General features: G+C 34.4%; 1 protein-coding gene across 1 annotated transcript; it reads left to right on the top strand.

Annotated features, from left to right (window-relative positions):
* The first annotated feature begins 26,033 nt into the window (after positions 1 to 26,033).
* LOC123530902 (matrilin-2-like) lies at positions 26,034 to 54,730 on the top strand. The gene is made up of 12 exons (XM_053535951.1): positions 26,034 to 26,038; positions 26,340 to 26,428; positions 28,126 to 28,221; positions 30,032 to 30,107; positions 30,482 to 30,516; positions 31,452 to 31,715; positions 33,809 to 33,927; positions 34,486 to 34,681; positions 35,317 to 35,487; positions 35,862 to 35,996; positions 39,638 to 39,694; positions 49,358 to 54,730. The coding sequence occupies exons 1-12, from the start codon at positions 26,034 to 26,036 to the stop codon at positions 49,534 to 49,536; spliced, it is 1,422 nt and encodes a 473-aa protein (XP_053391926.1). The 3' UTR covers positions 49,537 to 54,730.
* The last annotated feature ends 17 nt before the right edge of the window (positions 54,731 to 54,747 follow it).

Here is a 54,747-nt window from a genome sequence, read left to right as displayed (position 1 = left end):
TCAACCAATTTATTATTCATTTGATGCAGATATTATTCTTTATTATGCACTAAAAGAATTCCTATCTCGACTATCTACATATTGTTAAGTTTAATCAGGATCTAATTCATTTAAATATAACTGAAATCTGCCTTTCTTCCAAGACAGAAACTTGACGAATGATTTCAACTAACATGACAAGTAGTTAAATAAATGTAGGACGTACTGATGTCTTTTGTTAATCCGTTATAGGAATTTAATTTATACTGTCGTTTATTGTTGCAAAAGGCATATATCTTTAAGACATTTCATTTGGTAAAGTCTACAGAGGTTTTTCTTATTTTTGAATTGTTTAGTTACACAAACTTTTTAGTAAGGGAAATGTCTTCTAATTGATAAATATATCTCTGAACAGATAACACGAAACTGATAACATGCGTTATGTGACTGTACGAATTTAAGAGAATGATCATTATCAATTTTAACCCTAGACCTATATCTTAAAGTTTTATTGGCTGTATTTTATGCACATTTCCCTGTACCAAAGAAATTTCATATCTAATTTCGAAATGGAAAATGTATGTCCCATGTGCTGTGAAAGCCGAACATACCCCCAACCTAACAAACAAGCTCAAATAAAATGAAACAAATCATTCTTCAAATACCTGTGACACTGTTTGAACAAGGAATAGTATAATATATAGATGCAGTAATGCTTTGATTTTATTTGTTTGACAATTTAAAAGGTATGTGTTGATGTACTTTCCGAATACGATAAGAACATATATATCTTTGACAGTTTTAGCTAATACATAAATCTTTACACATCTATCTGTAATTATATATTCATTCCCTCTTATCCGAGTTATTATTTGTAACGCATTACCAAGATAATTTTACAACGCATGAAAGGGTGCTATATTAAGCTCTCTGGGGGCTCATACATTAAAAATGGCTGATTCTATTAATCATTGTCAAATGCGAAGGAAACGTTCAGAAGCGTAATATCGGTTTCATCTGATCACGAAACCGTCACATATCTGTCACAAAGAAACAAACATAACTTTGAACTTTTAAAACTCACTTAGTGGTAATGTTATGTGCATTATCGATAAACGTTTTTCAGATCTGGGTAAGGTTAACATTGAGAGATTTCCACTCAGAAATTAATCAATGTATTTGACCGAAATTTCTACTGCTTGACAGTTTAATCACAGGTTAAGTGTTTAAAAGGCCAGGAGGGAATTTTTTTTTTGTAATTAATGTCTTTATATATAAATTTATATTTATTCTCCATTTGAATTTAAGACCATCGGCACAAATTCTCAAGATATTAAGAAGACACATTCTTATTTTTTAACCAAACACGTGCCCATGTTACAGAAAATGTTTTGTTAAGGGATAAACCTCAATGCAAATGATGTACAAATATTATGTTTTTTTCAGAATCCATATTTCGCTCTTCAACTGTTTTAATTCATGTATTCAGAATGTCAACAGGTTTTGGAATTATTGCAATGAAGCTAAACAAATCAGTTATTTTGAATTATATATTTCTCTAAATGTGTTACTTAAGATATTTCTAATTGAACAAATAGCACACAAACAACAGCACAAATAACAATACAGACTGATAAAGATTAAAAATAATGTTCAGATGTAGCTTTAATACAATCATAGCTACAAACAAACAAACATAGTTCATGTTTAGAAGTTTAATATTCAGAACATCAAACTCTTGAACGTTATTATAACTGAGCCGCACCATCAGAAAACATCTCATCCGCGCAGTCTTGTCAGGATCCAATTTGATCGCTAACGGTTTCTCTAACTGCAATAGGCTTTGATAGCGAACAGTGTGCATCCTGACCACACTGCACGGATGTGTCATGCTGTTCGAAAATGCATTATTTTGTTTTTCTCATAGTGCGGTTTATTATAATACCGATCGGGTGTTTGATATCCTGAATATTAAACTTCTAAACATTAACTATGTTTGTTTGTTTTTAGCTATGATGGTATTAAAGTCATATCAGAACATTATTTACGGCGTAAAGTTAGCTTTTTATGTTTTTTAAACCTACAAAACATTCAACAGAAATTTGACTTGTAAAACAATTTTCTAGCGATATATCTATCTTATGATCAGTTATTTCGAAACCGTATATACCAAATACTCCCAAAACGTTCAAAACTTCCTGGTTGATAATGATATGTGTATATATGCGTACGTTACGTTTTGCTTGTATTGCTGGTCTGGGTTTATCATTGACAGCTCACTTATAAAATATTTACTTGTGCATTTTTATACTTGGATATTTTCCTTAACAACAAACAAATGCATCATATAATCGCTGAGGCATTTAATCGAATCTTTGTTTCTTGGTTAACATATAACCACCTTTGGCGAAAATTGCTAAATATATTAAATAATATTTTTAACATGGAATGATATCTTAGACTGTCCAACAAGACCTTATTCAATGCGGTTATATGTAAAGTTATTCTTAGTGCTCTTGCCTTATTATTCCCTTTTATACCTAATTAAAGAATTGTACAGCCAATATTGTTCTTTTCGCCAATTCGCCATTAGAACACGCCAAACTTCAGAGCGTCAGTACCTCAGTTATACTAACATTATCTAAATTCATTTCGCTTCTAATTATATAGTCACAGAGCAGTAGAAAATGCTGTGATTTAGTCTCTGTGAAATTGCCCAAAGAAAGAAGAGCTACACAATATCTTACGAATGTGATATTGTCCATTGCACTATAACGCCTTTTTGTTGTGATAACTTTCTTTAGTCACTGTCTTGAAAGCGTGCTCAAAAACATCTGACGTGACAAACGTTTGCCTAATATTAAAAAAAAATTGGTAATATATTTTTAGTGTGTCCATATAAAGCATGGCGAAGTATGAGTTTATGTCGATTGTCAACATTACGGCTTCTAGGTCCATCAGTGTCATGTGTTTAATGCACTTTAAATTCAAGCATGTTCTGAATTTGAATACAAAATTTAAATGACTTCAATGTCATATCCACCAACGCGTACAATATCTAACATAGGATAAACACATAAATTATTTTAACGAGTACCACCTGCCTGACGGTGAATAATAAATAACATTTCAGAAAATTCACAGTCAGTTTAATAGTAACCAGTATGAAGAACATTTTAAAATCAATATAAAAGGGCAAATTTTATGAAACTGCCTGAGGTGTAAGTTTCAGAAAAAGTCAAAACCTACATGCATAAGTTGGTGGGTAAGGTATGGAACTGTTATCAGGTGACTTTCTGTTCTGTCTTACCATCCTTTAAAATTTCTAAATTTTCAAACTGCTACTTTTGCTAGGATCCTATGTATTGGTATTGGGATTTGATATTCTATTGAAAAGTGGCATCAAAATTCTAGATGATATGAGAGCCCTATATATAATATTTAGCCAATGAGCACTGGATACCAAAATCTAAACGATTGCCTTTTGAAGGTTCATTTTTCTCTGATAAAATAAAACGGTACATTAAAAAACCGTTTCAGTTTAGTGTGGCCTAACAATCGATATCACATAATGTCAACATGGAAGCCTTTTTGCGTGTTTTCTTATCTTACTGCGTAATATTATAAACGAATAAATTACCGAATTTGTCCAGGTGACATACTTTACAAAAGCAAATATTTACTGTTTTAGATAATAGAATCAGGAAGACCAGGTTTTTGAATTTAGAATTAAATTTTATAAAGGACATAAAGAACTTTTTTTCTCAAAAAAGGGCAACTTCCTTTATTTTGTTGTATGTAGGTATGGCCCATGTAATAGTGTACCTCATTTTGAAGAGTATTGAATTCCTACAATAAACCTACTTTGACTTAATTTGTTCAAGCCCCAATTTCCGTTATATTTCTTTTTTTTAGTAAGTTTTTACTTTTTCAAGACATATAATTGATTTATTGCACAAGAGTGAAAATGTTTCATTTGATAAGTGATTTCTTGCTGTTCAAAGTGAAGTTACCTCTGAAAAAGAAGGGGGCAGAGTTAGACATCTTTAAAAATACTGTGTTAAATGCGGTAAAAGTTCTCTATTTAGATTACATATTGTTAAAAAATGTAGGTAAGTTATACTTCTGCCCCAAGGTAATTTTGGAATGAAAAAAAAAACAGTTTAATTAGTTAATTTTTAAATGTTGAAATTAGAAATCTGTCTCATTTAATCCTTTCACTTCAGGCACTCTAGAAAAAATATGATATTCATAGTTTTATTTTGTGTTTTATAATTGTTTACCAATAGTTCGACGTTTCTTTCATCAAAAGAATGGTATAATGAATTCTCTGCAAATGTTTTGGACACTGGCCATCACTTTGAAATTTGTCGCTACTTTAGCTTGAGGAAATATCATGAATTCTACAAAATTTATAAAAAAGAAACGGTAAATGTTGTTTAAATTTTGCATTCAAGTCTCTCACTGGATAAAGTATATTGCTGTAACATTGTTTTGAACATTTGAAATATTCACCATTAGGTGGGTCATATCTTAAGATCCTCTACCAGTGTAGCTGAGATTAAGATCAGATAACTTAAGTGTGACACATCAATGCATATCGCCTGTCGCAGACTCCATAGAAAACTGAACGGATGTGTCAGCTTTAAAGTATTTATGGATTTTTATCCCTTCTGTTTGTATACCTAATCATTTTTTGTCGAGCCCGCTTGCGGTGAGCTCGATATAGTCGCCACTTTTGGCGGTTCGGTGTATGTGCGTGCGTGCGTGCGTCCGTGCGTGCGCCCGTCCGATTTTGTCCGGACATGCGTAGACCAATCTTGTTTATATTTAACCTCAACGAGAAGGCGTGTCATGCGCAAACCCCATGTTCCTATCTCAAAGGTCAAGGTCACAGTTGGAGGTCAAGGGTCAAATTGAAGTTTTGTCGGGAGCATTTCTTCTTCATGCATGGTGGGATTTTGATGTAACTTGGCATGAATGTTTACCATTATGAGACGGAGTGTCCTGCGCAAGAACCAGGTCCTTAGGTCTAAGGTCAAGGTCACACTTGACAGCTGGCGGGCTCGACATTCTGTCCGTGGACATACTTGTCTATTTTTAAACCCTCCTAAATTTTATAAGCTTGTTTTCGAAATTTAAAAAAGGTCGCTTTTACGTTTGAAAACAGTATAGAAAGGATATCTACCGCGTACGTAACGTAGTGCAATTATGGTATAAAAAAGAAAGGAATTCAGTTGTAGAATTGTAATTATGCTCATAAAAATCAATTCAAATAGGACTATTTTATAAGTAATAATTGCTATTTTAGTTACATATATATCACGAAAATACATGCGTAAAACACATTATCTGCATGTATCCAAAAAATAACAATGTAAGCGTCTTTGATATGATTAAAACAACTACATTTTAAATAAATTGGTTTAATTTTCTTATGTTACAAATGGTACTCAAAAGTACTCAAAAGTACTCTAGTCACAGCATCATTACAATAAATCAATATAAGCCACGGCCTCTCGCGATTTTACGGTTCAGAAGGACCGAAAAATATATCAACACTGGGTGAGTCAGAATACAGGGAGACTTTACAGTGATTAAAACTGCTGATGCGATATTGGTAGATCTAGTGGAGGCATAAAAGATACCCCAGTTAACAACAGCGCAGTCTGCTCGTAAGAGCTAATGCAATACGCAAACCTCTCAAACTGCCTACCACCTATAAGATATTAGTACTTTTTCTTGAAGCTCTTGCACACTTTTACATTGCTACATCAATTAAAACATATTAAGTAATAGATAAAAATGAAAGTAACAAAAATCCAAGCTAATTACGGAATTCTCTTCAAAAACAGGGGAATAATTTTTGGATAGTCTGTCCTAGACAAGCAGTATAGAAATAGCAACTTAGAGATTGCGCAGAATTTTTGTTTGATGTCGATACACAATGAACGAAAATGGTTCTTTTTTATATTATTTTTTTTCTTTAAAAAAAATCTAAAATTTACACATAAGAGCAAAGCAACTTGCATAAATATATTACTTATAGTATTGTTTGCTTTCTCCCTAAATTCAAATATTCATTACTGAACTATTCAAATTGATGTATACAATTTATCGTACTTTTAATCAGATTTTATAACAGATGAGAGAATAGAAAAGAAAATTGTTCTCTATCTAATGTTATAATGTTAACGTAAGTTTAAAGGTGGCTAATCAAACTTTGGTAAAGTAATGGATTTGTTAGAAACGTATACATCTGACCATTTACACATATCTGTGTTTAAATAGCACTTAGTACAAGTTCAATTTTCACATGTAGTAACCCCAAACTTTGATTTTCTTACACTGCTTGCCCAACAAGTGTTATTTTTGCATCAGTATCAATTTGATAAACATAATACTTTGCATTAGTAATGATAAAGATGTCCGACCTGTTGTATTATATTTGTTAAAGATTTCCATTACCAGTTTTATATTTAGTTGAAATTCATTAGAAATATAAGTTTGACTCATTGTTATTACATCCTATTGTGTATCTAGGCAGCCAAGAAAGACATCAATGAATTCAGAAGTTAGACACAATCTTGAAATTTGCCTTAAATCGATATCAATAATTTAGATGTAAAGGTTGAAAATATAGTGAAATAATGAATACTTAATTTTTTAATAATTTCATTTGAAAAGAGGTTATAATTACAAAAATCTATCCAAATCAATAAAACGCATTTGTAATAGGGTTATAACAGGATGTAATAAGTATTTCTTTCCTTAAATAAATTTCTAACAAAATATACGAACATGTCATGAAATCTTGTTTAAATGTGATGACCACAATTCAAGGTATCTGTACAGTCTTGTGAAATCTTACTGTTGAAATTTTAGGTTTTTCTAGTTTTGACAACTATGACTCACCGCAAGTCCACTATTCATTTTGTATACAGCTATATTTCTGTGACAAAAAAGGCCGTACCGGCGACAGTAACCATCAGAACAAATCAACACCCTTTACAATATTTACAAATTTATTTACAAAAGATGATTATTAACAATGAATAGATATGAAAAGAAAAAAAAAACTGATTATAAGAAAGAAGAAAAAAGAAAGTTCAGTATCTCTAGATACAAAAGTTCTTATAGTCCATTCTAATCTGACGTGACACAGGTCTTTAATGTAATTGTGAACTTTAAGTAGCACAAACAAAACATAGCTTCTAAATTCAGTCCCTTTAAACCGTGAATACGTTGATTCCGTGTTGGCTCCCTATGGTGGTAGGTGATTGCATCCCTGAGCTGACTTCAGAGGATAACAAAAATCACGTCTTTGCGGTTTACGGCACAACCATGGGACGAAAGCTCTGCGCTGGGAATATCACATCCAGGCGAGTGAAGACAAGTGAACCTCGGGCTTGTACTTCCGGGTTATGACATCACCAGGAAAAATCGTCTGGCGGAAGAAGCTCGATCGAGCATAAATTTCTAGCAAGAAAATAATTCAGACATAGATTCGTCTATAAAGTCGTAAGGTGGTGTGCGCAAGGCATAACTAGTCCAGTCTATTTAAAGGGTAATGTCCCGCCAAATACTAAATTTCATGGGATTCACGGCTAAGCCGTGGACTCCGACTATTTGTGTTTCCACGGGATTCACGATATAGCCGGGGAATCTAACTACTTTGGCGCGGATTTAAATTGACAATTTGAGGCCCATTATAGTGGTTTTGGGGATAAAAACATAAATTACTGAAGTTTATAAAATATCAACTTTCTTATTACTGAACAGAATTTAATGAAATTTACATGGAAATTTAAGTTATGAAATACAGAAAAATATGAGAGGTATTTTATGCGTGAAATCTGACATTTACCTCAATAACTCAAAAATTTACAAAAAGATGATGCAATACCTGCATTTACACTACAGATAAAATAAGGCCCGTATGTCAATTTGTGACACACGTCCCCCCTTAAAAAGAAAATTTATAATTTTCTTAAATGAAAACAAAATGACATACTGAAAATAACAAACAAACACACAAAAAAGACACTGTCACTATCTGTACACCATATAATATAGCCACTTGTCTACACTCTACTCAAATAATCTGCGCCTACATTTTCACTACCAGGAATTGCTCTAATACTGATCCTATATGGCTGTAATGCTAATGCCCATCTCATCAGCCTGGAATTGCTAAGTTTCGCTTTATTCAAGTAAGTGAGCGGCTGATGATCTGTCTCTAAGACAAAGTCTTTACCGAACAAATACCGGTGAAACTTAGCTACTGCCCATACTATCGCTAAACACTCCTTCTCTATCACTGAGTACTTTTGCTCCCTGGGTAGCAATTTCTACTAGCATACGCTACAGGTAATTTCTCTCCATCACTTTCTGAAGCAATACTGAGCCTAAACCTACATCCGAAGCATCTACTCTCAATATAAAAGTCTGATCTAAATCTGGCAACTTCAAAATAGCGGACCCATTAAGCTAGCCTTCAAAGTCTGGAAAGCCTTTTCTTGACTTTCACCCCACTCTACAAGATTTGGCTGACCCTTTTTCGTCAAATCTGTGAGCGGAACTGCAATGGCGGCAAAATTGGGGATAAACTTTCTGTAAAATCCGACTACACCTAAGAATGAACGTATTGCCTTTTTGGTTTTCGGTCTCTCGGCATCCTGTATAGCCTGTACCTTATTTGGAACTGGTTCAAGGGTCTGAACATCTCCTATCATGTGCCCTAAACATTCTAATTTCTGAAAACCTATAAAACACTTAGTTGGTTTTGCTGTTAACTTAGCCTCTCTTAGTCTGGTTAACAACTCAGTAAGAGCTACTACATGTTCTGGCCATGTGATTGTATACACCAGGATATCATCAATGAAGCTATCTGAGTGCCCTAGGTCCTTCAAAACCTTCCGCATCAGTCTACAAAACGTTGCTGGTGCGTTAACTAATCCAAAGGGCATCTTACGGAACTGGAACAAACCTTTCGGGGTTTCAAAAGCAGTCATGGGTTTTGCCTTTTCAGACAAAGGAACCTCCCAGTAACCTTTGCTCAAGTCTAGTTTAGAAAAATATCTATACTTAGATAGTTTGAAAACATCTCCTCCATGTTTGGCATAGGTTCCGCATCGAAAACCGCCCAGTTTGTTGACCTGGCGAAAATCTATACAAAAACCTTATACTGTTATCTTTTTTCCTTATGAGGACAATAGGGGAGGAAAATGGAGCATTTGATGGTTCGATCACTCCCAACTCCAACATTTTATCTACTTCCTCTTTCACTACTGGCTGCGAATGAAAAGGAATAGGATAAACCCTTTACTCTTATCGGATCTGTAGTTGACAACTGAATATCATGTTCAACTAAGTTAGTTTTTCCCAGGAATATCTGTCAGTACATCTGAGAAATTTTCTAACAAATCTACTACTTCCTGTTTACATTCTACTGGTAACTCTGGATTTATCTCTACATCTTTGTACGTTTCTGTACCCTGCTTTATAGGACGAAAAACTATATCCTTTTCTACTCTACTTGAAAACTCATCACTACTTTCATTCGGATCTAATCTGTCATAATCTCTCTGATCCTCCTCTACAATAGCTGCTCCAACCTTACTTAAAATACCCTTATCTGGTATAGACTTACTATCATCCTTCCTTTCACAGTACTGTTTCAGCATGTTTGCGTGAAAAGTTTTCAACTTTCCGTCTACATCTATCCTGTAATCTAGTCTATTTACTACCTCTACTACTACGTAAGGACCCTTCCAATGTAACAACAACTTATTATGTTTCGTAGGTAACAATACAAGTACCTTACTACCTGCCTTAAACCTCCTATCTCTAGCCTTCCTATTGTAATACTTCTTGTATCTAGCACTACTTTTTGCTAACTGTTGCTGAGCTATCTTACACGTATCCTCCAACTTTTCTTGCAAATCCATAACATACTGGTAAGTGGTTTTCACCTCAACATTCTCCGTCTTACCAGCCCATAACTCTCTTAGAACAGTTATCGGTCCACGGATTGTTCTGCCGTAAAGTAATTCAAAGGGAGAAAATCCCAAACTTTCTTGCGGAACTTCACGGTAAGCAAACAACATAGCATTCAAATACCTATCCCAATCTCTAGGTCTCTCACTACACATACGCTTCAACATCTGCTTTAAACTACCGTTAAACTTCTCTACTAAACCGTTACACATAGGGTGATACGGTGTTGTAGTTAACTGCCTTAATGACAATAACCTACTTACTTCTGCCATAAGTTCTGACGTAAACTGCGATCCACAATCGGTAAGCATTTCCTCTGGCACTCCTAATCTACTATACATATCTACTAATGCCTCTGCTACTCTCTCAGTTTCAATACTAGGTAGTGCTATGGCTTCTGGATATCTAGTAGCATAATCTACCATAGTCAAAATGTACCTGTATTTTCCCATCAGTCATAGGTTTTGATCGGACAACGATATCGACGGCAACTCTCTTAAACGGAGTATCAATCAAAGGCATTTTTCCTAATGGAACTTTACTTACTCTACCCTTAGCTATAGTACGTTGACAAATACTACATGACTGACAGTACCTTCTAACCTCTGCCATTACTCCTGGCCAGTAAAAAATTCGCCTAATACCCTATCACTAGTTTTCCTTATACCTAAATGGCCTGACAGTAACGAATCATGTGCAACTTTCATCACAGTTTTCTCTAAGACATTTAGGTACAATCAACTGTCTACTTTTGTCAAAATTCTGGGCGGTATACTCTCTATATAACAATCTATTCCTAATCTCAAACCTAACTGAACCTTTACCTCTACACTGCTTAATCGTACCTTCCTCAGCCTTCTTTCTACACAAATCTAAAGTGCTATCTTTCTGTTGCTTTTCTAAGAATTCCTCTCTAGATATATCTAAAATCTGAGACGGAACTTTAAGCTTTACTTGCTTCTTAACTTTGGCTTGCGCCCTATTTCTACTGCTGACGCTAAACTACTAAACTGAGGTACTACAGCTCCCTCTACATTACCAATTATAACATCATTGGTAGGATTATCTACAACCAACGCCTCTACTGTACCCTTGAAATACGGACAATCAATATCTATTCTAGCTACATCTAGCCTATGTTCACTCCCATCTATGTACTTACATCTACGAGTTTTCTCTAAAACTGACTTGCTTCTACTAAGTCCCGTTTCACTATCACACATGTACAACCTGTATCCCGCATAGCGATTACATCCCTACCATTACAAGTACCGGGTTTTGTAGGACATGTACTTACACTAAGCATACCTAACTCCTCGACATCACTTAGTTCTATAATACTATTTCCACTCTCTGACCTACTTGACTTACTCCTATCTCTATCTCTATTTCTTCCTCTACCTCTACTCCTAGATCGGTCACGGCCTCTACCTCTTTTTCTACTTTCCTTACTATTTCTATTCTCCCCTTTACTACTTTCCTGTTCCTGCTCTACTTCTAACTCTGCTGCTGCATTAGCACTATTACCGCCGTACTTTCCACTCCTACAGTAATATGAGCTATGCCCTATTCGACCACACTTATTACACTTCAGTACACCAAAGGGTTGATAACCTCTACCTCTATTAGCAACACTGCTACTACCTCTATTACTAGTGCCTACATTACGACTACTAGGATACTGTCTCTGAGGTATTTCATATGGTTTATGGCTCCGGTCCTTAATGGTTCGATTCCACGACATACTTGGGACCTCCACGAGTCTTTGCAAACAAATCTGCATCTTCTGCTACATCCTTAGCTTTAACTAACTTCTTACTACTCAAATTCTGTATAGTTCTTCTATTACATACATCTAAAAATTGGTCCCTAAGAATAAAATCTAACAAACCTTCGTACGTTTTATCTACCTTACTCAATCTAAGCCAACCATCTAAATATCTACTTATTCTGGCTAGAAACATCACAAGGTCTCATTATTTACGAGGCCTCTCAGTTCTAAACTTTTTCTTATAGCCATCGTCAGTGAGTTCGAACTGAGCAGCAAAGCGGCTTTCAGTTTATCATAATCCTTCCTATCTTCCAACGGAAGCCTATCAAAAACCTCTCTTGCCGTACCCTTTAGAAGGAACGGTAAGTTAAGTGACCATATCTCTTTATCCCAATCCTGCGCAACAGCGTACGTTTCGTACACATTCAAGTACGCATCCATGGAATCAATTTTCTCATCAAAGGAGACATCTTAACCTTTACCTTTTTCTTACTCATCTTTTCTAGGTCTGTCTTAAACTTATGCTCTGTTTCTAATTTCCTACTTTCTGCTTCCTCCTTCTCTGTTTCTAACTTCCTAGCTAACATTAACTTATCCTTTTCCATTTCTAACTTATCCTGTTCTAACTTACGTTCATATTCTATCTTTTCCTTCTGCAACCTAGATTCTAACTCTAATTTTTCCTTCTCTGCCTCTAATCTTTCTCTCTCTCTTTCTCTCTCTGCTTCTACTCTTAATCTTTCTGCTTCTAAACTACTTTGTTTTTCTATTCTATCTTTTCCTTCTGTAAACCTAGCTTCTAATTCTAATCTTTCCTTCTCTGCTTCTAATCTACTATGTCTTTCCTCACGTTCCTAGCCTGCTCTTCCTTAACAAAGTTACTAACTCCTCTCCTTCATACCTAACTCCTTTCCTACCTTCGTTAACTCTACTTACACTAGTCATGGTTACACTACGTTAACACTATATAACACTACAGTACAACAGCTACTATAACACCTGAGACACTAAATAAAAAATCGTGAGGGAATACTAGACTACACTAGTTTACACTAAGGCTCTACAGCTACCACTGAAGTCAAAACAAAATACTATACTCTACGTATATACTACACAAAACGTCCTCACTAAAATAATACACTAAGTTGCGCAACAGTACTATGTGTCAATCAAGGTTGCATAGGCAACAATCAACAAAGTACAGTGACAGTAGGCTGCAACAATACCCTAGCCTTATCAAATATCAATCAACTGTAACTAGTGTTAACACTTTAGTGTAACAAATAAAACAAATATAAACCAAAGTGCTTTATCCTAAGATAAAGTATAGGTATAACACAACAGTGTAGCACTAAAACATAAGAGTAGGTTAAAGTATATGCAAGTAAACAAGCTTGCTAAAACACACAAATTAAAAAAAAAATACTGTATCTGGTATGTATACAGTACACTAATACAAAATAGGATCACTGGGAGAAGTAGGGCGACGCACAATTAAGAGTGAGTAGGATAACTCTCCTTGTCAAGGGCGGTCACTCTCAGCACAGATATATGGTGGCTTAATCATAGAGTGACACAAAATAAACCCAAAAGAAAAATAAAAGGAACGAACTCACCCCAGAATCCAAGTGTCGTAAGCAACTGTCTATCAGTCTGTGACCACTAAAGCTGGTTAGCTGAAGCTATGGATCTGTCTTGTCTTGTCTGAGGTAAGACGTCACTCTGAAAAATGAATAAAACTATTATATGTGTAACAATAGAACAAAACAAGAGGAATCTTTACAAATTATTGCTGCAGTTGAATGGGTGTTAATAATGTTCGAATAGCTACTGTGTCTGGTCGACCAATCCCACTCCTGACACCATTGTGACATGAAAGGCCGTACCGGCGACAGTAACCATCAGAACAAATCAACACCCTTTACAATATTTACAAATTTATTTACAAAAGATGATTATTAACAATGAATAGATATGAAAAGAAAAAAAAACTGATTATAAGAAAGAAGAAAAAAGAAAGTTCAGTATCTCTAGATACAAAAGTTCTTATAGTCCATTCTAATCTGACGTGACACAGGTCTTTAATGTAATTGTGAACTTTAAGTAGCACAAACAAAACATAGCTTCTAAATTCAGTCCCTTTAAACCGTGAATACGTTGATTCCGTGTTGGCTCCCTATGGTGGTAGGTGATTGCATCCCCGAGCTGACTTCAGAGGATAACAAAAATCATCGTCTTTTGCGGTTTACGGCACAACCATGGGACGAAAGCTCTGCGCTGGAATATCACATCCAGGCGAGTGAAGACAAGTGAACCTCGGGCATTGTACTTCCGGGTTATGACATCACCAGGAAAAATCGTCTGGCGGAAGAAGCTCGATCGAGCATAAATTTCTAGCAAGAAAATAATTCAGACATAAATTCGTCTATAAAGTCGTAAGGTGGTGTGCGCAAGGCATAACTAGTCCAGTCTATTTAAAGGGTAATGTCCCGCCAAATACTAAATTTCATGGGATTCACGGCTAAGCCGTGGACTCCGACTATTTGTGTTTCCACGGGATTCACGATATAGCCGGGGAATCTAACTACTTTGGCGCGGATTTAAATTGACAATTTGAGGCCCATTATAGTGGTTTTGGGGATAAAAACATAAATTACTGAAGTTTATAAAATATCAGCTTTCTTATTACTGAACAGAATTTTATGAAATTTACATGGAAATTTAAGTTATGAAATACAGAAAAATATGAGAGGTATTTTATGCGTGAAATCTGACATTTACCTCAATAACTCAAAAATTTACAAAAAGATGATGCAATACCTGCATTTACACTACAGATAAAATAAGGCCCGTATGTCAATTTGTGACAATTTCTTTATTATACGGCCAAAGAGCATTTCCCTATCTCGCCTGTGTACATATTGTAAAATTAAATCATGATCTAATTCATTTAAATATAACTAAAATCTTCCTTGCTTTCAAGGCAGAAACTTCGAATGATTTCCCCTGACAAGTAATTAAAAAGTGTAGGACGTACTGATGTCTTTTATTAAAACAAACTTACACTGTCTTTTAAGGTTACAAAAGACATATATCTTTAACAATTAATTTTTTTAAGTCTTCAAAGGTTTTATCTTATTTTTGTTATATGTAGAACGTACATAAACCTTTTTTGTAAGGGAAGTGTCGTCTAATTTATATCTCTGAACAGATAAAACGAAACTGACAACAGTCGTTACGTGTACGAAAACATATAGGTCATTTAAGAGAATAATCATTATCAATTTTAAACCCCCCTCCCCATATCTTAAAGGTTTACTTTTCCCTGCTCTAACCATGTTAAGGAATTTTCATATCTGATTTCGAATTAGAAAACGTATGCCCCTGTGCTGTGAAAGAGAAAAATACCCCCAACCATACAAACAAGGTCAAACAAAATGAAACAAATCATTGTTCAAATACCTGTGACACTGTTTAAACAGGGAATAGTATACAAAATGCAGTAACGCTTTGATTTTATTTGTTTTGCAATTCAAAAGATCTGTGTTGATGTACTTTCCAAATAAGATAAGAAGAAACAAATCTTTGAAAGTTTTAGCTTATATATGTCATAAATCTTTACACATCTATCTATCAGACAAGAAGAAGTGTATTATATATTCAGACCCCATTATCTAAGTAATTATATGAGACGCATGAGCAAGTTATTTTTACAATTTAAAAAGATGTTTATTAAGCCCTCTGGAGGACTGCTTCTATTTATCATTGTCAAATGCACAGAAAACGTTCAGAAGCATGATATCGATTTCATCTGATCACGAAATCTTCACATATCTACCATATTGAAACAAACATGACCTTGAACTTTCAAAACTTCCCGAGTGATAATGGTGTGTGCATTATCAATATTATGGTCAAGGTTAACATTGATAGATTTCCACTCATTTTCAACCATACACGTGCCCATGTTCGAGAAAAAAATGTTTAGGGTTAACTCTCAATTCTAAAAATGTATAAATATGTTTTTTTCGGAATCCATATTTCTCTGTTCATGTGTTTTAATACATGTATTCAAATTGTCAATAGGTTTTAGAATTATTATCTAGCCATACACCGTTAATTGAGAAAGAAAACATGCCACAAAATGTCACCGTCTGTACATTACTATTACACCAGATCGTACAACACACGCCATGAAATACTTCTAGTTGCTATGTAGGCACACTGATCTGCTCTATCGCCTTTATTAATTATGCAAATTGAATGAAATTCCACAAGTTCCAAGTAAATGATTAACATGACCCTTTTGAAGTAGTTCTTTTTCTTGCTGAAAAAAAAAAATGCTTTTCAAACTTTATGGCTATGAAATCAGTTTATGGTTCATGTGTATATTCAATATTCATTATTTGGTAATATTCTAAAAATGGTTTGGGTAATTATGAGTGGCTGTCTGGAGATTAGAGAGAAGACGAAGACCAAACATTTAGATACCTTGTTTCCTTTATTTACAAATATAGTAATTTAATATATAAACACAATTTCAATTAATGTTCTTTAGATTTTTTTTTCTGTATAGATAAAAGATTAATGATGCTTAATGTGACTTTAATACCATCATAGCTACATACAAAGAAACATGGTTCATGTTTTATCATTGTTTGTTAAACGTGTGTGTGTGTGTGTTCGGGTTTAACGTCTTTTTCGTACATAGCATTTAAAACATAATAACATTACTTGTCAAATAATAAAGTAATTGTCTCGCTATTTATCACTTTTATTATCAGTTTAATATATCGAAACCATACGGAAAAAAAATATCATTAAAAAAGTTAAAACTTAATGTTTATTAATGCTATATGCGTACGTTACTTTTTCTCTTTGTATTGCCGGTCTGTGTTTATTATTGCTAAGTGTTAGATAAACATGTGTCTAAATGTAACCCATTTATAAAATATTTACTTCTACATTTTCTATATTGGATTATTTTCCTTAACTACAAACAAATGTGTTACACAATCACTGAGAAATTCCATCGAATCTTTGTTTCTTTGTTTACTTATAACATAGTTTGGCCCACGTTGAATGATATTTTTACATGGAGTGTTATCTTATACTGTCCTAAATAAAACTAGATTAGATTGTTTAGTTGTTATTGATTGTAGGTGTCTACAGCTTTATCTATTTCATTTTTCAGTACGTTATTGTTGTTTTTTTCAAATTCACCTAGAACACGTCAAACATTAGGGCATTAATTCTTCTATTGTTACAATACTAAACTTAGAATAAATACATTTCGCTTCTGTCTGTACTCGTACAGCAGAAAAAAATGTTGTGTTTCCATTTACCTGAATTTTCTAGATGTACTAAAAAGAATTATGTAATACCTTACGAAGGCACAATTGCCATTGTACCATAACACCTTTTCGTAGTGTACATTTTTCTTTGGCCATTGTCATGAACGCGCGCTCAAAAACATCGGACTTGACAAATCTGGGTGTACTATAAACACTTAAAATAGAAATGTGCTTACGCCCTTTTTTATGCGTACATATAAACTTATATTAAAACGGTTTCCACACCATACTCACCAACTCATACATTGTGTATTTACTCATCAATGCAAATATAAAACAGGATAGATATAATAGGGTTATTATAATAGTAGCTCGATCAGGGATGCTGTATTTGGCTCGCGTGGATTTTGCCAGGTCGGATCTCACGAGGCCCGCAAGCGCCAATTGTGATCCGACCTTGCAAAATCCACGATACCCGAATACAAAATCTCAGATCTAGCTACTTTTATAATGACAATTTTATTATATTCATCCACCTTTTTGTCTGTAGTTATCGAACGAAATCTTTAATGATTATTGACGTTAAAATAGAACTGAGTGAAGTTTTTATGTGCGCTATTTTTTAACTGTCAGGTCATGCATATTAAATGAAAGTAGTCCGGCAACATACAATACAACAGATACAATACGTAATTATTTTCTGCCTGTTCATATTTACTTGTGAAATACCAGCTGTATTTTTGACAGAATTTATATAGGTATATAATAAATACAGATTTTAAGCGAGTATCAGGTAACTCTTGCTTGTCGGCGTGTAATAAATATCATTTTCAAAAATTCAAAGTCGCTTTTTATAGTAACGAGTATGAAGAACATTTTAGAATTAATACGAGAAGGCAAATTTTATGAAACTGCATGAAGTATAAAAGTGTCAGAGACTGTCAAAACTTTGTAACTTCCTACTTGTTGTTGGTAAGGAATGGAACTTATATCAGGCGACTTTCCTTTCTGTCCTACTATTTTAAATTATCGAACTCCTGTTAAGAATAACTACTATCAATCAATTAAATTTAAATTCTGTTTCTAGGACCCTATATATCAAAATGAATAATTTATTCGAAATTTATTGAAGAATGATTAAAATTCCACGAAGATCATATTGTGATACTGAGCCAGTTACATGAGATCAGATGAAGATAACAAATCAGGATTTAGAGTACTGGTAGTCCGGCGTAATACTGTCTACGGGCTGGGTGGGAATGGTACGTAACTGCCTCAGTATCACAATATGATCTTCGTGGAATTTTAACCATTCTTTAATAAATTTGGAATAATTTATTCATTCCATTTCAATTATATTGTGTAACTGAGCCAGTCACTTGAGATTTTTAGAGACCACCGGACTACGGTAGCTAGTAAAGGGAAAAGCTGAATATATAGTTACAATAAAGAAATTATAATACGCTTTACAGCAACTTCTTATTTACAGCAATATTTAAAACTAAAATAAGCATGAGCAATTACCCAGTAATACTGATATAATATTTGCTTTTAGTTACTACTAAAACACATATAATATGTCATTAGTTATATTTGATTATCCGCCAGGATGGCCTCAGCAAATGAAGTGTCATTAGTCATAGGTTTGTTATAAAACTTCCTGAATGTACAATCATTAGACAATCCTGCCGTTCTTGAAATTGTTGCTAGCGGTATCCGCATTATATTCACACGGGAGACCGATGTTGATCTACATCTATGAGGTTTGAAAATGTTTGTATCAATTCAAGAAAGCCTTAACGAGTCTTTCACCCACCTAGCTATAGTATCTTACAGGTAGGGCTTACAATAACTTATAAATAATGACATTTCATCACCACTCAGTGATTTTGTGGCATTCAAATATAGGTTAATTAGAAAAGCTTGCAAAGCTGTTGATTATCATATGCTTTGAAGTGAAGTTCATGTAATTGATAGTTAGGTCTCTACTGTTTCAAGAGATCACCATATCTAATTTTTACATAATCCTCTGTCACTTCAATATTTCTGGTATCAATTAGGTGTAATGACTCTAGTCTTTGACCAGACAGTAAGCACAGCAGCATAACAGTTTTCATGGTCAGATGTTTTGCATTATGTACACTACTATCAATAGTAACACCTGACAAATATCTCAGAACCTTATTTACATCCCATGATACACAATATCTTGGCTAGGCAAGGCAGGCCTTAAAAGAAATACTCCTCTCATAAATCTTTTCACCATTTAGTACTTGCCTATACAGTTACTCGATCTATCATTACAGAATGAACTAATTGATGAGTGAGCAGTATTAATTGCACTTTATCCTAATACCTTGTGATCAAGTTTTGACAAATATTCTAGTACATTTTTACATTTGGTGAAAAGGGATTGATATTTCTTTCATCAAAAAAACACATCCATCTTTTGAAATTTGCCTCATACTGCATTTTGTAACAGTTGTACTTTTCCATGAATGCAATATAATATAACCGATTCCGATATCAGATAATCCCTGGACTTTTAGGTATTTCTCGAGATCCGAAAAACAGCTAAATCGTAACTTTCGCAGAAGCGGATTGGGGTTTGGATTTCCTGGTATCGACAATAAACTGTTTGTTACTGGTAACAGAAAAGAAAACGTTATTGTCATTTTTGATAACTTGGGGAACCACACCTGAGTTTGCCATAATGGTGTAACCACTATCGCTTCTCCCTGTTCCTGTTGTAGTTTCTGTGGCGCTTGACCGATAACACTGAAAGGAGGAAACATATAGTTCAGTTTATTGCTCCATTTATGCATGAAAGCATCATATGCAACAGCATTTCGGTCTGCTCTCCAAGAAAAATAACGTGGAACTTGATGATTGATTCTTGAAGCAAATAAATCATATTCAGGCATACCAAACACCTTGGTGATGGATTCAAAAAATCTCCTTTTTAAGCATCCATTCAGTGTCTAAACCCTTTTTCTCTCTGGACTCTTTTGTCTTCCTGAAAATTATCTGATTCCCTAACATGTTCAGCAAAGAGCCATATATTTCGTTTAATGGCAAATAACCATATTTCTCGGGTGATGTCATTAAGATGCCATTTCGTTACCCTAGTTTATTCATACAGGTAACTGTAACGGTGTTATCAGATCTTATCCTGGTGCGATTGTTATGTAACTCTTTTCAAAAGGACTGCAACCATGGTAAGACAGCCTTTAGGTAAAAATAATCTATGCGGTTTTGTCTCTTATCATTATCCCATTGACCACCTGTTGAATTTCCGTTCATGAAGGCACCCCAGCCCAGTAATGAACTGTCCGTGACAATTGCCACATCAAAGTTACAAGAAATTACCGACTTCTCACGTTTAACTAAAGTAATTTTGTTATCCACCAGTGGATATCATTAACACATTCATTAGGTAATTTGAGCTTTGAGTTAAAATTTCACGTGTGAAATCTGAGCATTTCATTGCGAAATATCTCTAGTCGCTTAGTACAAAATGCTGCATGGGGAACAGCAGGTGTGCAGGCAATAAATTTTCCCATTAATTGTGTTAGACGCCTAATTGTACAGTTCTGTTCTGCTTAAATAGACTTGCTAAGGGTAACAATTTTTCCACTTTTCGCTTCTGACAAACTCACACTCATCTTCACAGAATTTAAAATAAATTCCAAAAATTCTTTTATTTGTGTAGGAATGAAAACAGACTTTTCAGGATGAACAGTTAATCCCAAACTATCAAATCATTTTACAGACATTTTATCTGCACATTCTGCATATGTTTCGATATGTAAAAGCGAGTCAATTAAAAAAAATCCTTGTTTTCTCAGATGTGAATAAACACATTTACAAGTATTTGTTTAGTGAATGAACGATTTTGTTTGTTTTTGGTTTAACGCCGTTTTTCAACAGTATTTCAGTCATGTAACGGCGGTCAGTTAACCTAACCAGTATTCCTGGATTCTATACCAGTACAAACCTGTTCTCCGCAAGTAACTGCCAACTTCCCCACATGAATCAAAGGTGGAGGACTAATGATTTCAGACACAATGCCCGAGGATCGAACTCGCAACCCCGAGATCCGTAGACCAACGCTCTTACCTATTGAACTAAGCGGGCGAGCTTAATCAGTTTACTAGCCTACCTAACGAGCTTGCAATCGGGCCTCGTTCATTGTTTAGTGAATGAACGAGGCCCGATTGCAATCCCGTTAGGTAGGCTAGTAAACTGATAAAAAAATCCTTTCCAAAAAATCACAGGGAACAACGACAATGTGTTTTAACATTTACACTGTAGTAAGCTTTTAGATCACAACTGGCGAAGTAACAGTTTCTGTTTCATATGTAACAATTCTGATTTTAGAGCGTCTCTTTAAAATGCTTTATTTCCACGTGTTCTTTTAATCGTTTTAAATTCAAAGGCGTATTGAATTGTTCTTCCTATGTATGATAAAAATATTAGATTCAAAACCATTGTATAAAACACGTGAACTAACTCAATGATCTTTTATCTTTTAAATTAAGTGTTTGTATTTCAGAATCAATTTTAATTCTGTCATTCTCAAAAAACTGTATTGGTCGTGGAAGGTTGATTTGCTTTGGCCAGTCTATAAAAGGAATTTCTAAACCACTGACAGTGTTAAGCACCCAAGGATCTGATGTTATCAATTTCCATGCATCTAGACATTGACTAATATACAATTTATCCAGCTACAAACTTTTCTGGTGTATTGTTTGTAATAAAAGACATATTGCCTCTAACAAAATTTTACGTAAATATCTCCTTGCGTTTGTGTGGGTTCTTTGGATATCGCCTCCCTAGAAAAAGCTTTAGATTTCATGGGTTGTTTTCCCTTCTTATACTCAGCCTTCCTGTTGTATGGCTTATACCTGTTAAATCCGAAGTCACGTTCTTTGTGCATGTGCAGCTTGTTGGACACAGTTTTAGTGTCCTGGAATTCTTTTATCGTTTTTACTATGTCATCACCAAAAATCCATTTTGTTGATGATTCGTTGTCAGTACTACACAATCTATTTTTGTACTCAATAGTTAGCGTACTTTTAAACATTAAACGTTTCTCGTCGTATTTGCGTAAACTCCGTAAATGCCGCTGTGTACTCACCCACGCTTATTTCTGCTTACCAAGACATTTTTTTGCAGCTTTAATCACCATACCCTGCACCTTAGCTATGTGTATGTCTCTTGAACGTCTTGGTTGCGTCTTCCCATATCTCAATATTTACTCTAGGTACAGTCATATTGTGACAATTCTCGAGTCGTTTAAATTCGCCATCATTGTAGATCGATGTTCTTTTGACAATTTCTTTCTGAATGACAAATTAATATTTTCAGCCAATTTTTCATGGATTTTTCCACTTACACTATCACTGTCATCGTAATTGTTTTGCATCTCTCCCAGTTCGTCATTATTATCAGCATTACTGCCATCCTCCTCCGAAGAAACTTCAGGGTCATAAGAAATATGCGCGGTATCTTCTTTTGCCTTTTCTTGGAAGTCCACACTCAGATTCCGAGTCATTAACACAATTTGTGTCCTTCTTTGGTGCATTAGCATTAATTGATTCCAATGTTTTTAGTAAAACACTTTGTTGCTGCATCATGGCTTGCATGAGCACACTTGTAGGTAAACTTTGACCTGCATTGCTGGACATACTTTCGTCCGACATATTAGGCATAGTTTGGCCTGCTAGCTCTGTCACTTGTTTTTTCAGTGCCATTACAACCAATATTCCTACTTATTTATCAATGTTAATTACACAATTATCCAAAGTTAATACTGTTTATGAAACACTAAATCTAGAAACATTACTGCATAATATTAATGAATATAATTATCCTTAGTCAGTCTTCAAGTACATGTATATTAACAGTCTCAAATAAATCAGTGCTAATAAAGTTTCTCTATCTATAAACACTAGCTCATTATTACTCCTATTATCCTGCTTGAAACCAACATCTGGACTGATTTGTTATTTTCATCTGATCTCAGGTGACTGGCTCAGTTACACAATAAGATTGAAGTGGAATTTGATATTCTATTGAAAAATGACAAAACATCTAGATTATATGAGATAATAAAATCTGTAAAAAGATCCCTTGGAAGAAAGCAACCAAGAAGAATAATAGCAGACTGGGTCTGGTTTAGTCTGTTCATGAGAGATAATAAAGAGAGAGAGAGAGCCTTATAAATAATATTTAGCCAATGAACATTGAATACCAAGAACTAAACGAATTCTTCCCATCGTTTCTTCGTTCAATACATTTAATCATCTTTTCAATTTAGTGTGGCCTAACAATGGATACCCCATATCAACCTTGAAGTCTTTCTGCGTCTTACTTGCTTTGCGTTTTCTTATCTCATTGCGTTTCTTAAATGATTCACTCAATTCGACCCGACGAAAACAAATATTTACTTTTTAGATAGTAGAGACAAATTTCGTGATTTTGAATTAATAAATGACAGAAAAGACTAAAAAACAAACTAATTATGAGTTCCTTTACTTTGCTGAAACATAAATGTGGTCCAAAACGCAAATGCTTTAATCAATGCTAGCCGATAACGTAGTCTGTGAAGTATATCTGGATCAGTTATCTACAACGGTACTCACGCACTAAGCAGACAAAACAAAAGCACTATCTTATACCTGATAAGAATCAACCTATATACCTATTTAATGTTTCTGATATTGTATAAAATGAGCTGTTTAAATAATTTTGACATTGTGGTATGCTCCTTTACGATCTCATATACACGTATTTAAGCACCAGTTTTTAACTATAGTGACACAATACAAGATTAAATCAACAGTTAAACTACTCTGGTCATCTTTTTAAACGACTAGCGTTTTAATTCTAGACAATATGCTTTATCTTTTATGTTGCAATTTGAGAATGCCTATATCCGTCTTATATTAACACAATTGTAACCTTGACCTATTATATAAAGCCCACCCGCTTAGCTTAGTAGGGAGAGCGTTGGTCTACGGGTAGCGGGATCGTGAGTTCGATCCGCGGGCAGGGCGTATGTTCTCCGTGATAATTTGATAAAAGACACTGTGTCTGAAATCATTTGTCCTCCACCTCTGAATCGTGTGGGGAAGTTGGCAGTTACTTGCGGAGAACATGTTTGTATACCATTACTTTTTTTGTTATGAATAGTTTTTCATCATTTTTACGATCAATATAATTGCATGATTGTGATACTTAACTATTTAAAACCAAACTTATTACTTGGTAAAGCCGAGAATATGAAAGTAAAATGACCATAATTACATTTTGTATATCATACTAGATTTATATTGCTGTTCATTATGATATGTTAATTGTCTCATAAACAGGCAAGCACTCAAAAAGCCAAAATTCATCCTCTTCTAGTACTGAGACAGACCAATCTGGCTCAAGGAACAGAGCGAGAGAAAGTCGTCAGAACACACACAGAGAGAGAGAGAGAGAGAGAGAGAGAGAGAGAGAGAGAGAGAGAGAATTATTTAGATACCCGCTTGTCAATAAAGTGCCCAGTGTATAGTACAGATACACAGAAAGCCGTGTTCCTAGTTCTGGCTTCTTTGTTAGGTGGGAGACACACAAGAGCATCTCAGACATTTCCATTGCCTGGACCTCTGGAATGACAATCAAGTTTGTTGCCACTATACCAGTGGGCAACCATTTGTGAATTGATTTCGACGTTGAATATAAACAGCCAGTGAGCGGGACAGACGTTTTCATATAGAAAGTAAAAAGAAATATTGTACACCATTATAAACAAAACTTCAATGCGGTCTATGTCATATCAAAGTATTTCTATTTTGTCTTGCATTAAAAAATTGTTGCATGATAAAAACCTTGTTTAAATTAATATATTGCCGAAATGAGCACTAGAATTACACTACTGTCAAACATCAGTATTGCCTAATAAAGCATATTAATTAAACCCACGCTTGTATATCTTTGAATTCATTCTATTAAAACGTATTGTCACATTTTTAACACACAACACAAATAAAGAAATATCACAACAGTTTAAACATTTGTTTTACAGTAATCTGTTACCCTTAAGCGTCACTAACTGATACGCATCATTGCCTCATATACCTCACTAAGTTTCTTTGCTATGAACTAACATACGCTCAACTACGCTTTCAGTTGCCAGTGACTCAAACACTTTTCGTTTTTATCAGCGATGTGTTATTTAATAATTATCAGATTTTAAACCAACACGAGGGCACCAGGTATAACTTTTAAATATGTTATTACAAGTAAAGATTTTGATTTCCTAGTTAAAACCAATATACCCATCTTTTGCGCTAACTTTTCAAAGTAATTATAATGACGATTCAGCTAAGTTAAAGTCTATTAAAGAAAAGTAATGAAATATACAATACCCTGCACGCCCCTTCTCCCAACCTAGCGCCGGTTAACTCATTTATAAAAAAAAAAACATATATAGACCGCTTGATCCCAAATGACCAGAAATTATAACGAGACTGCGCCCAAGAAAGGCATTTACTAGCGGTCACATGCCACTTAAATGCTGTTGGTGTGATGATTTATAAGCAGTAAGAGATGATGCTTTAGAGACCTAATTTATTAAAAAAAAATGTTAAAATGTTAGAGCAAGTTCTTTTATGCAGTGTAGATTTGCAGTCAAATTAGATGGATTTGTTTATTAAGGTGTTCATGTCATTGACTTCTTCAGACATAAGCACGGATGTTGCTTTTTATTTGTAATGATATTTTCTGTTATGAATACAAGGAATTTGAAAACGTTCTTAGTCATTACTACCGCGCAGGCAATGTAATGTAATTTTTCATTCTAGAAACTACTGCACTTATTCTGAAACACGAAATGTGCGGACATACAGGCATTGCGGAACATGGTAAGTAATTTTGCTGCTGCTTGCCATTGAAAACATATGAGTTGCGATTTACATACTTCCGTAAGACAAGCAAGAATGATGTTTGTATGTTCTAACTCTCTAAGATATATCTTGTCCATGAATTGTACACATATTTTTGTCCCCGTTTACACGGAATTGTTCAAAGTAAATGTTGTCAAATCTTTAAAGTATGGTATCGAACCATCTTTAAACACGTTAACCTGCCATCGTACCATTTTCCTAATTTAAAATATTTTGTAATTAAAACATAATAAATCTACTTCATAATTAAAGTTGTTGAAATAAATGGACCTGTTCATTTACTATATTGTTTGAAATGTTCCCGTTACATATATGATATGAAAACATCTTTTATTTTAGGGGTTGGAGTAGGTGTACAACATACAGACCCTATGCACATTACTACCAGGCATGTTGCAGCGGGTGGAGTGGCTTCCAGTGCTCCACACGTGAGTTGAAATCTATATACAGCAAAACAATATCTTCAAAAAAGTATAAAGAATGTTTTCATTCTCCATATTTTAATGCCTTGCATTTCTTTTTAGGTCCTCTAGATATACAGTAAATTGTATCAAAATAACAAAGTGGCATCTTTAACAACACCATGTACAACATATGAGGGCTTGTTCCTAGATTAATGAAACTAGGCTATAAATAAATGAGATAAAAACCTTTCCAACAATATTTACATTGAATTTCACTGAATGTTTTGTATAAAAATAATACGTTTCTTTTACGTTAAGACAACATCGGTGCAAGAAAATCACGGATTTGTCTTTCCGCGTGATTGTACACGCATTCTGACGTCATTTACAATGGAAGGCATCGTTTGAAAAAAAAAATCGTTCAAAATTTTACACCAAACTTTTCAAAAAAAGACATAAATTTATAGCTCGAACTAATTTAGCTGACGGTTAGAATTGAATCGATACGACTGTAAGATTTTCCTGGATTTAAGTATCAATAATAAAATTCTGGAACTATCTTTTTATCGGAACACGAATTACAAAATTTTCTGATACTTATGGAAGGCAAATATCTAATACTTGTAGTAACTTAAAGTAAGTCTAAAATTGAAAATATAAGGAGTGAATGCTTTTTTTGAACGTTTAGACGGGTAACACATATATTGTGAAAGAATGCAAGTCCACGCAAAATTCTGGTTGCCATGGTTACCAACTGAACAATACTTCAATAATTCATTAAAAATTCTACCACTAACTAGATTTCAAAGAAATTTGACACAAATGATCAGCTAGACACCTTCTGTGTAAAGTGCTAAAAGAATATATCCATGCAAAAGTCTGGTTGCCATGATAACAGATTGAAAAAAAAATGATAAAATATCAAAAACTCATCATATTTCGAAATAATTTGGTACCAGTCCTACAATCAGCAAGAGACCTATTGTGAGAATTATTGGGAAAAAAATATTCAGTGCAGAATTAAATGTGCGATGGTAAAATGTATTTTACAAGATTTACGTATAACAATTTATCGGCTGAAGTTAAAGAAATTCCCACAATCATTTTTTTCTGACTCGGGGAAGGAAATAAATTATAAAAAAAACTAACAAATTAGTATGTGTCAGTCAGTTACTTACCTCGGTGTTCATGAATTGAAAATACCCGCAGTCGCACGGTAACACCTCAAGCGCTTCGCGCTCTCGGAGTCAGGATTCGCACTAGCGCGGGTATTTTCAATTCATGAACACTTCCTACTCGGTAAGTAACCTACACATTGTAAACAGCGATCGCTGGACACGGCCCCGGGCCTTTGTACAAATTTCGTTCAGCGATGTTCGCAGAGTGGAGAGGAATAACCAAAATCGTTCAAATTGAATAATAACTGAAATATATTCGGGTTATTTTTTCACTTGAGTAAAAAACTGGTTTGAAACTAGGAAAGGTGTAAAAGCGTCTTTAGTTACCAATTATGTATTGCTTCCAGCAATATGTATGAATTTCAAAAGATTTGAGTTCGTGAGTTTGCAAATTGTAGAGTATGTGTTTCAATATCTAAATTATTCTACCTTGAGTAGTTACATTTGATTAAATAACCTTGGTTATATATCTAAGATAATATCTAGTTGTGAAGCGCATTCGTAGAAATATAAACGACACATGTTATTTTTGTTTTAATATAGCCATATGCAGCAACCCATGTGGAAACGGCGGTACTTGCATTGGTCCTGATCTGTGCAAATGTCCAACCTCCTTCACAGGCCAACAATGTACAACAAGTAAGTGTTGCATATGGCGTTTGAAACAAAAGCCGTAATACTAGTAATAGTTTCACATAACCGAAATACTGTACAAAACAAATATTACACAAAATTTCCCTTCTTCGCATGGTCACTATAACTCATTAAGATGTAGCTATTTTCCCACCTGTCGCGAGGGGCATTCCTTCGCTGCAATGATTACGCTCTGATTGCTTGGACAGTCACTCTTACAAAATGAAGTTCAGGAAACTATGTCGCGGGTACGAGATTTAAACAATATAAAGACTGATATTATGTCGTGGTTACGAGATTAAAAAATACAAAGACTGATATCATGTTGTGAGTACGAGATTAAGATATAGAAATACTGATACTATGTCGTGGGTACGATATTGAAAAACAATAAGACTGATACTGTGTCGTTGTTACGAGATTACGATATAGAAAGGCTGATACTATGTCGCGTGTACGAGATTAAAAAATTAAAAGACTGATACTATGTCGTGGGTACGAGATTAAAAGGTAAAAAATGACTGATACTATGTCGTGGGTACGAGATTAAAAGGTAAAAAATGACTGATACTATGTCGTGGGTACGATATTAAATTATAGAAAAACTGATACTAAGTCGTGGGTACGAGATTAAAATATAGAAAGACTGATACTTTGCCGTGGGTACGATATTAAAAACCAATAAGACTGATACTGTGTCGTTGTTACGAGATTACGATATAGAAAGACTGATATGTCGCGTGTACGAGATTAAAAAATTAAAGACTGATACTATGTCGTGGGTACGAGATTAAAAATAAAAAAAGGCTGATACTATGTCGTTGTTACGAGATAAAAATATAGAAAGGCTGATACTATGTCGTGGGAAAGAGATAGTCAAACAGATATATGATATTTAATTTATTGGTCTTTACACATTTAATGAAAATGATAAATTTGGATTAACTGTTAAATCTTGAGCAATATAATAGCGTATATATTCGATTTTGCTGCAAATTGTTTTTAGTTTTACCTCAAATTGCAAATTCAAACGTTTTATTAAAGTACATGTACAAGGCAATTGAATAAAATGTTGAATCTCTAAACTATCCTTGTTGACAAAACTTCCAAAACTCAAAATAGCATTGTAAGTCACTTAAACTTATAAGTATTGTTCCGTTCAATTTTCGGTTTTGCACGTCTTGGACGTTATAAAACACATCAGTTACCACTTTCCAACAGCCATCTTACATCCATCTTGATTTTCTGATAACATAACAATATAAAACGGATCTAAAAAGAACGATCTGGTATCCAACACGCGATGTATTTTATTGTAGACTGCCTAACACGCACGACTATAAGGCTTATCAGTAGTCTATATCATTGCTGTTTTGTCACATATATCGGAATGTGGTGCAAATGGGATTGAAAAATTAACTCAAGACGATATGTCGTTAAATCAAAATAGAAAAACAATTAAAAAAACTTCACTGTCGCGAAAACGAGAATAAATTACAACCTAGGAGATGTAGCATGGTTATGGGATAGAAAATTTGTCAGGATGCTATTTTATGAAAAAGATATAAAAATGTATAGTCGGAAGTTTTTTCTGTGCTTGCGTACAATATGGTATATTGACAAGTATAACTTAGTGTACTCATTGACATAATTACATAAATTTTTAAAAAAACTTTGGTCCAATTTTCGAAAATGATATTTTATTATAAGATTATGAATTATCAATATTTTCGATACCCTACAAGTGGTTGTTTTAATGTATGCGTTTAATATTTCTGCTGTAGTTATTTTTTATATATCATTTTCCAAAATTCAGATATTCCGATACGGACAACGCACATTATAACTACATCGACGAGTACAACATTAAAACCTGCAAGTTCGTCATCGAGGTAAACTGATCGCCCTACGTGTTACAATAACAATCGTCTACTGTTAGACAGTATTTTGGTACAAATGTATGTTCAGATCGGGGGAACATATATTTATTACTTCTTTTCTAAAATGTCAAATGTAACAAAATTAAGATGCAATAAAATACAGACTTTTTTAAACGAAAATCAGCCAAACGCTGTATTGGAAATCAGTAATTCCAGTAGTTTTGCTTTCCATAGTTACCTCTGGAAACAGTAAAACATTTAGTTAAATTACAGTTGCTTATTTCAAGAGGTCAAAAAAGACAACTTTCAAAAATCTTTACGTTCAAGATTGAAACCCAGGGAATTTCATGCTGAACATTACTTGAAATTATTAATCTTTCATATAGGTCGCCTTTGATCTTGAGAGGAAATGATACATCTGGTATGTATAAAATGACATTTTATAATAAGAACTACATAATCTGTAAATCCATGTAAAACCATAAAATGCATATTTGGAGATAATACCATTGCTGTTAGCACGGGGAATTATTTTCATTGTGTTCTTAACAGTTTTAGCCCTAAAATATGTTCCACTGACCCGTGGAATCGTTACCGTTGGGTCAGCCCATTCTTATTTTTAAATAGCAGTTTAAAGTTGTTTTCGAGAAGGTCTTTTTATTAAGACTTTTGTATCGCTTATACGTATAGAGTGAAGGCAGTGATTGCATTTTTATCACTTCTGATGAACATAATCTATCACACCAAGCCTGCTATTATTTTGCTAAAATGCACAAAATCAGTTGCAATGATATGTGGCGACCGTGAAAATTTGCCTCAAATTAGGACTAACTGTCTTTTTATCCTTTCAGATTATCGAGTCCATTGATTCAATGTTTTTCAAAAAATATAGTCCATGTTGGGGAGTTTTCATTACCTCTCATGGAAGAGCCTGCTTATTTTGCTAGAGTGTTTTGTTGTCTTCCGTAGGATAGATTTATATATGACATCAGACGAAATAATCTACATAACTCCTTGTCAGTTAGAACATTCCAGCGTTGAAAATGAATAAAACTGTTCATTGCAAGATTAGTTTTAAATAGTAGTAAAGAAAAAATGCAACTTCCATGAATGAAGAAAGTTTTTGAGTCAAAGACGAGAACGTTAATTAAAAATTGATCGACGATTTTTATTCCTTAGAAATGGTTAGACAAGTTTAACACCATATACAAAAATCTTATGTCTAGCATATACATGTATCAAGACGGACATATTCATTTCTGCTTGAACAGATTCACTTTAAAGACAAAGAACAGATTACGTTATATCTACAGTATATACACATTTCTGTAGAATATGTATTTACTTTTGCTTCAGACTGTGTTCCAGAAGACAAAGATGTCGTATTTCTAGTCGACAGTTCCAGCAGAGATGGAGAACAGAACTTTCGAAAAGTGAAAGAGTTTATCAAACAAGCAATTGGGACATTTGATATTGGTCTTAATCTAACTCGAGTGGGTTTGATTCTTTTCAACACGAATGCAACAATAGTTTTTCCATTGGACAGGTTTAATGCATCAACAGACTTACTAAATGCTGTAGAAAATGTTGCTTACAAACCAACAGATGGAAGAAATACAGGTATGTGAAGTAAATTAAAAGTATTTGCTTATTCAATTCTACAGCAGTCAAGTAGGCGTGACATTAAACCGTTACCAATCTTAGAATATTTTAAGCCCCGCCTACATATAGAAACTATATTAAAATAAAAGAAATGTGCTTACACTGTTCTCATTAGATAAAGATACGTATATATGATTAATAAAGTAATTTTAATGGTAACGGAATTCAGAAGCACTTCATATTTTATCAGATTTTTGTTTCTGTGTTTTCTGACATAACAAACAATTCTGACTGTACTTTTAGTATTTGTCTTTCTCGATTTGATTAATGATCCAGAAACTTTTTTTTGTTCTATATTTTCCTTCCAATTTATACCTGGAAGTCTGTCTATAATTTTCTGACAGTTTTACATCAAGATAGATAGAAGTTTAGTGTTTCAACAACACTGGAAAAGTTGAACAGATATGAAACAGAATGCGTCAATCAAAATCAGGAATCAAAACTGCACAATCAGACTAAAGTACTTGATCTTCTACACGAAGATCTGAGGATGACCCATTCACATGCATCTTTGGATTTCCGATATTGCTATTTTTATTTTTGCAAATCTATTTTGGTTTGAATCAATCAGACAACTCGTTTCAACAAGCATTTTGCTGAACCATCAAAATAGCGTCGAATGTCACAGGGTGAGAAAAATGTGCAGTCAGCCTGGGGCTCGAACCCGGGACCACTCGCTTACAGGGCGAGTGCTCTACCGACTAAGGTAACCGGCTTCCTGACACATATTCTCCCCTTACATGACCAAGTCCGTATCGTGACATATGATACCTCCCAAAACACGAGGTCGCAGTCATGATGTGGTCGTCATAAGAACTGTAAACATGAAAAACCCAGGCTAAATATAGATTTTTTAAAACTTTTACTATCACTTTCAAAATGTTGAAAGCAAGGCTGTGATTGACCAGAGGAAGAGTCGTCAGAACGAGTCTATCAATAGCACGTCTTCAGATCCAAAGCGTAGCGTTAAATGGAGATGTACTTTAGTCAGATCGCAAAACTGCATCTCTTTCGCGCAAGACAAGGGGGTAGCTGTGTGTTTAAAATTATTCAGAACTATATCAGCACACTTATAGAATAATGCCGTACTTTCATAATAAATCGTAATATTCTTATTAATCAGCAATCAATATTAAAACTATTAAATAGCTATTGGCACACACATAAGAGTGAATAATACAAATATTCCCAGAATTTGCTGACTGGTGAATGAATGGGTGTAGTAATACACAGTTGTAAGAATACATCTTAGTAAACGTGTAAACAAATCGCGTAATTTTTGACATATGAGTTACTACACCAAAAGGTAACACTGATAATACTTGCGAGGGACAAGATGTCGCGAGATATTTCCCAACGCTACCGAGGCGGATTAAGCTGTCTATCAGTTAGCAGAACAATGTTCATAATACCGGCCGGGCCTGATAAAGGTTAAAATATATGATTCTTTTACTGGTTGCAGGTACAGATGAGAATATTCAGTCCGGTGGTAACTGATTATGCGATCACAATAACTAGAAATTCTCTTCCGCACCTATAGCCAGTGATTGAATCTTTTCCTTGCATAACATATTCAACGAATAATTGTAGTAAAAATAAAATCAAACGAATGCCTTCCTTTATAGCACTATAATCTTACAGCAGCGTTAAAATAAAGCGCGGGAAATCATCGTCCGTAAACAGGAAATACGTCGTGATGTTTAAGACACATAACAAAGTTTAGTTTATTACTTGCATTTTTTATAAAATACCGTTTTCTGAATCGAGAAATACACTATAAGGAACAAAGAGGAACTATCGAGGTATTTGATTTTTATCCTGTTTTGTGTAATAAAATATAAGTTATTGCATAAAGCGTCTACAAGTAGTTCATTGAACGTCATTTAGATCACGAGAGATATCTTACACCCCAGGGTGTAAGATGATGTTTTACAGCACCGATGAAAACACCCGAAACTCTCATCTGGTATGCAAGAAAAAGAAAAGATCACTCGAATATAAAAATGTTTTGTGATAGCACTATAACCATAATGTTCGTAATATATCTGTAGGCGATGCCTTGGAGTTAGTTCGCAATCAAGGATTCACCTATGATCGCCCAGATGTTCCAAACATTGCGTTTTTAATCACGGATGGTTATTCATCTGATAAAAATTCAACGATAGTACAGGTAGGTTAAAATAGGCATATCAATATCAACAAATATTCTGTTGACAAACAGGTACATAAATTAATTTAAAAGTATGTAACAAAAATCATGCGCATTTGGAGAGACAGTTCAACGTTATCTAATCAATAGTTAAGCAGGGGCTTCTTTTAGATGAATTGTATTTACATCAGTCTAAGCCAAATTCACAAATACAGATACAATAACAAAATAACGAGGTCTGTGAATATTTATATATTTATTGCACTGTCGTGATTGCTTCTGACATTAATTCAAAAACAACTGGAAATGCACCACATAGGCTACAGCACAATTACGATTCAGTTAATAGTTACGTTTAGCACCAACCAGCTGTACCTCATCATGAATGCGAGTATTATACAATTATTTGGTTATGCCATACAATGTACCTAGCATTTTGTTGTTTGATTTATGAATATTCTACACACCGTTATGCAAAATTTACCAATTAATTGCTAGTGTTGGCTTCCTCATAAATAATGATATAATGCAAGTTACAAAATGTGCAGAAATTATCAAGCTTCATTCTGTTTATTACAGGCTCGTCTAGCAAAGCAGAACAATTCAATACAGATTATTGCAACCGCAATTGGCCAATTCGTAGACTTTAATGAGCTGGTGGACATAGCTAGTAATAATCCGTACACAAACCAAAGCCTTATATACCATGTTGATGATTTCGACGATCTCCACATTAAGTCTTTAGAAAATGTATTTACCAATGTTATTTGTGGATGTAAGTCTATACTAATATATCAATGACTAATTTTGTAGTTGGCTGAATGAAAACCAATATAAATCATTTTAAAAAGTGACAAATAAAAGTTAGGTAAAATAGGAAAAAATGGGAATCAAGTCAAGATTTAGATGAAAACTTGATATATAAAAATCTACATATATATTGAATCTCTGCAACATCGTTTTATGACCAGAAACGTTTTCCCGTAAAGTTTCTGCATTGAGAAGAAAACAAAAAAATGATTAGACATGTTTATATCTTGTGGGGTTGAAGTAACTAATAAACGTTAATGTTCCCGTAAGACAATCTGACAAAAACCAAACGTCAATTTATTTATATGGTATTATTGGTTTGCAAACATATGTATTAATCATACCCAAGGCATATATTACTGCATTCCTAACATGATATCCATCAGATGTAAACCCTTTAAATAGTAAAATATCATTATGTTAAGGACTTTAACCGTCATCATTTCTGCGGAACTTGGTCAGGAAGCTTTGACAACAATTGTGAAATCAGATAGTTATTGCAAACGTACTATCACTTCAGTTTGTTTATATATTTAGTTTTACAAACATGTATTCATAGTTAATGATTTTGATACAGTACTTCAGCTTTTGTTATTTTAGTCGAACTGTCTACTTTACCACCTAAAGTGTCAATGTCAACTGTGTTTGCTTCGGTGACACCGCCTTGTTATGATCTGGTGAAAAACTGTGATGAATATCGTCAGGATATGTGTACAAGTTACGGCCAATGGGCAATGAGACACTGTAAAAAGTATTGTGGGTTTTGCCATGGTAAACCATTTATAATTTATTTTGCAGTTGTTACAGTCACACTACAATCTGCAAATTGATATACAATTATCCTGTAAAATATTGTTACAATTTATTAATTTCTAAACATTTTGGTTTACTACAAATTAAAAAGGTATAACAAGTTGATTTTTAGTTTTGAATTGTAGTTACGCATCGCACCAGAGAATAATCAGTCATGTGTGCAAATAAATTGATATACTGATACTGGAAATCAAATATTGATCTTTGAAATATAATTTTCGTGTAGCTCTTTTGACGCAAACTGATATGCAATGGTACAAAATAATCCGATAGACTAAGTAAGATAACATTTGAACTGCATGAGTATACGATCATTTTTTGTTTGTTTTCAGGGACAACTACAGCAGCTGCTAAACCATGTGTCGATCAGATAGGCAATTGTAGAGAATATGGCCCTGATATCTGCATTTCAACAGCATTCAAGAAATGGACAAAGGAACACTGTTCCAGCTTTTGCGGACTTTGTGGCAAGTTATGATTTTGCTTATCCCATATCTGTATATTTAAAGATTTGTTAAATTTATATATAATTTGAATATTCACACGTTCTGTAGATGAAATATTGTGTTTATTTAGGAGTACGCACTTAAGAGACCGGAATGGTGAAATCCTTAAGGATTTAGTGAGACATATTCCGAGCAACATAATGCTTGTAACTCAATGAAGGTTTAAAACATGACTGTACTTTATTATGGTACCCGTGTTCAAACGCGTGCCGGTCTTAGATTTGAATGTCATTTCAAAGGACATGACCTCTCTCTTAAATAACAGTCAGGAGTGTTGAGTGACTTGTAACAGAATGACATTATAAGTGTCATAAATTAAAAAAATATTAAAGCTTTTTCCGAATTTATTTATGTCATGATGGGGACAATTCGTCGTTTCTAAGTTACGCGCAAATTTTGCTATTGTGTTTTGTTAGTTTCTGTGTCAAATCTCTTTTTAGCGAATTTATTTACATGACAAATGGCCGAAAATCAGATTGAATTATAGAACGCCCTAGCAGTCTTCTGATGATGATATAGCACTTTATGCTGTACATATACCGGTATATGAAATGCCTCTACCCAAATATACAGTATTTATACATGTATATAAACATTCTCATCCATCAGATGTTCGTCAAAATCCCGAAACGAGCCTCTGATTTATTTCTGTCGTTTATTTGGTGAGCATGCGCACTCGTAATTACTACCGGGAGAAGTTTCAGCCAATCAATGTTCGCCACTATTTGGCACGCCGAATTGAAATTTCAAACAATATGTAAGCAAGGTAGTTGCTAACGACGGATAAAGGCAATATTCCATGATTGCGATTAATAAAGATTTATTTCTGTTATTCGATGTTAAGAAATTTACCTGAAGAAATAATAATATTCCTCGTAAGTCGGCATCGATATGAAAGGACGCGGTCACGCTTTTCACGGACGATTTTGATTGGTTCGCTACATTTTGTCGCGAAACGACGCTGATTGGCTGAAACGTTTAACCTGTAATGTAACCAAACCACAAATATCGGCGAAATGTGCCAGAGGTTCATCCGGGGAACCACGGTAGACCTCTGGTATGCGAGAATGGTATATAAAGAGCTTAAAACTGTATAGGCGGTGGTTCCATCTGTAATTGCGGTGATTTTAACTGTGTAATGGTTGTTTCAACTGTATATGTGGTGCTTTTATTAGCATATGCGGTGATCCCATATGCATTTGTGGTGGTTTTAATTGTACATGCAGTTCTTTCTACAGTATATATTGTGCATCCAATTGTATATGTGGTGCTTTCAACTGCATATGCTGTGCTTGTAACTTTGTATCGGATTTACTTTATGTGCGGTGTTTTCAACTTTCACCTGTATATGAGGTACCTGCAACTGTATGGATTGTGCACTTTTTTTACATTTACGTATGGTGATTTTAACTTTAAATGTGGCGCATTGTATTGTATATGTGGTGCTTTCAACTGTATATACGGTTCGTTCAATTGTATATGCTGTACCTTTGTATTAATCTTTAATGTTCTCGAAAATAAGATTTTTTACGAAAATAAGCCATATTTTTTTGTTTTATATCTAATTTAAATTTATTTTACATCATTATACAGATACGATCAGTAGACACTTATAAAGCAAAAATAAATGATTTTATTCCAACAATTAGGATATAATTAGCGTTTTTAAGAACCACGCGTCAAAATCGGTACGAAAATGACTTTATATATTATGCGAAAATAGGCTATATATTTTACCATTTACATTTTTTTAAAACTGTCTTTTCTGTTATTTTAAAGAACCTGTTTGCATATACTTATATCTGAAAAATAATCGATTTTTTGCCAAAAATAACGAAATGAACAGCAAATATTTATGATGTGTGCGTCAAAATCGCTAACGAAAATAACTTTAAGTGCGAAAATAAGCCATATTTTGTTTAATTTCCTATTGAAATCACCGCAAATAAAGTTCAAAGTACCGAATATGAAATCGAACCACTACACATAATAAAAAGAGGACCAACCAAAGGTGAAACAACCGCATATACCGTTAAAAGCACCGCATATACATTAGAAAGCACAACATATAAAGCTGAAATCACCGCATGTGCAGCTGAAACCACCGCATGAAAATGTAAAACCAGTCCATATACAGTTGCAAGTATCACGTATACAGTAGAAAGCATATCATATAAAGTTAAAAGCACAGCATATATAATTTAAAGCATCGCATATAAAGTCAAAAGCAAAGCATATAAAGTGAAAATCACCGTATATACAGATAAGTGCACTCTGTATACAGTTAAATCCGCATATAATTATAAGTACAGTTTACAGTAGTTCAATGCACAGCATATACAGATAAAGGCGACGCATATAAAGTTGAAAGCACTACATAAACAGTTGAAATGATCGCATACAAAGTTAAATATACCGCAAAATCAGATGAAAGCATTGCATATACATCTGAAAGGACCGCATATAAAGTTAAAAACACCGCACATACTGATGAAAGCATCATATACAGTGTTAAGCGCATCATATACATGTATAAGCACTGCACATACAAGTAGAGGCACTTCATATACTGATATATGTACAGCATAAAGTGCTATATCAACATCAGAAGACAGCTATGACTTTCCATATTAAATAGTTAATAAAGTATAGAAATAGAGATCGCATGAACGAACCAAAGAGTTGATTTATCCGACTTACCACAAAGAAAACACGGACAGACATTATGTGATAAGGCAGAAACCCATGCTGAATCAGTTTTCTTTATATATTACTAGGCTGCATATTACATTTTTAATTTGCTGGATATATTTGTCAGTATGTGGTTGAACTGTTGAAGGATTTTCAAAATACACAGGTATTTGTCACATGTATACTTACCATCGAGAAATAAAATAATAACTTTAGTAAAACTAGGTATTTTTTCTGTGAAACATGTATATTTTCGACTGTAAAATGAACTGATGAAATGCTCAGGTAACATGCATGTATATTATATGTGATCTGTCAAGTTAAAAAGGACGACTTGTTGAGGTTTTGAAAAGTTGGTGTTTGGACAATTCATAGTCACTTTCGAAAAAAATCTTTGTTTGATGATAACAATCATTTACCAACAAGAAAAGACATCGCTATTTGTGCAAGAAATAAACGTTGCTTTTTTATTGCAAAATTGTTCTTTTTTAATGTGAAGGCATAAAAATATGCTTACTCGTATAGAAAGGAATAAAACTTTTCGATTAGATGTTTTTAGAAGTGTCATTACAATGGCTGAGATTTCAATACATGTATGTCTGTGAAATGCATATAAAAATGATAAACGTCTGCTTTAATCGTGGTATCATTTTTCGAGTATATCGCTACATGAAATAGATTTTTGACGATTGTTACTTTTATCTACATCTTAATTGTATTACATTTTGAAGTGTTCTAATTTAGATACTTCAGACGCGTATTCGAAAATATATGTATCAGTACATCTAAGTTTGCCTAGTTTTGAATCATAACGATTTTGTAAATGCCAGGAACAGTTACTCTCTCTATTTTCTTTGAATGAAATTTTACACATGATCAGCACATATATTTTACTTCTGATATACTTACAGGTGCAGACACAACAACCACATCAATGGCAACAAAGGCAGCCGCAACATCCACGTCAAGTAAATATATTTAACTTGTATTCCTAACATAAATGCACTCAAAGAGAATCGATGTATTGGTCGCTGTAAATGTCTTATGCATTTATAGCTATCAAAATCTGCTTGTATTTCACATAAGACATGTAACGATTATGTATTAAATGTAAATATGGTATTGCGCATGCGCGCGGACAGGTGTTCCCAAAATGTGCTCTGGAAGTTTCAAGTGTTTATAATTCTATTAGGCCTGCAAGAAGACCAGCACTTCGCAGAAAAAATGTTAAATGGATACATTTTGCTAGGAACCAGTAAAAAACTGGAACTTTTTAATTTTTTTGACAATTACGACCCATTTGAAATTGTTCTTTATACCCCACCCATCCAGTCGCCATTAGAATGACTGCGCATCATCGGCAGGCAGGTGAAAACAAGAGGGCCGCCTCCAGGGAGATTAAAATGAATTAGATTCTTTGTTCATTAGTTATTTTATGTCTGCATTATTTATGAACCGGGATTTCTCAAATGAATCTTCACAAGACATTCCTTCTATAAATTGTTTATTAAACTTTAGGTTTTCCATGAAATTAGCAATAATTAAGGAGCAGCGTCATTTAGGACTTAAGGATAACGCTCGGACTTGTTTGTTATTTTACTTGTTGATACATCGGTCGGGAGAGGTCAACCTAGGGCCAGTGAAATATCCAGATGGAATTTGTAATAAGAACGTAGGGTGGAACGTAAAAGCCATCCAGTGCAATGGGTGTGACATTTGGTATCACACTAAGTGTGCCAATATCGGTCCGGACTCTTTAAAGTCTTAGAGCAGTCGAATGTTACTTGTGTTTGTCTACGTTGTGGGTTACCTAACCTTTCATCACGTCATTGTATAGCTGTTAACTCTCTTATTTGTGAAAATTCATTTCATTCACTTGCACAGTCTGGTGGTATTTCTATGAGTTTGAACGAAACTATTAACAAAATCAAAGATAAAATATATCAAACAGGGAATGCCACGTTCCAAAAACTTATCATTATGAATATTATAACATTTAAGTTATCAAAAGCCTATTTGTTAAAAGTAAAATTTTATAAAGATACATTAATTAGTTTTTAAGATATTTGCAAAACACGCGGTTGCAAATAGTGCGTAATATCATTTGCTCGGTAGCCTAGTGGTAGAGCGTCCGCTTCGAGAGCGGGAGGTCGTGGGTTCGATCCCCGGCCGCGTCATACCAACGACGTAAACAAGAGGGCCAAGATGGCCCTAGGTCGCTCACCTGAGAAACACACCATAATACACCATAATACACCATAACAGTGTAAACATAGACCTAGTGATTGCATGGAAACAAATATTCTGACCAAGTATCATTAGAATTGGAGCAAACACAAGTATTTCTTTTATTTGACCTAGTGACCTAGTTTTTGATCCCAGATGACCCATATTCGAACTTGACCTAGATTTTATCAAGGCAATCATTTTGACCAAATTTCATGAAGATCAATTGAAAAATACAGCCTCTATCACATACACAAGATTTTCCTTTGATTTGACCTAGTGACCTAGTTTTTGACCCCAGATGACCCATATTCAAATTTGATCTAGATTTCATCAAGGCAATCATTCTGACCAAATTTCATAAAGATCAATTGAAAAATACAGCCTCTATTGCATACACAAGGTTTTTCTTTGATTTGACCTAGTGACCTAGTTTTTGATCACAGATGACCAATAACCAAACTCAACCTAGATTTTATCAAGGCAATAATTTTGACCAAATTTCATAAAGATCAATTTAAAATACAGCCTCTATCGCATACACAAGGTTTTTCTTTGACTTGACCTTGTGACCTAATTTTTGACCCAAGATGACCCATATTCAAACTTGACCAAGATTTTATCAAGGCAATCATTCTGACTGAATTTCATGAAGATCAATTGAAAAATATAGCCTCTATCGCATACACAATGTTTTTCTTTGATTTGACCTAATGACCTAATGACCTACTTTTTGATCCCAGATGACCCATATTCAAAGTTGACCTAGATTTCATCAAGGCAATCATTCTGGCCAAAATTAATGAAGATTAATTGAAAAATACAGCCTCTATCGCATACACAAGGTTTTTCTTTAATTTGACCTAGTGACCTAGTTTTTAACCCCAGATGACCCATTTTCAAAATCGACCTAGATTTCATCAAGGTTATCATTCTGACCAAAATTCATGAAGATTAATTAAAAAATACAGCCTCTATCGCATACACAAGGTTTTTCTTTGATTTGACCTAGTGACCTAGTTTTTGATTCCAGATGACCCCGTTTTCGAACTCGGCCTAGATTTTATCAAGGTAATCATTCTGACCAAAATTCATGAAGATTAATTGAAAAATACAGCCTCTATCGCATACACAATGTTTTTCTTTGACTTGACCTAGTGACCTAGTTTTTGATCCCAGATGACCCATTTTCAAACTCGGTCTGGATTTTATCAAGGTAATCATTCAAGGTGACCAAATTTCATGAAGATCAGTTGAAAAATACAGCCTCTATCCCATACACAATCTAAATGTTGACGGACAGACGACAGACAGACGCCGGACATCGAGTGGTCAGAAAAAATGGCACTAGCAGCTTCCTCGCTTGGCGCTCAATATTAAAGGGATAGTGCTAGGACTGGTCAGCCCGGTGTCAGTATAATGTGACTGGGTGGGGTATCATGCCACGTGTCTACGACGTGATATTCCAGTGAGGCAGCACTATAAAGTTGGGAATTGTGCTCACTGCTACAAGTAGACACCGTCGTTTATATGACTGAAAAATTGTTGAAAAAGACGTTAAACCCGAACACACACACACACACACATACACACACATCTCCAATTAACGCTACGCTATGGATCTGAAGACGTGCTATTGATAGACTCGTTCTGAGGAGCCTTCCTCTAGCCAATCAGAGCCTTGCTTTCAAAATTTTGAAAGTAGAAAATTAAAAAAACCTATATTTAGCCTGGGTTTTTCATGTTATAATTATCATGCCGATCACATCATGACTGCTCCCTCGTGTTTTGAGAGATATCATATTAAAGAGTTTCTGTATCTAGTGACCGTTCAGTTTGCATGCACAGGGAAACTTTTTTACACTTCTGTAATATTAATATCTGATAAAACCGTGATACATTAAAAACCTGGTGATAGGCATTAAAAACCCGGTGATAGTAATAAGAATCCCAGTGATAGTAAAAAGAGCGCTGATGTTAGGCATTAGATCCGAGAGTATTAATATTAGAACCCCGCTGACAGGCATAAGAACCACGGTGATAGTAGTAAGAACCCCGGTGATATTCATTAGAACCCATTTAATAGTAATAAGAACCCCGGTAATAAACATAAGAACCCCGTTTATAGTCGTTAGAACCTAGGTTGTAGTTGAAAAAACTCTAGTAATAGCAGTAAGAACCCCTGTGATAGTAGTAAGAACCCCGGTGATAGCAGTAAGAGCACCGGTAATTAGTAGACATTAGGACCCCGGTAACAACCTAAGTGATATTTTAGAAAACCATGCATTGTCTATCACAAGGGTTCCTTAAACTATCACTGGGGTTGTAATGCCTGTCACAGGGGTTTAATATCTATCACAGTTCTAATGTCTATCGCCAGGGATCTAATGTCTATCACCAGGGTTGTAATGCCTATCGCCGGGGTCCTTTTTGCTATCACCGGAGTTCTAATTCCTATCGCCGTGGTTCTCACTACTTTCATAGGGGTTCTTTTGCTTGTCACCGGGGTTGAAATATCTATCATCTGGCTTCATAAAAATTATTTCTACTACCACCGAGATTTGAATTTCTATCAAAGGGGATTCTTTCGGCTATAACATGGGTTGTAACATCTATCACTGCGGGTGTTATGACCATCACCGGGTTTCTTATGCCTATTACATAGGTTCATACTGCTATCACCGGAGGTCTAATGCCTATCACCGAGGTTCTTACTACAATCAGCAGGGTTCTAAGGTCTATCAAGATGGGTTCTCTCTGCTATTACAGCGGTTGTAATGTCAATCACCAGGATTCCAATGAATATCACTAGGGTTCTAATGCCTATCACCGGTGTTCTTACTGCTATCACCGGGGTTCTTACTGCTTTCACTGGGCTTCTAATGTCTATCACCGGGATTCTCACTGCTGTAAACGGGGTTCTAATGCTTATCTCCGGGGTTCTGACTGCTATCACTGGGTTTTTTACTGCTGTCACTGGGCTTCTGATGCCTATCACTAGGGTTATTACTGCTATCACCCGGGTACTTACTGTTAACAACATGGTTGATTCTTATGCCTATCACCGGGGTTCTTACTGCTATCAACGAGGTTCTAATCCCTATCGCCGGGGTTCTTACTGCTATCACCGGTTTTCTAATACCTAACAATCATCAAGGTTCTTACTGCTACCACCTTAGTTCTAACGCCTAAAGACTATCAGCTGGGTTATAATTACTGTAAGTACAATGTATTAAGGGGGTACTATTGTCTATTACGAGCGCGTTTACGGATATGACAGTTTTCCTTTTACTTCACTGGTATAGAGCTCATTTGTCTGTCACCTGCTTTTTTATGTATATATCGAATTGAAATTAATAGATTAATATCACAGAAGTGTAGATAAAACGCTAGACCTGTCTCCCTGTGCATGCGTACTGAACGGTTCTTATCCCTGTGACAAGATAGGAAACGGATAATTCCTCATCAACGCCATTTTGATGGTTCAGTCAAATGCTTGTTGAAACTAGTCGTCTAACTGGTTCAAATAAAAATAGATTTGCGAAAATAAAAATAGCAATATCGGAACTCCAAATATACAGAAAGATGAATGTGAATGGGTCATCATCAGATCTTCGTTTAGAAGATCAAGTACTTTAGTCGGATTGCTGCCGATGATTCACCGCGATCCATCGCAATTCAGCGCGAGATAATTCATCTATAGTAGATCGCGGGGTCTTACAAAATCATCGCGATTTATCACACTCTTCAGTAGTGGTTCAATGTGAAAAAATCATCGCGATTTTCTATTTAGGATATTTTTGCAGGTGGTAACGCGGAAAAGGCAAAATCCGCGAGCCATGGACTGTAGACTGGGAAATAGTTTGCTTGAAAACGGGCACAAGAGACAAATTACATTGTGATAAGTTAATTAACATCAGTTCAAACTATTTATTGGAACAAGTTGATACAATGCCAACACGGCATGGCCGTATCTTGGATCTTTTGTTTACTATTCAGTCAAGTCTTATTCAACGTCATACAACATGTCCACCGATTGGATTAAGCGATCATCATATTCTTTCAGTTGTATCTTTTATCAAACCAGCGTTGAATAGGAAAGTACCCAGAACAGTATACAATAACAAGAAAGCTGAATGGGATAAAGTCAGAGACGATATGTCTATGTTTCGGGATAAATATTTCAATTGTAACCCTTACTTAAACTCTTATTCACAACAGAGGATCTCGACAATATACAAACAAAGGGATTTACCACGTCCACCTAATTCTAAGATTCGTGTTTCTTTAAAGGGAGTGTGGAACAGTATTAAATGGCTGAAGATTAAGAAAGCAAGCAGACCTGATAAAATGCCACTTATATCATTGAAAGAAACTGAAAGTGAAATATGTGCTATTCCACAAAGTTTATATCAACAATCCCTCGATACACATGAAATTCCCATGGCCATGGACTGGAAGCAAGCAAATATAGTACCAGTTTTCAAAAAGGAGGATAGAACGAAACCGTAAAAGTAAAGACCCGTTAGTCTAACTGCAGGCGTGTCCAGAATGTTAGAACATGATAATGAACCATCTGGACAGTAATAATATTCTACATGAAAATCAACATGGTTTTAAATCGTATATGTCATGCGAAACAGAACTATTACTTACAACAAATGATATCACGAAGAACAAGAATGAAGCCCTGCAGGTGGATATGGCGGTATAGGATTTTACACAAGCCTTCGATAAGGTCAGGCATAGACGATTATCCGAGAAGATGTCTTATTATGGCATTAATTACTTTATCCTGGGTGAACGCTTTTCTACGGGGACGCCAACAACAGGTTGTTATTGACGGTGAAACATCTAGTCCTTCACAAGTCACATCCGGCGTCCCGCAAGGCTCAGTACTTGTTTCCACGTTGTTCCTATTGTTCATTAATGACATTGGCTCCAATATTTCATCAATTATAATAGGTCTTTTTTTCTGACGACTGTGTTATTTATCTTGCTGTTAGAACGGTGGATGATCATATCATATTACAAAATGACTTAGATAAGCTTGTTGAATGGAGTAAAATTTGGCAAATGGAATTTAATGTTGATATATGCGCCATCATGAATTTAACTACTAAAAGAAATATATCAAAATTTAATTGTTTTATGCAAGGAAAAGTCTTAGAAGTTGTGAAGCATCATGCTTATCTTTGAGCTGAACCTTCTGAAAACATGAAATACAACACCCACGTAGATAACATAACGTCTAAAGCATTTCATGACCTTGGCTTTGTTAAACATGATCTAGACACTGTCCCAGAACTGTAGAAGAACGTGCATATCAAACTCTAGTTCGTCGAAAATTGGAATATAGCTCAACAATTTGGAATCCTCATTAATCCACGCAAGTGAAGAAAGTTGAACAAATGCAGCGAAATGCAGCTAGATTTGTACTGAATAAACCTTTGAACTTGCCAACTTTACAAGCCCGAAGGCAATCATCCGACTTAATTCTTATGTATAAGGTCGTGATCAATTTAGTAGCGGTACCATCATCTTATTTTCCTATTCCATCGTCTAGACACACCAAGAAATTCATAACGTATCACTGTAAGATCAACGATTATCAACACTCATTCTTTCCACGGGTGGTCGTCCTGTGGAATAGCCTACCACGGACAGTGTTGCAGTTGAACACTCTGGATGGTTTCAAAGTCGCTGTCCAGCTCACTGAGAGGGTGTAAAGCGGATTAGATATAGTGTATAGTTTATATACATGTTCAGGATTTTAACGACACATACATGTTTGGGATTTCAACGACACACTCGGGAGCACCTGGCCCCGCGTATGTACAGTCACCCTGCATCTCCGCTAGATGTCCACACACACTCCGCCGAGTTACCGCGTAAACAGTTTCCCTGTTTCCCTCAAGCCAGATATTCCCATCTGCACCTACAACTAGTGAAAGAATATCATTTTCACATATAAGTATTTTCCTAAAATTGTTTTAACTATGACTTTGGCTTGAGATGTATGTACCGGTGTATATACCGATTATTAATATTTCATACTAGTTCAATTTTTAAAGAGATGTCAAAATTTAAAAAAAAGTGTTAATATTACACTATAGCACATATTAAATACTCTATAGTTTAATTAAATTTATAATTTTAAAATTAAGAAGCACTCCATCGTGTTTGATACAAACACTTTCTAGAAATATGTTAAAGCATTCCATTTGATTGAAAACATGTAGACGTCGCGTCAGATATTTCAGACTAATCCGATTTCAGAGTAATTTGAGGAATAAACAGCTGTTAATATTGTTAAAGAATCATAAGATATAAACTGTTTTATACAAACTTAAAGATAATTGTAATATATTTTACTTACATTTGGCTAAAATGTACCTCGAGGCAAAAGTTGACAATTTTGCGTCGGTAGAAAACCTTTGTGAGAGATGTAACAGAAAATATCAAGAGGTTGGAGTTAATAAGCCATTATTGGGCGTACAAAAGCATTTTTAAAACATGTATGGCGTTGAAACATGCATTGGCGTAATTGACTTTAAAAAAAAGAAGTTTGCGGCAACAAAAGAAAAGAAAGAAAATAATAATTAAAAACGATACGAAATTATGGAGAGTTTGGGAAAAATAGGAACGAAGAAAACCATGAGAGATTATTCTTGGTTTTTATCAGTGTTTTTGCAATTTTGAATTTGTAAATAAAATCTGTAAAAAGATCCTTTTGAAGCAATGAATGCAACCAAGAAGAATAAAAGCAGACTCGGTTTGATTAAGTCTGTCCATGAGAGGTAATGAAAGTTGTAATGTAAAGTTGTATATTATACAGAAAAATAGAGAAAACAGAACTTCTCAATTTAAGGCATATTGTTTTAGTTGTTATTAAACATGGAAATATGTTTAGATCGATAAAGTTTTTAGATTTTTCTAGCGCTAATATAATGTTTTCTCAAAACAATAATTATATATCACCTATATTACATATATATAAATATAACATAGATGTTTATTTGATTATTAAGCGGGACTTAATATTACCCAATATTTATTCTAAATAAAATGGACAATGTTCACAGAGGTGTCACACATAGCTAGACCCATTTTAAAGTACAACTTTTTACTTCATATAAAGAATCATTCCTAAACTGATGTCAAATGAAAAGAATGGTTCATGTACATCAATACTTGCAAAACTGAATTTAACTTTACCAAATATAACATTCTTTCACATTTATTTTCTACCAATATGTAAAAAAGCACCAACAGTGACATTTAAACATTGACTACCTTAATTTTCACCTCGGGGGCCACCCAAGTGAAACATTATAAGCTCAAACATCTGTCCGCCAGTATGCGATGGCTTCCGCACTGGCTCGTTTAGTGCTGTTAGGCCTGATGTTTGACCCTCAGCTCTCTTGACGAAAAAGGTCAACGGCGAATACAAAGAAGAAGTTAACGATTATATTTTACAACGTTATTGATGTTACACTTCTTAATTTCAACTTCTAACGCGACTCGGTAGATATTGACTTAACTGAGACACGATCTAGGTGGATTTTAGTGCATCTATAACAAAGTCCAGCAGACGCCAGTTAAAGATACTATATGAAAGTGTATCGATTATTAGTAAGCGTATTTGTAAGGAACGGAAAAAAATCTTAATTTACATTAGTTGTTTTTTCTCTTCTTCAACTTTTGTTGTTATCGGGCTCGATTCACAAACCGATACTATTTTGCATATTTACTAGCCGTATAGGTTCAATTAATGATACATGAACCTGCCCGTTTTTTCGATAGAGAGAGCGCAGATCTACGGATTACGGGGTTGCGAGTTCAACCCCTGTGTGAGGCGCATGTTCTCCGTGACGATTTGATAGAAGACATTGTGTATGAAATCATTTGTCCCCCACCTCTGATTCATATGGTTAATTTGACATTACTTGCGGAGAACAGGGTGTATACTGGTATAGAATTCAGAAACACTGGTTAGGTTAAGTGCCTATCGTTACATAAATGAGATTCTGTTGAAAAATGGCAAACGAAACATACCCAGGTGTTTTTCTATTGTTTTGCAATCAATCGATCAAGATTTGCGGCAGTTGATAATACATATAATATTATATATGTTGACAAGTTTATGGTTATTTATATTTTACGTACGAAATATCATGCTGAGCGCTACTTTAAGTGTCTCTAAAAGAAATATTAAAGACACGTGGCACTGTGTAACTGAACCAACGCTGTTCTAATGACTCATAAATTTCCGAGACTATTGCAAACATTAAAGTCTTTGAGTTATATCAATACATCGCTTAAAACGAATACTGTCGATTTAAAGTTAAATATATGATCATGTTACGTGTAGAAATAATTGTAATAACCCATGATTTCTTTAGTGAATTTAGACATGACGACAAATAACAAAATATTAGCGACGGCACCCTCGTTTGCTTCTACGAACACATGTACAAACAAAATAAGCAGCTGTGGAGATTTTGGCCAAGACGTGTGTACAGATTATCAACAATGGGCAAGGGAGCATTGTCAGCAATATTGTGGATTTTGCCAAGGTTAGAATTGAGCTTCACGTAAATTTGCATTTAATAATTTACATTGCGAAGGCGATGCAAAGTCAGATTGCGTAAACAATGCTGTTAATTCTATCTGTCTTATTTTTATGAACCCACACATTTATATGGAAGGGGGAACATAGCGTTGCTAATTTCCGTACGTCCGTTCGTCCGTCCATCAGCCCCTTCGTCCATATGTATGTCATGAAATATTGTGTGTCTAACTCCTCCACCACAATTTGCCTGATTTTCATACTTCTGCAGATAAACAAGCTTGATCTGCAGACGACCATAAGGGAAGGGTTTTCTTCTCTGACTAGTTTTACCGTAGTTATGCCCCTTTGATAGTTTTTGCTGTATGGAATATAGAGAGAAATTATGTGTGTCCAACTCCTCCCACACTATAAGCCTGGTTTACGTCAAACTTTAAAAGATTAACAAGCTTAGTGTGTAGATGACCAAAATGGAAGGCATTCTTTCTGTCAATATTTTTACCGCAGTTATGGCCCTTTGGTAGTTTTTGCTATATAGAGGATGACACAATATATGGGGGCATCCGTGTCTTTTGACATAATTCTAGTTTTGAAACACATTTCAAAAAGTTGTTTTGTCAACACAAATATCTCTTCTTTATATAACACACATTCAAAACCTCGTTGAAAGACATTGAAATATAAAATTATGTATGCACTATTGTCATAAAATAACAACCGTACAAACGTCCATGCTTTCTGCGCTTTGACCTTACGTCATCTCTGTTAATGGATATGTTCACCTTGATGAAATCTTTGTAAATATAAGGTAAAATGCTATATGTGGATTATCTATTTATTTACATTGAAAGCAAATGGTCACGTAAAATAACATATCCTATCTAAAACATGATTTCGGCATGTATAATGTCAAATATACATATGTCCCATAGAAAACAAAACAAAACTGTTCTGCTTAAGCTGGGCGCATTTAAAAAGTTTTTAAAACATCACGCATCGTTTTTGTTTTTGATCTCATACTCCAAATCGATATATATCGTACAATACGAAAAGAAGTAAATGGAAAACATTGGATTTGATTTTTAAAAATATTCTTACTCCAGCTGGTTATAAACATACGATAATTCGCTGATCATGGATCTTCTAAATTGTGAACTACTAATGTTTATAATTCCTTGTTTTATTTAGTGATTTAAATGAAGGAAAAATAATTAACGACGTATCATTTATAAAAAAAAACAAAACGAATTTTTAAGTTGCTCTAAGCGAGTGTTCTTTTCTTTCTTTCTTTTTCCGTTGGTTTAATGTCGCATCGACATAGTTATAGATCATCTGGCGACTTCCAGCTTTGGTGGTGGAGGAAGACCCCAGGTGCCCCTCCGTACATTATTTATTCACTAGTGGACACCTGAGTAAGCCAGTTGGATTGCTTCTTCTCATGAAGAATTCAATGCCCCGAGTGAGGCTTGAACCCAAATCGGTAAGGGACAAGTGATTTAAAGTCAGCGACCTTATCCACTCGGCTACGGAGCGTGTTGTTTGAATTAAGTATTGTAAAATAATCAGTTAGGTTAGACAGTACACCAGCTACACACCTGTCAAGTTGATATATTGTTGATGCATTTATGTAATTGTTTATTATATCAAACCCACACGTTTTATACGTCAAATTGTCAACTGATCTTAGAGAATTACTATATATTGATGTTTTAGTTATCTCGAGTCAGAAGGGCTTAGGGGTCCGGCTGGACTGAGACCTAGGAAATGGGTCTCGTAGATATTAAGATTAAGTTAGGCTTTAGATATGACATTTGTTAAGACTTAAGAAGTTACAAAATGAATTATGAAAGTTATGTACGAAATATTCCACCGTGTAAATAAACATCAAAAACGATTAGACTCGTGTTTGTGTTGTGTTACGTGACACAACTTCAACAATTTTTGGAGCCGCAGACAGGATGTCGAATATCAAAATGGGTTGTTGCGACATGACGAAGCGAAGTACTACTGCCAACGATGACACGCTGCCAAGACGAAAGAAGAGAAACTGTGAGTTGCCATTTTACCTATCTTCTAGTGCAATTTTGCAAGCTAGTCTTTTCTTTTATTAAATTTTTGTTTCTATTTTTGAACAAAATTTCAAGGTAAATTTATTTTGATTAATTGTTAGACATGAAAAGAAAATACAAATTTATTAATGATAAAGCCTAACTCATAATATACAAAATTCTTAAAAAAAGAGTAAAATATAGTTAGAAAAAAAAGTAAAAACAGTAAGAAACAATGCATTGCGGAAAATACTCAAGAGACTGAATTAAGAAATACAAATGTGAAAATATTTGTTTTTCGAAAATTTTACTTGTCATATTATGTTTATTTTACTTGTTCCATATGATATTTGTTTCCCTTATGGCCACATTTAAACAGTTTTGAGCATTCCCGCATTGACAAACTGTTTAAATGAAGGAAGATGGATTGTCCTATGAAACTTGTGTATAGTCATAGATATGCACAAAATGAGTTGTAAATAGTTTCTGTTGAGGTTATGGGTAACATTTCATCACTAATATATGTGAAAATACAAGGAACGGCTGAAAACTAGTTAAATACGTGGAATTCGTGTTTAAGATGTTTTATGCATGATAATGCATTGTCGGGTTAAAGTGTCATTGCTGAATAAATGTGTACATGGTTATTGTACTAAAATATGGTTACTTCAGGTCTCAGTAAATAAAAAGGTTGGTCTTGTCTGTTGTGCTGGAAATATTTTGAAGCCTGATATGGCACAAGAATATGTTTATTACGTAAAAATGACTTGATATTGTCGCTGGAACATGTGGATTCCAGTAAGGTTGAATTTATATATATTGTGAGTTACTTAATATTGTCTTTGTGAGACTGGAAGTTGTGATCCCAGTTGTTTTGTAAGATGTATACTATTATACAGACACAGATACTGTCTTCCGAAATTTTTAGTCGGAGTCTTACTATCATGGCGTGAAATCGATGCATATGTTGCATTATGAGGTACGGGTGTGTACCAGATATTTTAAGCGCAACAGCTTTTTGTTTTATGAGACCTGATGTAGTATTTTTGTCAAAGAGTTGCAAAACAGTCGAACGTGCTGTTACTTTTAGGTTACCTTTCACGGTTTTTAAGCAGGGTATTCTGTCGGAAAATTTATTTTTCTCGCGGACGACATAATATTTCTGTTGAATCATCTAGAAAGGTTACATTGTGTAAATATAATCATGGAAGAAATCATTATCAGTTATTCTGTTTATATATTGGTGTTGGTTTTGTATGTATGTCTGTTTGTATTTGGAAATGACTAAATGCTTTATTTTGTAGAATTTTTATAGCTTTCTTATACATTTTTAAAAAAGTATATTTTTATTTTGAGAACATGTTTTGCTTTTTGTTAGGAACATATTTTGGCTGATATCTTTATTTTTCGAATAATGTAAAACGTAGGACATAGCTTGTAAAAAAAAAAGTACAAAGAAGTAAGGTTCTCGGTAACATAACGGTTTATTCGAAGTACAGATACCACTTATGAAAAGAAAGTACGAACTGTCTGAAATGAAATACGAACTGTCTGAAATAAAATACCGACAAACTGTCAAATTAACATGGGAAAAGTGTATTCCAAGTCAACATTATAAATCTTGTCATATTGTGGACTGTCATTATATAATAGCCAAAGGGAGACTCATTAAATGTAACGGTTACATATTGGGAAGTACCTGTCAAAGCAAAATGATGACATTAGCATTGTGTATTATGACAATTTGTATACATGCAGTTTTGATTTTATCTGTCATTTATGACAAATGGGAACAACTTAATAACATAAAGTATTTTCGGTGGTCATCTGAAATATTGGACATTACGTTAATGAAACAGTAATATTATAACTTGGAGAACTCTAGAACATTTCAGAAGTTAGCAAATGAACATCATAAACTTGGATAGTGCGGTACAACATTATGGCCTATGACGGGAGATTCTTAGCTACAGAGATTGTTGGTGATGCGTTACGCTGTAGAAGGATGCCGAAACCAAAAGACAAATGTGTAGAAGGATCGATGGCGAAACCAAGCGACAATGGCGAAGTGGATTGAAAATGCTGGGAAGCCTGTGGAGTTTGGCGAAGAAAATGGTCCAGCTGGAAAATTACAGAACACTAAAAAAAACCCAACTAATTATTTTTCCTTTCTTTCTACTTATCAATACATAATTAATACATTTTGGTCATTACATATCGATTTTACTATTTATTTAAGATCTGTAGCAAATATCAAAATATTCGAAAGTAAGATTAATGTGCTGATTAAAATCTTTGTATAAATAAGTGAAATTTAAATACATGTATCATGATAAATTTTTATACACGCAACAATAATAACAAGCAATTTAGCAATGTTACTAAACGACTTTTTATCTTTTTCCTAACTCTTATATAGCATATATTCTAAAAGATGCTCACCTGTGTTTTCCTTTATTTACAGTTACCGGTTTTGTGAAATATGGATGTAACACGGGTTAAAGAAAAAGTCTTGGAGGAAGAAAGGAGAAGTGCCACTACAAAGGCCGATATAAAATAAAAAAAAAAAGACTTTCTATGAAATGTGAAAATTGTTTAGTTTTAAATACTATTCTCCTTTGTTCTTGTTTATCATTAATTGTATAAATGACTTAAGATTTTTTCTTTAACACTGTTCTTTAATATCATTCCTTCAGATAGTATTCTAATGTTCTTGATCATATTAAATATCATTCTACATGTCATATTGTAAGGCGAGAGATAGTACTTCAAGTCTAAAAAAATTTAAATTTGTAATTCAATTTTTTTCTTTCGGTGGGTAACGAGTGTAAAATAATCAGTTAGGTTAGACAGTACACCAGCTACACACCTGTCAAGTTGATATATTGTTGATGCATTTATGTAATTGTTTATTATATCAAACCCACACGTTTTATACGTCAAATTGTCAACTGATCTTAGAGAATTACTATATATTGATGTTTTAGTTATCTCGAGTCAGAAGGGCTTAGGGGTCCGGCTGGACTGAGACCTAGGAAATGGGTCTCGTAGATATTAAGATTAAGTTAGGCTTTAGATATGACATTTGTTAAGACTTAAGAAGTTACAAAATGAATTATGAAAGTTATGTACGAAATATTCCACCGTGTAAATAAACATCAAAAACGATTAGACT

Source organism: Mercenaria mercenaria, unplaced genomic scaffold (genome assembly GCF_021730395.1).
Source record: "Mercenaria mercenaria strain notata unplaced genomic scaffold, MADL_Memer_1 contig_597, whole genome shotgun sequence".
Lineage (NCBI taxonomy): Eukaryota > Metazoa > Mollusca > Bivalvia > Venerida > Veneridae > Mercenaria > Mercenaria mercenaria.
Note: the sequence above shows the minus strand (reverse complement) of the source record. Positions and strands in the feature narration are given on the sequence as shown.

What these genes read in the sequence shown, in the direction of transcription:
- LOC123530902 (XM_053535951.1), top strand. An exon ending in TGGCTTCCAGTGCTCCACAC is followed by an intron (nt 26,429 to 28,125) that starts GTGAGTTGAAAT and finishes GTTTTAATATAG; the next exon opens with CCATATGCAGCAACCCATGT. An exon ending in AGGCCAACAATGTACAACAA is followed by an intron (nt 28,222 to 30,031) that starts GTAAGTGTTGCA and finishes TCCAAAATTCAG; the next exon opens with ATATTCCGATACGGACAACG.